The sequence below is a fragment of the Ursus maritimus genome, unplaced genomic scaffold, assembly GCF_017311325.1.
Source record: "Ursus maritimus isolate PB19 unplaced genomic scaffold, ASM1731132v1 scaffold_8, whole genome shotgun sequence".
Taxonomy (NCBI): Eukaryota; Metazoa; Chordata; class Mammalia; order Carnivora; family Ursidae; genus Ursus; species Ursus maritimus.
The window spans coordinates 60,827,064-60,899,152 of record NW_024426996.1 but is presented as its reverse complement, the minus strand read 5'-3'; positions in this window follow the sequence as shown (position 1 = coordinate 60,899,152).

Below are 72,089 nucleotides of genomic sequence, written 5' to 3'. Positions count from 1 at the left end.
CCATTTGCCCAAGAAGAGAATTTTGCTGAAGCCTTAGCCTAAACTCTCCTTTATTTAACTTTGGAAAATGCAGACTTTTGGATAGAGAACTAAGAAAGGATATAGACATCAGAACCAATCAGCTAGGCTTCGTTTACCCCCACGGTGTCATGTAATCGTTTCTTAGATTATTTTACTATGCTTTGCAACCCTAAAAAATGATTTAAGATGCCTTACAATTTTCATGCTTTGCTTTACTTTTTGCGTATATATTATTTAAGTTGTGATAAACTGGGATCCTTTGACGTGCACGTGGCGATCGAGGGGCTGCGGCACCCGGAAGAAAAACTTTCATGGCAAAAATTCCTTAGAAATTGAAATAGCTTCTGAACAGATCTAGACCATAATTAATGATTTGCGATTGTTATTTGCTGCACTGTTCCAAAGCTGGCTGTTCACACGGTATTATAGAGGAGAGTTTCTGCTGAGTATTTGGTACCAAGCACTTACAGTTTTCTTACTGTTTTTCTTTTTTTATTCTCTGATACACTCTTCCCTTTAGTCCGTGTGTGCCCTACATTTATTTACATATTTAGTTCCTTCTTTTTAATAATGTAATCAGCATCTGTGCACCTGCCATGCAGAACAGAAACTAAGACCTTGAGAATAATCTATGTCCAAGTGCATGGTTCACTCCTTTTATTTTATCCTTCTGCCACCCCCTCGTTCTGACTCCCGCGTTCATGCCTTACTTTCATTTTTATTGACTCTGTAACTATTCCTAAAACAGTATGTCTATTTTAGTTATTTTTGGCTTTTAAGATAGGGTATGTAATGCTTCAATGAGACTTAGAATGTCATTTAATATATGACTAAGATTCATTTAGCTTGCTGCATGCCACTGTAGTTCATTCATTTGTACTGCAATATAATATTCTTTTTTTTTTTAAATCTTATTTTATTTATTTGACAGAGAGAGAGACAGCCAGAGAGAGAGGGAACACAAGCAGGAGGAGTGGGAGAGGAAGAAGCAGGCTCCCAGCAGAAGAGCCGGACGTGGGGCTCGATCCCTGAACTCCGGAATCACGCCCTGAGCCGAAGGCAGACGCTTAAGGACTGAGCCACCCAGGCGCCCCTGCAATATAGTGTTCTATCATGTGACTATAACACGTTTTGTTTATACAGTCTCCAGTGGGCAACTGGGTTACTTCTAGGTTTTTGCTATTATAGGCAGTACTGCTATGAATATTCTGGAATATATCTTCTGTTGTACTTCTGCAAGGAAGGCTCTCGTGTATACAATAGGAACCGAATTGCTGAGTGATCAGATTTTTGGGTTCAATATTAGACTATAAAGTCTCACTTTTCCAAAGTGATTATGCTTATTTATGTTCCTACCAGTAAAATATTATAGATCCTGTGGATCCTTCCTAATACTTGCAATGTTCAGACATTTTAATTGTGAATTAAAGCGATGTAAAAAGTGTCTCATTATGGTCTTAATTTTCATAGCTCTGATATAGTGAACAGATCTTCAGTTGCTTGTTGGTCACATGTTTCTTCTCTTGTGAGATATTGTAACATTTATTTTCCCACTTTTCTATAATTTTGTTATTGATACTAATTTATATTGTACTATGCCTTCTTGATATTGACATTTGGTCCATTTTGTATAATACAAAGATACCGTGTGTGTATACGAACTGTGTTTTCACTTTCTTAAAAAGAGTTTTCTGTTTTCAAACAAAATTATTGATTTTAATAGAGCATAATTTATCAATTAAAAAAATTTATGGTAAACATAAGAAATTTTTTCATATCCCAAAGACTAAATGGTTCTAACTTATATTTTCTATTTTATTTTTGATATTTAAGTTCTAATTCAAATAGAATAGAACAGCTTTTTGCTTATTTTGTGAGGTAGGGATCCAATTTCACTCTTTTCCCATATGAATAATAATTTTTTCCTGCTTTACTTATTGACCAATTTTTGCTTTCCTCACTGATATTACATGATGTATCTGTCATTCCAAATATCATGGTTGTTTTATCTATCCATGATATGATGGTTTCATAATTAATCTTGACATATGGTGAGATCTTTCCTCCTTACTATTCTTCAGAAGCATCCTGGCTATGTTTGATTCTTTATTTGTCATACCAATTTATAAAGATCTCTATAAAGTCCCATAAAAACATTTAGGGGAAGTTGTTTGAAATTTTATTGATCTTACAAATCAATTTTTTGGATAATTGGCATTTTTATGATACTGTCTTCCTATCCATAAACATGGTTTATATCTCTTTTCATTTGGGTAATTTTTAATACCTCTTCATAAAGCTTTATATTTTTTCCAGGGCATTATTTTTTGGATTTATTCTTATCTACTTGATATTTATTTGATACAGTTATAAGTGGAGTCCTTTCTTTAATTATGTTTTCTGGGTTTGTTCTGCTGAAGAATAGAAATATACTTTACTTTTCTGTTAAGCTTATATCCATCTACCTTGCTAAATTCTGCTATTATTTCTACATTTTTTTCTGTGCAATTTCCTGGGATTCATAGGTGAATGATAATATCTCTAAATACTGACAGTTTTATGTTACCCTTTCTAACTCTTGTGACTATAATTTCTTTTTCTTGCTTAATTGTAGTAGCTAGAATATTCAATACATTGCTGATTAGACGTTGTGATAAATGCGCTTCCTTGCCTTGTTCTTGATATTAAAGCTAATGCTTTAGAATAATGTATTTTTTTTATAGATACTTTTTTTTCAGGTCAGATGTTCTTTTCTATTTCTAATTTACTAAGAGCTTATTACCATGAATAAGTTTTGCATTCTATCAAGTTTCTTCATCTATTGAGATGATTATATAGCATTCTCTCTTAGTCTGTTACTGTGGAAACTTACACTAATGGATTTTATCATATAAACTATTTCTGCATATCTGGAATAAACCCAGTTTGGTAATAGTGTGTTGTCTTCTTAATGCACTATTGGATTTCTTTTCTTTTCTTTTTTTGTTTTCTTAGGAATTTTAATTCTATATTTATGAGTGAAATAGGTCCATAATGATTTGTCTGATTTTATTATCAGCATTATATTGGGCTAACAGTTCGAATTGGAAGTAATCCTTCAATTCAAACCCAATTCTGTCTACAGAATTTTGTTTAGGAATATAGGTATAGAAATTTGTTGAAAGTTTGGTAGAACTTGTCTTTTAAAACCAACAGGGCTGATGTTAGGTTTCAAGAAAGATTTTTGACCTCTATTTCAGCTTCATTATTCTACAGCTAGTCAAGATTTTAATTTCTTCTTGATGAATTACACTTTTTTCCTAGAAATTGCAGAGTTGGTAATACTATTCTTTCATCTTTTTATTCTTTATATTTTCTGTGATTATATATCCATCTCATTCATAATATTGCTTCTACTTTTTTCTTCTCTCAAGCAATTAACAGGGGTTAATTTCTTTTGCTGTAATTTTTATTAAAAGAACCAACTTTTTCTTTGTTGAAAATATAACTTTTCTTTTTAAAAATATAAATTTCTGGGTTTTTTGGTATTTTATTATCATATTTATTATTTGTATTTATTATTTTCATTTTTATTATCTCTTTCCTTCTATTTCATTTGGGTTGATTCTGTGGTTTGGGGTGGACCACCTAATGTCTCAGTGTGAATACTTAGCTCATCAATTTTGAGGCTTTTAAAATTTCTAACATAAGTATTTAAGACTATAAATTCCTTCAAGCAACTATATTTGATGCATTCCACATATTTTAATATGTAGTGTTTGCTGTTAGCCTTTTAAAATGTCCATTATGATTTCCTTTTTAACATATGAATGATTTAGCAGGCTGTTCTTTTAAATTTCTGCCAGAAACACAAGAAGTAGTTTTGTTTGTTTTCTCTGATGAACCCTGACAGAGACACACTCTACACTTAATTTCTTGATTGGTAGAAGTAGAATCTTAATATTATGTATCTTTTAGATTTGTTTTGAGGATTCAAAGAGTTAAGGCATGTAAATAACACAGTGCCTGGCACATGATCATCTATCAAAATATAAGCTGAGATAATTATTTTGACTATGTATTTATGAATCATGACATTTGTTCAAAATTGGAGAATTTAGTGCTTATGGAGACACTTGCAGCATGCTTAAAGATAACATGCTGGGTGAATTTTATATGAGGAAATATTGTGTATTTCATTCCACATTAATGGAAGATAAGAACTTGGAAAATGCTATTACATGGACATGTTATTATGTTTTCCTATAGCTTAATATGCCTCTCTTTTTAAATTTAAGAAAAAATCTCTTCCCTCTCAGTAACACCAGGGGTAATCCAAGTTTAATAGCTATATCCAAAAGAAAATGAAAGTCATACCATACCGTGCCTTAATGAGCATAAAATATTTCTGAACAATATGCATTTGCACATTTATCTTAATCGAATAACTACAATCCACAGTCAGTGAGCAGAAAATCAGAGAACACAATGCTGGTAGGAATTTAACACAAATTTACTTGTGGAGGTTTAAATTGCAGAGTTTCTATAATAAAATGGAAAGGCTACCCTTTTATTTTTGCAGACAATTAATTAGTATCCTCCCTCTGGTGTGAAAATGCTCTTGCTATAAATAAGACCTTATTGTGAAGAAAATGTAAATATCTTGCCCAAAAACAATGCATTTGCTTTGTGAGCTTTGTTTTCCCTATTTTCGCACAAACTATAATTTTTTAAAAGAATAATTTCTATCGCTACAGCAACTTAGTGTTTTCAAGTTATCTTTCTATCCACAATCTCATTTGAACCTCACAATTTTTGATGAGGTAAACATGGTGATGTTATGATACCCATTTTACTGATGAAGAAACTGAGGCCCAGAGTAGTAGAGTGAGTTACTTAGGATTGGGGAGTCTGTAAGCAGCAGAACCAAGACAAAACCCAGTAGTCAGCGCCCTTTTTAGTACCCCCATTCCCAAATGTACTGTCCATTTCTTCCCTAAGTGCATTTTAGTCTTAATCAAATTATCCAACTTGCTTTATGTATGCCCAGGGATTGTGTTCTTTGAGGGCAGGGGTCTTTTAGAGGACAGACATGTCTATTTATCTTCAACAAGAGTACCACGGTGTCTTTATCATTTGCCAATAAATGTTATAAACCACTGAAAAATTATAGTGCACTGTTTAAAGACATGGTTTTACTTAACTCTTAGGTAATAACACTTTGATGAAGAATCCGAATCAGTGGTGTTAAGTAACTTGTCACACAGTTTATGAATATTAGAGCCCAGAACCAGGAGTCATCCCTGGGCAGTTTGATTCCAAAACCATGCTTTAGTCACTGTATTATATGATAGCAAAGGAATAAAAGATGAAGGAATGAATAAACTGAACTTGGTAATGATGGTATTTTCATGCACCATAGAGGAAAAAGAAATAATCTGACCTAGAGCATTTTTTTTGGTCTAAGAATAAAAATAATTATTCCTCAAGAATTTACTTTTTGTTTAATATTTTACATATATTATTTGTAATTTCCACACCACTAGTATAGAGGAAGTATTATTATTATTTTTAATTATTTATTGTTATTATTATTCCCATTTTACAGATGAAGTAAGTAGTAAGGATGGAAAATATGGTGTAGCATGCTTAAGGGTAACTTGTAGATTTCACTCAGTTCTAATTGCTCTGAAAGCCCACGCTTCTACATTTTTTCATATGACTAAATTTTTTTAAGCTACAAAGTCATAACTTTTAAAAAATTTTTTTATTATGTTCAGTTAGCCAACATATAGTACATCATAAGTCTTGTTGTAGTGTTCAATGATTCATTCATTGCCTATAACACCCAGGGCTCATCTCAACACGTGCCCTCCTTAATACCCATCACCTGGTTACCCCATCTCCCCACCCCCTTCTCTTCTATAACCCTCAGTTTGTTTCCCAGAGTCCAGAGTCTCTCGTGGTTTGTGTCCCTCTCTAATTTCTTCCCATTCAGTTTTCCCTCCCTTCCCCTGTGGTCCTCCGCACTATTCCTTCAGTTCCACTTATGCATGAAACCATATGACAACTTTCTTTCTCTGTTTTACTTATTTCATTTAGCATAATTTATTACAAAAAGGAAAAAATAGTTATAGGATTTTTTAAAACAATGTCCATTGAACCAGATATTAGTTGTATGGTTAGTCAAAGTACTTAGCATAGTTCTGGACATCTTGGAGGAGGAGCAGATTAGGAATCTATTTTCTATTCTCACAACCCAGAATTCTACCATGGATAAATCCCTTCAGTTTGCTTCTTTTATTTTTTCACCTGCAAAACAGGCATTGATCCATGGTTTAACTAACTAATGATCATTATAAATTATCTGGATACATTTTCAAGTTGTTCATAAATAGGTTTTTTTAAAAAATGTATTCCCCATCTTAGAAATTTCTAATTGTATAAATATTAGTAAGAAAAATGACTTGTGGCATAAGGAATTTAAGAAACCGTGTAGCAGTTTTAAAACATGACCCCAATTTTTTGCCATTCCTAGACTGAGTGGGTGGTCTCTATTCTGTTTGCTAGAATTTGAGTGGGTTCATGAATGCTTTGACCAATGAATTACAGTAGGGATAATGCTATGTGACTAATAAGGTGAGATCGTAAAAGACCATGAAACTTCCACCTGGTTCTTATGGAACATTCTTTATCTGGAAGGTCTCTCTTAGATGTTCTCTTTTGGATCCCAGTCACCATGTCATGGGAAGCCCAAGCCACAAGGAGAGGTTGCGTGCGGGTGTTCTAGTTGACATGACAGTCTGAGATCAGCTAAGTCTTCAAATAATCCCAGTTCAGGGGCCAGATATAAATGATTAAGGCATCCTGGATATGAATCCTTTAATCCCAGTTATTAGAACTCCCAGCTGTTTGAATTGTCTGTTGCCATTCAGATCTTCTCCACTGAGGCCCCAAACACCTTGGAGATACAAGTCATCCCCACTGTGCCCTGTTGGGTTACTGACCCACAGAATCTGTGAGCATAATGAAATAATTATTTTATTCCACTACACTTTGAGATGGTTTTTAATGCAGAAATAGCATCTGGGACAAAATTTGGTGTCAGAAGTGTGATGCTGCTGTAACAAAAACGTGACATATGGCGTTGAGATTCATGGTAGTGGAAGTTGGAAGGTCTTGAGGAGTTTGTTAGCAGAAGCCTGACAGGCCTCAAGAAAACTGTTGGTGAGGATGCAGTGAAGACTGAGCAAAATGTTATTGGAACCTGAAGGAAATGAGACCCTTGTTATATAGAAACTTAAAAAATTTAAATATTGTCACCTGTAGGAATGTAAAAAATAGAAAATATTCTTATTGACCTGGTGGGTTTGCTAAGAATATTCCTAGGAAGAATGCTGAAAGTGTTAGCTGGGTTTCCTTTATCTGAGTGTTATAAGATAGGATATTAAGAAATGAACAAAAAAGAAAAAAGAATTAAAGAGAACTATTCAATTTTCAAACAGTATCTAGAAAAACTAAAAAAGATCTAAAAATTCAGTAGTATCTGCCAGATATGCTGTAAGTAACAGGGGCTGCTGTAAACATAATTGATATCTCCCTTAAGTTTTGCACAAACACCATCATCCTTAAAAAAAACACAGTATTTGTAGATATTATGTAGGTTGTATTTGTATTGGAGATACCTATATCTCTATATCTCTATCTCAATCTCTGTTTCCACATAGATTTATATATATTTCCACTGTGTCTATATATCTGTATATAAAAATCTTCTAAGATTGCCATAACAACTACCACAGACTAATGCTTAAACAATAGAAATTTATTTTTTTCACAATTCTGGAGGCTAGAAGTTTGAGATCAAACTGTTGGCTGGGTTGGTTTCTTTTCTTTTTCTCTCCTAGGCTTGCAGATGGCTTTCTTCTCCCTGTGTCGTCATATTGTCTTTCCTCTGTGTTTATGTCCTATACTCCTCTTTGCACAAGGATATCAGCCACATTGAATTAGGGTGCAACCCAATGACCTTATTTAACTTTAATTACCTCTTTAAAAACCTTATGTCGAAACACAGCTACATTCTAAGGCACTTGCTAAGATACGAATTTCAAGGGGAAACAATTCAGCACATAACTGACTGTCTCTCTCTTTCTCTCCATATATATTATATTCTTTATATAATCTTATATATGTAATATATAATCATATATAATCTATATGCATATCATATACATATAATCAATAACACAATAATCATATATAGTATATAATCATATGATACATATATATTCATATATATATAATTGTATATATATATATGATTATATGTAATATTATATAATCTTCAGCCGGGAGAGGATTGAGCAATTGAACAGGCTGACTTTAGCTTCACCGACAAATTTTGCAATATCTCTTCTCGCATTCTCTGAGACACTTGGTTTTCATTCTCAAGGAGTTATTTCCAGTCTTTGCTGAGAGTATCATTCCTAAAAGAACAGTATCTATTTAATGATGCTTCTTCAAAGTTTAACCCTTGAGGAAGGAAATGGGGAGTATATGGGGAATCTAGCATTCTTTCTATCTGTTACAGCTGGATATTGGACACCAAGATGCCATCTTCCCAAATAGGTTTTATAAAAGTTTCATTGAGTTTTGATCCCAGGGGAACAAGATATGGTCAACAGAGATCCTAGTTTATGTACCTCAACATTCTGAAACACGTTAAGTTCAGAGCATCTTTGGTGAAAAGAATCCAGAGCCTTCATAGAAAATATTTGTGCTGTGTTTTCTATTTAATTATGAAAGAAGAAGCAGAGATTATTCATAGAAAAAAACTGAAGAAGATAAAAAACATTCCTTAGAAGTGTTTATTTTCTACTTTAGACCTAATAAAAAAGAAAGGAAAATTTGATGTTTTCTCTACTAAAGGAAGAGGTCTATACACTGGAAGTATGAACTGTTTAGATCATAATGCAGTGTGCCAGATATCAAAGCTCTTTTTATATTAGTTGAGAATGTTTCAGAATCTCTTGAAGAAGTAGAATTATTTTGTGGAATAAACCAAGGCTTTGTCTGTTTGTGGAATATATTGTACTCTTGCATGGAGCACATTGAAAATAATAAACCACATCAGGGGCAAAGTCCAAAATAAACTTCAGCCAGAGAGAGTAGAGTGAAATTGGAATAGTTTACGTCCCATGTCTCTTGGTCAGCCAGATCCAATTCCTCAAGGCCAAACATGCTCTCTGGACCCCTGGGCATTTTCTCTTAGACTATTGTCTGGGTCTCTGTTGCCCACTGGAAATGAATTATAGTAATCTATTAATATTGTAGGCACAAGCAGGCTAAGAGAGCTTTTGTTGATACTGGCATTCCTGGTTCTCTTGTTGAGGGACATGTCATCTTGGTGTTTTACTTGTGGTGTTTAGGAACCTGCTTGTACCTTCTAGTCTTCTCTCTTCCACTTCCAAAAACGGAAAAATAAGCAAATTAAGTAATAGTCCTCACTCGTGACTTTGCGCCTTCACCTGTCTCAGTGAGCAATTTGCATGTGACGTGGCCTGGATGGTTTGTATGGCTAGATTAATTTCTCTCTCAGTGCTTTACACTTCCTGGAAGAGAACTTTCCTGATCATCTGTTATCACCTAAAAGTTCATCTGGCCCCTTTCTTCTCTGTATAAGCATTTTCTCTCCATTCTTCTTGTTATAATTTGCAATTCTTTTTTGTAGTCTTTAATTTGACCTATTTATCTGATTATACTAGAAGCTCCATGAATGTTTAGGACCATGCCTTTCTTGTTCAGCTTTTTAGTCCCAGAGTAACAGTAAGTGTTCAATATATATGTACTAAAGAATAAAGGATTATGAGAAAAGAGTTGCAGTGTAGGTTTCTTTGTGGTTGTTACATTTTTCTGATCAACCATACTTAGTCCTTAGCAAAGATTCTTAGAATTCAGAAGTCATCATATTCACCTCTGAATTTCAGGGGGAAACTTACTATAAGAATCACCTTCTATCTCAGATGACTGGGTAAATCTCAAGTTCTCTAATCAAAAACAGCTTTGCATTTTCTTCCATTAGCATGATTTTACCTTTATAATTTTCCTAGGCACTAACAAGGCAATTTAGGTAGATTTTCAAAAGTTTGCCTTATTATAGTTAAGGGTGAACCTTTGGGTGACTGTTGTTATAAATAGCATAAAATGAATGAGATATATATTTGTTGACTACATTGAAGAAAGTATATGGACTTGGGGCTCACACAGCTCTTTGTCTAAAAACAAATGCTGTAAAACAAAACAAAACAAAATACAAAATCTTAAGCTAATGGAGATAACTGCATTAAAGAACTCCAAACAGGGGGGTGCCTGGGTGGCTTAGTCAGTTAAGCTCTGTCTTCAGCTCAGATCACGATCTCAGGGATAGATCTTGGGATAGAGCCCCACATGGGGCTTTGTGCTCAATGGGGAGTCTGCTTCAGCAATCTCTCTCCCTCTTCCTCTGATCCTCCCACCTCTCCTCCTCCTCCTCCCTGTCCTCTCTCTCTCTCTCTCAAATAAATAAATAAATATTAAAAAAAATAAAAAAAATCTGCAATACGAATCAGAATATCTCACCATAGTCTTTTAAATGTATATAATGAATCATATGTTTATCTATAATAGTATATATAGTATTATATTATTTATACTGTTAGTATATATAGTATTGTAATAGTATATGTATAATATTATATATACACATAAAGCAATATATGTAGCAACAAAACTCTTTTAGATTATAGATAAACCTGTGGCATTATTTGTTTTTGACAAGCTATCTTAAAATGATTTGAGGGTGGTGTACGTTTCCATGCGTATTTCCTCAGGAGTTTGCCCTATATTCTCCTCTTGATTACTGGGGTATATCCATTTAAAGAGCAGAAGAGATTGCAGCTGACAGTTTGATATAGATGAGGAAGATTGATTATCAACTTCTCAAAAGACCATCAGGATAACCTGTTCTTCAAACAAAGCTAAGGTCATTGAACGTACTGCAGTAAGATAGAGAAAGACTTTGGTAGTCTTAGTAGTATCCCAGAAAGGAGAGGTCAGGGGTAGACATTGGCAGGAATTTGGGCTCTGGGATCAAGTGCTTTAAGGCAGGTCTTTCAATGCGTGTATCTGATTGGGGTCGGGTACAATTCTTGGTGTAGTATTTTTGGTTTGGTGGGCACAGTGAAGCAAGTGTCTTGAAGGGAATTTTGATAAATAAACAGATGTTTGATAAGTGAGCTGTTTGGCCATGTGCACACCCATTGTTTCTAGAGCAAACGCTGTTTGTCCAGATGAGCAAACTATTCACTCAAATGCTTTGGCTTTTAGGGAATTCTTGGCAATAGTAAAGTTATTTATTGGTTTACAGTCTTATCTTCCTGGCCAAGAATCTCCTGGAACAAAGAGGAAAGTCATGTGGACACAAGTGGCTTCAGATCTCCATCCCAACAGTTAAAGCTGTGTGAATGCAGGTGGTCTCAGTTCCCAAAATTTAATGTGGGGTTGGATAATGCCATCTTGTTTTAAGGACCCTGAAAATACTAGGATGGTATGTAGGTTTAAGGGGACAATCAGAAAGGAAGTCAATTTTGAAGATGTTTCAGTTACATGCTAAGATTTAAAACTAATTTAGAACTTTTTTGAATATAAGATGTATTTTTAATCCAAGCATATATACCATAACTGACTGTGCTTTATTTCATGAAATCCAAGACATCCATTGTCTCAGGATGTTAGGAATGAAAACCTTTCATATCCCCGTTTAAGTGTATGACCGTGTGGGAAGTCATTGTTTGTCACTTGGTATTCTGGCTTCCGAAGTCAGTCATTTACACGGCTCTGGTTTTTTGTTTGCTTGCCATTTGTTTGTTTGCTTTGCTTCTATCCTCACCGACCACATGTATAATAGCTGAAAAGCATGGCCCATCCCATCTTGAAGTCAGTAGGCTTTATGATCCCGGGATATCACTGGGTGACTGAGCCCTCAACAGTAATTCCTCCTTCCATGATTCACCACAGTTACGTTACCACTGGCCTTTGTTCCTATGTGGGCTAGTTGTTATAAAGGAAAATTCTGGAGATTGGACAGAGGAGAGTAGGTGACCTCTGCTTTCCATAACAACATGGTCACAACATATGCCCCTGAGTATAAAAGAGTTGAGCTAAGTTGGGTCAAGATTAAAGGGTGAGCAGTTTTTGAGTCACCAAAGAGTGACCGTTACACATGGGGACAGGCAAACATCTTCCATTCATGAGTAATTTAAAAGTGACAGTTGTGTAAAACTAGAGAATGTATGAAAGGAAATATTGAACCAATCCTGGCAATCCCTGGATTCTTTGAGTTGTTTTGGGGATCTCTCACTCTAACACATGATACTTATATAATATCACTCAATACTCTTTCTGGCTAGGACCTAACTTTTCTGAGGTTTCCTAGAAACTTACTACAGGAAGTTAGAAATTATTCAAGCAAGTGCTTTGAATGGGTGTGACCAGAGGAATAAATCATGATATTTTCCAGTGAGAGAGTGAGCCCCTTGTCTAGAAGATCTCACAGGAGAAAACATGCAGAAAGAGTTACAACCTGTTTTGCCTGCTCTTTTTAGAGTTATGACAGGAAGTATTGCATGTGTTGGAGAAGAAACTGGAATTACAAGCTGTGCTTTGGAAGACATCTTCTGCAGCTAGGTCCAAGCTTCATTCCACTCCGACCTGTTCCCGCACTCACAGACATTATGAAGAGTTTCAACTTTGATTGTTCCTGCCTGGAATAGCACATTTTACTTTTCTTGTGTCATTTAGAGGAGTATTCCCTGACTTCTCTCATGCTCATGTGTTGCCTTACCCCATCTTATATAGTATTAAGTTTCTTTAAACCCTCCGAGTGGATGCATTCATACGATTTTTAGTACATGCTAACTATATAACAGTTCTGTGATAGTTACTAGTGAAACAAAAAGGAAGACATCATGCCTGTCCTCAAATAGCCTATTTAATAAATCTGTATTTTACTTCTCAAGACTCTCACATCTTCTCCTATGTGCTGTATACATTCCACAAAAATATCTAGTCTTTAGAACTAGATGGGCCTTTATTGTTTAAGAAAGAGGACTTAAAAGTAATGAAATCTGAGTTTGATTTAGGGACAACTCAAAGTTCAGTACCCATTTTAAACATTTTGACAATCTTTATTAAAATGAAGTAAAACATATGAAGTTGTTCACGTAGAGTAGGTGCTCCAACAACGTGAAGTTCGTTAGTCATTATTATCAAGTCCAAGGCTTTGTAAACTTCTGTAAATATTCTTGGCTTTGCACCCATATAGTCTCATGGCAACTATTCAACTTTGATGTTGTGGAACAAAAACAGTCATAAACAATATGCTAACCAATGGACGTGGATGTGTTGCAATAAAACTTTATATACAAATGCACAAATGCAGGTGGCAGGCTGGATTTGGGGCATGAGCCAAAGTTTTCTGATCTAGTCCAACTTTCCTAATTTATAGAAAAGAAAATTAAAGCTCTGGCAGAAAAATGAATTATTCTGCATGTCGTATACATGCCTGCCTCATTAAAAGCATTGCATTTGCACCATTTTCCCTGTCAGTTGGGATGCCGATGGTAAGTTTATATAAATTAGGGTGGAATTTCCTGCCAATTCCCTTAATATGATTCCTAATTCTTCATTTTACTGTAAGAATTGGGTCTAAAGTCTAAGGTAATAGCAATTGCCTCTCAGATGAAATGGAATTTAAAACTATTGTTCCAAGCAGAAAGGAATGAAATTCAGTTTTCATTGACCACTGTCTCCAATGTAGAAGAGCCCATGATCTTCCAATATTTTCAAATTAAATATTGCTTTATTCCATTTTATATTCTATTTTAAATATTACAGGTTTTCTTCTCTTGATGTAAATGTATTTTTGTATCCTTTCTGCTTTGGTTGCAAACAATAGAGTTACAATGAACAAAAGGGTCCTTATGGGAATTATAAGAAATAAACAGGTAGAAAATAACTTCACATTTTGGGGGAGGACCACTCACTACTTCCTGTCATATTCATATCCAGTCTCATAGCCAAGACAGAATGGTCATGCCCATATTGGCAATAACATTTTGTTGTTGCTGTTGAAGACTCTTCTAAGTTATACAAGTCATTTGCAGTCAAAATTTAAAAACTGACATACTTTGATACTTCTGGTATTTTAAGAGCAATCATTCCAGCATGGTGATTTGTTTCTCAGTACTTGGACATAAAAGGAATGGTCTCAATATTGACACCATTTGTCTAGATGGTTTTTTCCTCCCTGAGGATATAAAGCAATCTCAAGTTCTATTAAGTGATAAAAGCAAAATACAGAACAATGTGTATGTAATGCTTGCTTTTTAAAAGAGAGGGAGGTAGTGAGAGAGAGAAAGAGAGAGAGAGACCAGAAAGATTAAGAAACTTGTAAGAATGGTTGCTTCTGAGAAGAAAAGCAAAGGAAAAAGGTTGTGAGAAAAACTTTCATCTGATTATCCTTTTATAATTTTTAAATTTTACGTTGTATGTATAAGTGATATATTCAAAAATTCTATTAAAATCATATACACACCCCAGTGCTTAAGATTCAGCACAATCCTACTGATCAAAGTCTTTGGGGGTTGGGACCAGGCTTTTGAATTTTAAACTCCCCCAATGCTTCTGATGATCAGTCAGGAACCACTCATCTATTCTACTCACTGGGGGCTTATTTTCTTGTATCAAGGTGCACATGTGAGAATATAACTTTTTTCTCCTAACAAAGAAGCACATGGAGAATATCTTATAGTATTTCATTTTCACTGCAGTTTCCAGCCCAGAAGGGTATTTAGTAAATATTTGTTGGTGGCAATAATGCAGAAGAATAATTCCCATCCTCTACTCATTTTAGTCCAGGGTATAATAATTTTTAGAAATACATTAAATATTGTAGTACTACAGGAATTAAAAATTACCAAATAGAAGGACCAAATATAAAAAAAATGCCAACAATAAAGAACTTTTACCAAAAGCTATCAGTATGGCCAGTCTGTTATGGGCAAGTGGTGAAGTTCAAAGCTAAGACCATAGAATTTAGGGATGAGTCAGACTTCATATTCTTTTACATGAATGATCAGAAACAGCATTTAAATAAAAAAAGTGTGTAGATAACTAGATTCCAAAGAAGCTCCATTTTATTCCAGAACATATAAAGCCCTCTTCTCATATGGCAAAGTACTGTCCCCCTCTTTAGGGTGATATATGTGGCATCCCCCTAGTTCCCAAGTTCTCCTCTACTGTGAATCCTACATTAGTTGGTGCTTGTAGAGATAGTTGATGTGATCATTAAGGCCATGTGGTTATCAATGAACATCTGATTTCCATTCAGTTTTCTTCTTTCAGATGCAACATAGCAATTCATTCTCATTCAAACCTCGAAGTCATCTGAGAACCCTAGAAAGTTCTTTGTCATGCTTCCAAGTTCCCCAGGATTTCTCTGCTGCCATAACACCCCAAACATAGCCCTCTTTTCATTCTGATAATCAACTCCTTTGGTGGGGGAGGGAATGTGGGCCTTACAGGGGACAATCCAAGAATGCCCTTTCTTATTTCTTTGAGCATTTGTGAAATGTGAAGGAGATGAAAGTCCAAAATCTGGAACCCAGAGCTTTGACATGTTTAAGGATCAAACCCTTTCTCTGTGCTTTACAACAATTTTGTGCCATATCTTTCTTTATTACCCCCATTTACAGAGGAAGGAATTTGAAGCTCAGAGACTGAAATGATTTTCCAGAAGTCACATACCAGAGAAGGCAGCAGAACCCAGATGACAGTGCAAGTCCTCCTGTACTGGGCGTGACTGAGGTCACTACTCTTGGATCACTGACAGTATCCAGATAGAAATACAGCATCTTTGGCAGGCATTGCCAGGGGGCCTCCCTAACTTCCATGGAAAACGCAATGCTGTAGGAGAGGAAACAGCCACAGGAAGAGGGGTGAAGGAGTGGGGACAGCAGCCAAGCTGATTTTGATGACCAAGATGCATTCCTATACAGTAATGGAGGCTTTTGTTACAATAAATCATATAATAGCCAACATCATTTACACCACATGCTGTTTGGAAGAACAGTCCAGAATGGTCCAGCTATATGCTAACATGAAATACATAAGAAAGTTGAAATCCTTGGCTATTGTGGTTTTGAAACCATCAAATATCATCCATGAATGGCCAGATCTAAATTCTATGAAGGATTACTAGTTGCCAACATTACCCTTTTATTTAATAGTTCTGTGCATCCATCTGGCATCATTTTCCTTGAACCTGGGAGATTCTCTTTCTTGTTCTTGTAGTTCTGCCATTCTGTTTAGCTGAAAATGTTGAGCTCACCTTATTTTTTTGATGGATATTTTTATAGGATATAAGATTCTAATATGACAGTTATTTTTATTTCAAAACCTTGAAAATGTCATTACTATGTCCGTTGGCTTTTGTAGTTTCTGTTAAGAAATATCAATCTTATTCTCGCTTCTTTAAAGGTGATGTGTCTATTACCTTTGCTCAATTAAGATAAAAAATGTATTTGGTTTGTAGCAATTTGAGAGGGATATGTCTACATGCTTGTTCTTTCTTTCTTTCTTTTTTTTTTTAATTTAAACTTATTTTTGTATTTATCCTGCTCAGGGTTTTTCTGATGTTTTGAACCTGTGAGACAGTGTCTTTCATCCATTTTGGGAAGTTCTCAGGCAGTCACCATTGAAAATGCTTCTAGCACATTCCCTCTCATTTTCTTCTGAGAATCCAATTCCACTCATGTTAAAGATATCACCCTTCCTCTTAAATTCTGTCAAATTTTTCTTGTATACAGAAATGAATATTCAAATTCTCCTGGTAGTCAGTTGCAAATACTAATTAATACTTTGCTTCAACCTGGACTACTGGGAAAATGTGTTTCTTCTCTGGTGTTTAGTGCAATGATTTATAAAACAATGTTGGTTTGTTTGTACTACTTATGTTATTACCTATCAGACACACAGCTGCTAGATATGCTCTATTACTTAGGCCCTCAGGATGAAGTGTCATTGGTTGGATGTGTTCCTAAATATGTTACTATCAGATTTCTATTTCTTTGTATTTTTTGACTGTTTTTCTCTTTCTAGTAAAATTTCTGTTAAGGTCCTTAGGGAAAAAATCAGCAACAAATAAATATAACTTTCAATACTATGTCCAAATATATCCTATTTTCCTGAAATTATAAACATTGTCCATCCAGAGTAGTTAAGTAGATGGTCAATTCTATCTTCTGACTGTAAATAAATAATTACTTGGTGCCTATTTATTTTTTAGTGTTAGGCATTATTCATAGTAACAGTGCTTACTGTGGATACACACCCTGAGGGTTGCTCACTGCCTTTTGTCCTTTGACTCATTTGAGGGCTCTTCTGAGCCCATATTCTTGACCTTCAGAGGAGGTGTCTTTGAAATCTCATGTGGCACCATGATCTAAAGTTTATTCTCTAATCCTGTCCAAGCTGCTCTAAAATATTTCATAAATATAACTGTTCTTCATTATTTGAGCATGGACATCAGTTAACCTGGCTTTGTCACATGGAACCGTGGATCTAGAATCAACTACAGAAGACAGGTCACCATTATATGTTGGCTATCAACCTTTCAGGCTGCCTCATTCACACATTCCTGAATTTATAATATAATCAGTGAACTTTATTAAAGTCTTTCCTAATTTCCTGGTATCAAAGTTGATTAGATTTACACACACATGTAGAAGAGTGAGTCTAGGAGAAAGTGAGAATTATGGATTGTTGGGCAATAATAAGATAATTATGGTCATAAAGAACTTTGTGTTGCTCATCACTTCAAGAAGTCAGTTGTTTTAATAGAGAAAAGGAAAGGCAGGGGCTAGAGATTTTTAGATTTATAACAATCACATGAATTTTTCTTTCAAAAATTTCAACCCAAAGATTTTTACAAAAATGTCTTGAATGTAGAGCTTCTAACCTTTAATGTTGAACTTAAACCAAGAGATTTAGAATGCTTTAATCATTAAGTAGTGGTACTTCATCCCTAATACTTACTTTGTATTAGAATATATATAGTGTGGTATTAATGTAGGAGCTTTTTATAAATTGGATGTTTTGGTTCCATTTACCTTTAATAATTTAGTTTTGGTGCTTGCAATTGTTTTTCAGCTTATTCTTTTGTGTTTTCAACATATGCAATGATATCATTGACAAACACTGGTTATTTTAATTTTTCCTTCCCATTGTTTTTTACCATTGAATTTATATCTTTTATCTAATTTTATAACTGGTCTCTCAAAAATAATGGTAGATGTTAAACAAAATTACTAATATTGGACATTTTTTATTCATTCCTGTCTTAAGTGAATGAATTCTAAGTATTTCCTTATGAAGCATGGTGTTTACATTAGGGTTGAGTGAAATGTTTGTCTAATTTTTAATCTTGGGTATTTATTGAAATTTCCCAATTACTTTCCAGTGTCTCTGAAGTTGGTGAGATTTTTTTGGTTTGTTTTTGCTTTAGATTTATTAACATGAATGAACCAGATTTATTAATATTGAAATATACTTTATTACTGGATTACACCCAAACTATACTTAGTGGGATCTATTTTTACTCTTTTACATATTCCTAGATACTGTGGATAAAAATTTAATTTGGGATTTTTAATCTTGATATTTATAAATGACATTTTTCTGTAGTTTTCTTATTTGGTGCGGTCTTTTAGTTTAAAATCAATGTTATTCTGCCTCCTGAAAATAATTTGGGTTTCTGCATTTTTTTTTTTTACTTTTTTTAATATTTGGGAAGAGTTTATTTACTATTGGAACTATCTGTTCTTTAAATGTTTGATAGAATGCTTGCATGAAAGTCTGAATTTATTTTCTCTCTTTTTCTTTCTCCTCCCCTCCCTTTCTTCCTTCTTTCCTTCCTTCCTTCTCTCTCTCTGAGTGGGAATCAGTATTTTTTTTCTTTAACAACTTTTTGTTTCTTTCCTCCCTATATCAAGTGTTCTATTCTGAATTTGTCTCTCTTTTGGTGTAAAATTTAATTATGTATGTAAATTAAGTTTTGTATTTTCCCAGAAAATTATCCATTTCACTCAAAGCTACAAATTTATTTAAACGTATTCTAAAAAAGTGGTTCATGTTTTATTTTTTTTTAATTTTTAGTTTGTCACCCTTTTATTTATATAATCAGGTTTCTTCTTTTTTTCTTAATTAGTTCAGCAAATGATCTTCCCCTAATAAGCCAATTTCTGATTTTATCTGTATTAATCTTTTCTTTATTCCTTAGTTTTATATAGTTTTTATTTATAACTTCTTGGATTGGATAATTAGTGAACAGTTAATGTTATTAACTAATGGAAATATTAGACTTTGAGGCATTTCCTCTGAGCATTGTTTTAGATGCAAAGATAGCTTTTCCAGCGGTACATTGTTATTATTGTTATTTTGTGGAAATTCTGAAATTTTGGTTTAGATTCCCCTTTGACTAAAAAGTGAACAGTGTTTTCTGTTTAATTATTTCAAAATTTTCAGGTTATAAAAAGACTTCTTTAGTTAATTTTTGGTTTCTTGTTAATATCCAGTGTTATTGCAAGGGATCAAACACCAGTTTCTTTCTCACTTATACTTTGCGGAAGGTTGTCCTTAGGGATTTAATTTTTGTCTTATTTGTAATAAAACAGCAAATGACAATAAAACTTACTGATAACAGAGGTATATTTTAAAGTGTAGCCCCCAATGTCCTTTTAGTCTGGGGAGAAGTTTTGACTTTAACATTCCTGTACACTTTAGGCTGATATTTGTGATGGCAACTTAGTAAGCATGGATATATATAACAATTAAAAAATCTGTTGTATCTTTTATAATCTAATACTTGCTAAGTTGCTTAAAAAAAGATACTCAGTAACGAATCTGGAATAGAAAAAAAAGTGTTTTTTTTAACCTTAAGGTGCTTATCAGGAAATTCTTCAAGCTACTTTTATTGTTTGGAATTTATTTACAAATTGGGTATAACCAGCTGTTTCATATCTGTCTATCTGTGAGAGAGGGGGCCATGTTGGTTCTCACAAGCACTCGGTAGCACTTCCGGGCATAACGCAGGAGCTAATCCACATTTGTTAAATGTAGAATGAATCATGTTTTTCTAGAGGTGGAAAAATCTATAACTACTGCTTCTCAAATCAACTTTCTGTTCTTTTTTTTTTTTTTTTTTTTCCCTCCTGGAATCGGTCTTCCCATATTTCTGTCATCTCTACTGTTTCATCTAATGTAACTTTGTCTTCAGGACAATCATGTTACATTAAATGCTGCAGCTCACCCTTTAGCCTCCACTCAATATATTCACTCCTGGTGTGCTCTTTGCCCTCAGACTTGGACTCCAGTCAAAGGGTACAAGTGGAACCTGAGCCAGGATGTCAAATAGGGAGGGAAGTGGGAGAGGTGGAGCCCAGTGTCCTAGCACTGCCTTTCCCCAGACTTTTTAACAGCAGATTCCACCCCACCCAATGATGTGCTCCAGATATCAGGAGCAGGTCAGGTAACTTGTGCAAGCAGGCAGCGAAGAGTCCTTCTTACTTGCACAGTGTCGTATAGTTTCTTAGACCCCAGATGCTTCTCCAGGCATCTGGCTTCCACTGCAAAGATTTCCAATTGTTACTTCATTCAAGACTCAAGTCTGTATTAGTTATCTTTGTATACTCAGAAATAAACATAATAAAGACATGTAAAATGAGTGGGCAAATACACACACACACACACACACACACACAATAAAGCAGCAAGAACAACAGCATAACATAAATAAAGTAGTCCTTGATACCCACAGACCATACTAAAAGAAATGCTAGGGCTGAACTTGAGAGAAAAGAAATATAATCTTATGTAGAAGATCCGAACTGCATGCAACAGTAAAGAAATGATAAAAGTTAAATACATGGACAAATTCTAAATGCATTTATGAATAAATTATAACAACAACAGTAATGGTAATTATTATCACTGGCATTTTCAAAACATGTAGAAATAAAATACATGTTAACAATGGCTTATGGATAGATAGGAGAGTAAAAGAAGTTAAAGTTCTCCACCCCTGCTCATGCTCTCTCTCTCTCTCTCTGTGTCTCTCTCTCTCAAATAAATAAATAAAATCTTGAGGAGAAAAAAAGGGTTGACATCTAGAATCACACCCATACATGTATACTAGTGAGTAACAAAAGGTAATGATACTTGCACATCCATGTTCATAGCAGCATTGTTCACGGTAGTCAAAAAGTAGGAAAAAAAACCCAAATGACATTGGCGGATGAATGGATAAATAAAATGGAGTATAAAAATACCATGGAATGTTACTCAGCCTTAAGGAAGAAAATTTTTGACACAACCTACTGCACAAATGAACCTTGAATACACAATGCTAAGTGAAATAAGCCAGACACAAAAGGACAAATGTTATATGATTCTGTGCAAATGGAATACTTAGAGTAATCGATTTCACATAGACAGAAATTAGAGTGTGGTTGCCCGGGGCTGGTGGGAGGAGAACACGGAAGGTAGTGTTCACTGAGTACAGTTTCAGTTTGGGAAGATGTAGAAGTTCTGGAGCTGGATACTAGTGATGGTTGCACAGCAGAGTAAATGTACTTAATGCCACTGAACTGAACGCTTAAAAATGGTTAAAATGGCAAATTTTACATGATGTGTATTTTACCCCAATAAAAAGATAATTACAGCACTATAAAACAATTTATGCTGTGAGAATTGTGTTTCATGCACAAAAGTCAGTGCCAAGTAGATTAAAAACTTATATATGAAAGACAAAACAATAAAGTATTGAGAATGTAATACAGGACTTTAAGGTAGGGAAATCAAACCAGACAGTAAATTAAATTAGAATTACTTAAAAACCAGAAAAAATGATGGCCAAGTGGGGAAAAAAATATTCATTTTTCTTAACTTGTTGACCTAAATACTTAAGATCTATGTACTGTGATGTATAAAATTATACCTTAATAAAGTTAGAATTAATAACTGCCTAGTAAAAAAAAAACATATGGAAACGTAAAGGTTTTGAGTAGAATTTCTAGAATCAGCTGGAATTTATAGAAGGTACAAATACTGAGGATAACAGTAATGATGGTAATTGAAGGCTGAATTGGGATGGAAGCAAAGATAACCATAAAGCGAAGGAAAAGAGCGATCAGAGTCAGGGATGAATTATCCAAAGCATCTCAAGTATCTTCAGGGATGGTGATCAGATAAGAGGTGGAGACAGATATCATGAGCACCTTAATATCGTAAAAGAAGTGAGAGGGGCACCTGGGTGGCACAGCGGTTAAGCGTCTGCCTTCGGCTCAGGGCGTGATCCCGGTGTTATGGGATCGAGCCCCACATCAGACTCCTCTGCTATGAGCTTGCTTCTTCCTCTCCCACTCCCCCTGCTTGTGTTCCCTCACTCGCTGGCTGTCTCTATCTCCGTCAAATAAATAAATAAAATCTTAAAAAAAAAAAAAAGAAAGAAAAAAAAAAAAGAAATGAGAGGAGGGGTGCCTGAGTGGCTCAGTCCATTGAGCTTCTGACCCTTGGTTTTGGCTCAGGTCTTGATCTCAGGGTCCTGAGATTGAGCCCCACCTAGGGCCCTGGACTGAATGTGGAGTCTGCTTAGGATTCTTTTCCTCTTCCTCTCCCTTCCCTTTGCCCGTCCCCCTGCTGGTACATGTTCTCCCTCTCTAATAAATAGACAAATAAATAAAATCTTAAAAAAAAAAAAAGATACCGGGGCACCAGGTGGCTCAGTCAGTTAAGAGTCTGCCTTCAACTCAGGTCATGATCCCAGGGTCCTGGGATCCTGCCCTGAGTCGGGCTCCCCACTCAGTGGAGAGTCTGTTTCTCTCTCTCCCTCTGCTCCTCCCCCCAGCTTGTGCTCTCTCTCTCTCAAATAAATAAATAAAATCTTAAAAAAAAAGATATAGAGGAATATCAGGAGGTGAGGAAATGACATTAAAAAAAAAGTTCAGTGATACAACCTCAAAATCTAAGAGCTAAGATTTTTTGTGGGAAAAGGATAATAAATGACTTGGAAAATGAAAATGGGGCAAAGGGGTACTCTAGTTCTTAGCTTTGAGGTATTTGGGGGATGGGAGACAAAAAAGTTATTTTCTACTTAAGAAAGGTAAGAAGAGCTCAGGGCAAGTAGTATCTACATGGAATGGCCCACACTGAGTCCAGTAAAAAGAAAAAAGAAAAGTTAATAGAAACTTTCAAGAATTTAAAGACACAGAAGTTTTTTAATTTTAATTTTTTATAAGATAGTCTGCACTTATCAGAGGGCACAGTGGAAGGATGTGGGAGATGGGGGCATTAGGTTAATTAGTGGAATACATGGACAAGTGTGAAGATTAGGGTAAGGGTAAAAATAAGGAACAGAAGGATGGGATGCTGGAGCTTCTGGTAATCACAGAAGTATTCAGAGTTGGTAGCTTTAATGTCAGGGTGCTAACTTCTCTTTTTGGAGCTGAAAGAACTAACAGCTTCTGTCTGGGAGTCCTTATGTGAGTTCTTTGTTCTTTCTGAAATGAGACAAAACCGAAGTGCCTCAGAGATAATGACCAATAAAAGTGCTCAATATTCTATCTCATAAAGATGTTTTAGGATCCTAAGAATATTATCAGAATTTTTGATATGTTATACCAGCTGAAAGACATAAAATATGCTGTTGGTTCTGGGAAATAAATAACATTAACTTATATTTTAAATCATTTTTATTAGGTCATTTGGAGCTCAGATTTCGGGTTGGATATAAGATAGAAAGGAAATCAGCAAGGGACAGTGTTGGTCATACTGTTAAGCAGGAAAGGGTTACATATTTTTATCTGTCTACATATAATGTATCAGAGCATTCATCCTTTCAGAAAAAGGATTATAATTTAGGAGAGGGAGGGGATAAGTAAAATTTGGAAACCTGATTATTTTTGCTATTATTTTAGAACTCTTCTTAATAATATTCCTGAAAGATGACCCTCCCTGTTCAGCAGCATACAGACCACATGAGTAGGCACTGATATTTTGATGAAAGTAAAACAGAAGTATATTTTGTTTTCCTTAATCATAGATGAAAGTCAGTGAAGTAAAAAAGTAACTATGCCCTTTTTATAGCATGAATATAGAAGATTGCCAACAATCTTTCTTCATTTGCTGTTGGCTATTTTGCTTGATATGCCTGCATATCCTTATCGAACGTGGTTGGGGAACTAAGCATTTTGGTCAGTCTATTGTCCTTACATCATACAGTAGCCTCTTGGAAGAAAAGGATGTAGCTAACATTTCTTGACAGGGTTCTATGAGCTATTTTCTGTGAGGTTACTAGTAATTCTCACAATCTTATAAAGAGGTATAAGAGGTATTATCTCCAACTTTATGGTCAAAAAAATGGAGGCTCAGAAAGTGTTAAGTGGATTGTACAACAATGTGCAGCTCATAATTCAGAGTTGGGACTTGAAAAAAAATAGGGAAATATTTCGTCCCTGTATTTTTGAGCTCCCAGATAACATAAGATCTAGGTTCCCAGGGCAGAGACACTAGCAAACAAAATTTATAAGTGGGAGGTGTCCCTATGTTTTACCCAGGCTATGGGGATTCTAAAGTCCTTTACACAGTTGATAGGTCAATACACAAATAATGTGTTTCATGAACTGCCTAAGGGAGACTGCAAATGCTCTAGATGCTTTATAGGATTGCTATGAGGATCCGGGAAGATAACTTATATTAATATGGGATAGGGCCACATAGATATGGGTACCCTTGGTGGTGGTGTTTTATCCTTTCTGGCTTTTTCAGAAAAAAGTGAGCAAGGCATTGCATAATCTTGTAGGAATTTGGTATTTTTATAAAAAGTCAAAGATATTGATTTGAGATTTCGTTGGGTTCCCTATGCATCTATATGTGAGAAAGTTCTGGAGGAGAGATCAGCACCTAGTTATCAGTTGTCCATTTCAGAGCTTGAGGCCAGCAGACGCCACAGCCGAGCTCAGCTGCTACTTCCGAAGGTGTCCCAGCATCAGGAATGAGGCAGATTTATGAAGACAAATTGGTTTTGGATATTTAATTGGATATTTCTCAAGAGAAGCCTGTAAACAGCTATTCTAAATTTCAAATGATAATAAAAATAAAAATAAAAAGTATTTATTAAGTTCTTAATATGTGACAGGATGCTAAGGGATTCTTACGTACTTCTCTATCATCTGAAACAACCCTATGTAGTAGCCGCTATTATCATTACCCTGTTGCAGAAAGAGAGATGAATGCCAAGAACTAAATGTTTACATCCTCCAAAAGTCCTATGTTGAAATCCTAACCCCCAGGGTGATGATATTATTAGGAGGTGGGGCCTTTGGGAGGTGATTTGGTCATGAGGGTGGACTTCTCATGAATGGGATTAGGGCCCCCATACAAGAAGCCCCGGAGAGCTCCCTTCCTCTTCCTGTCATGTGAGGACACAACAGGAAGACGGACATCCATGATCTAATAATCGGGCTCTCCTCAGACACCGAATTTCCCAGCACCTTGATCTTGGACTTCCCAACCTCCAGGACAGGGAGAAATAAATGCTTGCTACTTCAGCAACTCAACCTGTGGTGTTTTTTGTTATATCAGCCTGAGCTGACTGAGACAGGAGACTAAAACTTAAAAGCATTCGACGACTTGCCCAGAGCCTCACTGTTAGTGAGAGGCAGAGCCCAAATTTAGGTTTACCTAACTCTGATACTTGAAGGCTTGGTTATGAAAGGACATTTAATCATAACAATTAATTTAGTTAGACAAACCCATATTGAGGGTTTACTATGTGGCGGGTGTTCTCTTATCAAAGAGAGTTTATCTATTGGGCATCCAAAAAGTAATATGCTAGAGAGAATTATAATTAGAGAGTACTAAGTGTTGTGTTAGAAATAACTTACCCAGTGATGTCTCTATCAGTCAGGGTTCAACCAGAGAAGCATTAATATTCATTGACTCACGGATTGTTGAGTTCATTGATACATCCATTGATTCACTGACATATATATGTATGCACGTTTGTATGTATTTTAATATATATGTGTGTTTGTATGTATTGCAAGGAATTGGCTTGCATGATTGTCAGGACTCACTGGACATCTGCAGCCTATAGCGTGGGCCCTCAGGAGGCGCTGGCTGGAACTCTCAGGCACCGGCTGACACTGCTGTCCACAGGTGGAATTTCTTTCACAGGGAAGTCCCAGCTATGCTGCTAAGGCCTTTTAATTAGTTGAACCAGGCCTATCCAGATGATCTAGAATATCTTTCTCACTTAAGGTCATCTGACTATGGACTTTATTTATTTTTAAAGATTTTATTTATTTATTTGAGAGAGAGACATTGAGAGAACGAGTGGGGGGAGGGGCCAATGGAGAAGCTCCGCAGGGAGTCTAACATGGGACTCGATCCCATGACCCTGGGATCATGATCTGAGCCGAAGGCAGACGCTTAACTGACCAAGCCACCCAGGCACCCTGATTATGGACTTGAATCACATCTGTGAAATACCTTCAGAGTGACACTTGAGAATAGTGTTTGATCAAATAACAGAGGGCTGTGGCCATGTCAAATTGACATGTGAAACTAACCATCACAGTGCCTCACTTGGGACAGAAGAGGAGGAGTAAGGCATCAAGAAAAGTTTGTGGAAGAATTTGTTCCTAAGATGATTCTTAAAGGATACCTAGGAATTAGCAAGTCAGAGCAGAGTACAGGAGCTCCAGCTGGCAAAGGAAAGAAGACACATGCTTTTGAGATTACTACACTGCAAAGTCCAGGAGACAAGCAAAGACCTGTGGCTCTTCGCTTCACTTTCCTTCACTCTGCTTAACCAACATTGGATAGAGAGCAGGAAACAAGTATAATATTATTTTAGGAAAAAAATTACTGGAGTTAAGAAGAGCTGTCATTCATCCAAGAGGCATCAAGGATTGACAGGATAGAGCAGGGCTTCGAGAAAAGAGCAAAGAAGCTTGCATGGCACTTCAGAGACAGCACCCAGTGATGGCTCTGGAGTGTGGCTCCGTGTTCACCGCTGGTGTGTAACTGGCTGCCCCTTTACTCCCAGCCCTCTCCATAGCTTCCTGCTTATGAGACTGTACTTCTGGTTTCCATCACCAAGCAACTGTGACTGCCACCATTAACTGTTTCTGTAAGTGCTCTCTTTAAGATGATGCCTGCCCTGTTCTAGGTACTGTGCTAGAATTCTAGGGCTCACATAGGTCTTCACAAGGAGCATGGCTTTTGTAAAGGTATTATCTTCATTTTACGAGTATGAAATTTGAGGCTCAGAGCAGTTCAGTGATGTAGTCAAGATTATGTGTGTGTGTGTGTATGTATTTTTTACTATGTCATTAAAAATCATAAAAATTTCACATTTCTCTTGCCATTAGAATCTCTACCAGTAAGACATGAATTTATCCAACTTAAGTCATCCAATCAAGTGAATTTTGTTCAACTATTTCTATCTTAAGTATCAGTCAGCACACCGGTTAGAGCTTCCAGGTCTGCCTACCAAAAAAATAGGGTTGTGGTTTTAGGCCTATGACTTAATGTTTCCGGATTTCACTTCCTACTTCTGTTAAAGCTGGGTAGTCATTCCATCTCTGTCCATCAAATCCACTAAATGAGATGGGGTCGCAACAATCGCTATACCACCACCACTATTGTTGCTGCTTTTCCACGACCAACAGCAACAAAACCAAATTCCCTGAGCTTTATATGAGCTCTCTGTAAGATGCTTTGTATCACACACTGCCCTTTGAGGTAAGCTGATGATCCCCATTTTGTAGGGATAGAACCAAAGCAGAGGGAAATGAATTGTTTAAGGGCACACACATTTTAAGTCTTGAGTCAGGATTCTAGCACTCTCAGTTTGACTTCCTGCCTCTTCTCCTCAATCCATGGAAGCCTCCCTCAGAAGGAATAATTTTCCCTGAAGGTGAGTCTCATGTATTAATAAACCAATGATATTTTCTCTACACTTTTGCACCCCGTTTTTAAGGGAAGAAAATCAGCTGCATGTACTCTCAAGAAAAACTAAATTATTCTGCAAAGTTTGGATGCCTGCATTTTAACTTTTGGCCTCAAGTAGACAAAATGGCTGCTTAATTTTACTGGTAACAACTTACACTGGTGATTCAGAGGGAACATCATAATATTTTTCAAGAAGATGAAAATTGGAACTTGCAAAATTTATCAAGAATATTCTTCAAAGACTCTGGGATCCTTTTTTGTTATGTGTTTTTCATAGTGGCTGGCAAAGCAAGAGCAGCTTATCTCTAATGCTCTCATTTCGAGAAGTATACTCTGATTCGCGAGATAGCGGATGTGACTGTTCTGTCTTTTCATCCAAGTATATAACAGTGACACCCACGAATGCCAAAGAAACAGGTGAGAAAATATATATAGGTATTAGAACAAAATCAAAGTTTTCTGAAAATGGAAATGGATTTATTTTAAGATTCTGTAGCAAAGGCAGCCACCTTATCAAGATGCAGAGAAGAGAGCTGGAGTTGAAAAAGTGGAAGGTATAACTTTTTAAAGATTTCACCAAGTTTGACTAATGTCCTTATTCGCCAATGGTAGTCATTATTAACTCAAAATTTATTCAGCTCTAATGAGGCACTTTTTTTCCCCAATCAGTTTCTTCAGTTTAAACTGTAGGAAGAATTACTTGGTAAAATCTCTCTGATTATGAAAAATGCACACGTAAGCTTTGATCTAGTTCCTCCTAGGATTTAACCGTACTGACATACATACATGTGTGTCTGGGAATTTGGGTGTAAAAATATTAAGTGTTGCATGATTGATAATAGTAAATGCTTAGAAATAACCCAAATCTTAACAGTAGAGATCTAACAATATAGCTTCAACACGTGTCAAGCAAAAATTGACAGAGTTTCGATGAGAAACTGACTAATCAACAAATATGGTTTTTAAAATTTTAACATACTTCTCTCAAAAAAATTGAGCGGTGGAAGTATTCAGGCTAAATAGATGATTTAAATAACACAGAAAAACCTGGCTCTAACAAACATACATAGTGTCCGTGCATAGTGCAGAGTTTAATGTCATGCACACGATGTTAATGAATGTAATGAACATTTTCAAGACTGTTGTAAGAATTGTCTGTGTAATGGAGCGCAAAACAGAACCACGAAGAAATTTAAGAACCACAGTTGACCTTCTCTCACCCCAATACAATAAAATTAGCACTCACTTAAAAAAATTGAACCTGAAAATCCAAATAAGGATTAATACCTGAATATATAAAGAACACATACAGCCTGATTCACAAATGGACAAGTAATATAAACATGCAATTCTCAGAGAAGGAACTGGAAATCTCCATAATTAGATGAAAGAAATGCTTGGCCATATTAATAATAAGGGAAATTAAAATTAAAACAGCAATAAGACACCATTTCACAGATTGACAAACTTTAGTACACCCAATAAAACCAAGTGATTGCAAAGATGTGGGAAGAAAAGAGCCATTCATTGTGTGTGGGTGCTAGTGGGTACAATAAGAAAGACACGCTCTTGGGGCGCCTGGGTGGCGCAGCCATTAAGCATCTGCCTTTGGCTCAGGGCGTGATCCCGGCATTCTGGGATCGAGCCCCACATCAGGCTCCTCCGCTGGGAACCTGCTTCTTCCTCTCCTGCTCCCCCTGCTTGTGTTCCCTCTCTCGCTGGCTGTCTCTTGCTCTCAAATAAATAAATAAAATCTTTAAAAAAAAAAAGAAAGAAAGACACGCTCTTTTTAGCTATGAAGTTCTACCCTGGAGAGTGGCTACCTTTTCATAAGTTCCATGGAGAAGGATGGATACTATGGCAATCTCAGTAATGGTAATAATGTGGGAACAATGTAAATGTCCCACAGAAAGGTAATGCTATATTCACACAATGGATGACATTTAAAAATACATTTAAAAATAGTTCAGGTATTTACATGCATTGAAAAAATATAAAAACATAATACTGGGTAAAAAAGGAAGTCACTAAAAGATAGGTGGAGTAGGATACCATTTATAAGGCAAGAAGTTGGTCTTATCAATGAATATAGTTATAAAAATTCAGGGAAATAGTACATTTGAATGAGAGAAAAGTAGTGATGTCTGAAGAGAAAATGAAGAATAATGAGACATGTTTTTTGTAGGTGGAAAGTTCTCTGTTCTTTTATCTTCTTTCTCTCCCTTCTGCTTTCTCTTCCATCCTTTCCATAAGAATTCTTAAGCAAGTGTGACACAATTTTGATATTTAAATTTCTCTTGTTGGTAAGACTCACAGGTGTTGGTTATATTCTTTTTCATATTTTTCTGTATGTTTTCATTATTTCATAATTAAAAGTAAAACATTAAAAAAAAAAACTATCACTCAACTGTAAGGTCCTTTTCTGTTCACATCTTTTGAGCCCTGAACCAGCCTCTTATTACCACATGCCCTATCATTGCTAGAGTACCTTACCAAGCCTCCTGGCCTCCCATGCAATCTAGCTGGCCTATTGCTTCCAGGATCTTCCTAAAAATACAGTGAAGTAGGTAGAGCAAGCATCAGCATGTTATTGATTTTATAGGTGAAGGAGAGCCCTTTTGCCCAGGGCTCTATAGGCAGAGATGGACTTAAACCACTAGTCTCCTTGTGCAGTGCTCATTTCGTTACTCAACTCACCTTATATTATTTTATGCCAATTTTGCCTTGAAAGATAGTTCAATATCCTTGTATATCATATACAAACATGATGAAAAAGAGCAGCAGGGTAAACAGATTTTACCTCTTGTGTCAAACCAGATTAATTTGTAATTATTATCTACATTATGAGTTTCCGGCATTGTTCTAAAGAAAAGATTCACAACTGTCTTGTTTTTGGTTTTGAAGGGGAAAAACACTTCATTGATATTATAAAGGAAAAACCTAGTGGAAATAGAAGAAAAGGGAAATCTGTGCATAGATGAATGCAATATTAAGCAGTAAAGGAGAATAAGACAAAATTACATCATATTGGGTACTTACAACATCCAACCTCTTCAGCCGGGAAAGCCCCATGGAGACAGCTGGGCTGGAGTCCTGATGGAGAGGACTGGACAGAGCGTTCTCCCTGCAGGTGAGACTTCCAGCTGATCATCCCCATCGGAGCTGTATTTATTGGGCAAATGAAAGGGTCCAGAGGTAGGAAGTTAAACACGTGTTCACCTACATGCAGTTTGGAGCGAGCTGCATTCCCATGTTATCATGTCTTTCCATCTTCAAGGAACCTGGGCTAGGTGTGCTTGCCTCCCCTCCTGGATTCCCTCCCGGGGGCAGCCCAGCCTGGAGCCAGAGGGGATTCAAGGCAAATTTTATAATTCTTGGTGTCCAGACCACAAGGGCCAGTTCTGACCTGGAGGCCAGCTAATGTCCACTAACCAGGCTCCTCAGGTCACTCATGCAACCCAAGTCTGTCTCACAAAAAACATGCTTTAGCCTGCGTACGTGCAGGTCTGGGTGGTGGGTTATGCAGGACAAATCACGGAAACTTCCATGCACGCAATATAAGCATTCACCAGGGATCCACAGAAACTGGGTCCTGATCGTATTTCAAGAGCTGGAGGCGTACTGCTCATGCCTTAGATCTGACATCCCAACGGTATTAGCCACACGGAAGGTGCTCATTTAGTGATGATTCTTAACTACTTAAATGTAACATGTGTTTGTGTTTTCTTTTACACACACACACGCACACACACACACACACAGAAACACGATCATGATAAGCATGACTTTCACCTCTTGTCTGACCTGCTTTAAACTTCGGACTGTGACATTTTACCCTGATGTTTACCCCACTGAAGAGCTCAGGGCCTTGCTGTTGGTTGACTCACCCTATGTCATACAGTTCAGTGGAATGTTGTATTGATTCTATTGCAATTTCTTCAAACATAAGGGCACCACTCCCTTCCTGAGAAGTCTTACATGATCCAAATCAGGCTGTAAATCTATAGGCGGCCCACGGTGTTTCTTAGTGGTTTGAAATCTTGCTCCATGAAGCAGAGAACAGCAGTCTGCAAAATGAAGCAAGCAAGCATTCATAACTTGCATTCTGCAACCAGTTGCGATTTCTTTCTGCTCCTAATGTTCCAAGAGCGTTAACCTAACGTAGTCACTGAGAACTTTCAGATTGTGCTTCATGTAAAGGTTGTATATGGAGAGGCTCTTAGAATCTTGCCTCAGCCAGTCTAGGAGTGCTTACCCTTTGTCAGAGAGAATTCCCGACCCCATTGCCCCATTAATCTCTGAGAGACAAAGCCAAGGCAGGAGGTGCCTCTTGAAATCCTCTCCTCTGGGTCTGGAGATCCTTTTCTTGCTAACAGGTTCGCATAAAATCTGGGGTGTGAAGTCTCACCCCGTTGTCATCTCCATAAAATTGCTCACCATCTATTTCCATTTTCACTGCTGTGCACAGCTAGGCTTAATGGTCTCTTGCAGCAAAATGAATAGGAAAGGAGGGCCAGAGAAAGAGAGTCAGAAAGGGTTGGGATGTCTTTCTCCCTACAGCAAACACCTCATGAGGGAGGAAAAGTGGTCATTTCTTTTTCATTCTTACGATGGAAATCAAGCTAATAAACATAGGTCCTAGATTCTATAGAAAAAGAAGAAATTATAGTAATTCATTATGTTTAGAATATTCCCCCTTTCAAAGTAGCTCAAAGCTTTTAATAGGCTTTTTCCCAACCTCCAATCCTCCATGCCTAATGAAGCCTTCTTGAATCATGTAAGGGCTTATATTCTTTTATTGGTTATTTCCTTATTCTCAAAGTCCTGAAATTTATGGCATGCAGACATGAAATCTTTCACGGTGGAAACATTTTTGTTCCTATTTATTCGTGAGTACTGATCTTCTTACTCCCTTGTCCTTTAGGATTCTTCTCCTACGGTTTATTTTTAATGTTCTTCTCTAAGAGCAACTGATGTCCTCTAAGAACATCACACTGGTGCTCGCGTTAGAAGTCGGGCTCAGTGGGGCGCCTGGGTGGCTCAATAGGTTAAGTGTGGGACTCTTGGTTTCAGCTCAGGTCATGATCTCAGGGTCATGAGATCGAGCTCCACAAGGAATCCTGACTAGGACCCCATACTCAGTGGGGAGTCTGCTCGAGATTCCCTCTCTCTCCCTCTGCCCCTTCCCCCCACCTCTCTCTTTCTCTTTCTCACAAATAGATAAATAAATCTTAAAAAAAAAAAAAAGAAGGCTCAGAGAAATGGAGAGGAATGTCTTCGATATTTACAATCAAAAGACCTAGACATGAGTCCCAGTTTTGACATTTGACCATGTTTTTGTTTGACCATGAGTAAATTAATTTATCTTCCTGGGCCCTCGTTCCCTTACCTGTGAAATGAAGCAGTTAGTTCCTTCACTGTTATTGCTGTTGTAACATGTATGCTTGAAAACTCAAAGTCCAGCGAACCCCATCTGTGTCTACACCTTTCTCTCACCAATTCCTATTCCTTTGTTCTCATGGGAGCTACTCTTCCTTGTCCATCAGCGTGAGTTCCACATCTGCCTTCTGTCTGGAGTCAGCTGTCTTAGGAGGTATATATGGTGAGTTATTTTTTTCCTTCTTACTAATTGGATAAAATTGTATTTTTCTCAGTGAATTGAATAAAAATGATTTAATTTGAGGACTTGATTGTGTTGCTGTGGAGTAGCATTTACATTTTTTAACTCCCTTTGGGATGAGGGATAATCTAGCTTTGCCATATGGTTCTCACACCATCTCATCAAAGATGCTGCGGAGCTTGGTATTTCATATCTAACTTATCAGATATGTTTACAAACTGAAGTTAGGATTAAAGACTTCTTTTCTGTCCTTAAGATGTCATTCCATTAAAAACAGCTAAATAAAAGAATAAAGGTTTAAAATATATTTATAATTTTTGTGGATTATATTTCCTTTATAAATCTGTTTCTCATGCTTTAAATCAGCTATGCTTTTTTCTGGCAGGCTGGTGCTTTCCTATTGTTTTACAAAATATGTTCATGTTGGGTTTTGAAGCAGATGCAGAGCTCCTGTCTTTGTATAAGGGAATATGGTTGGCTTTTTACGTTTCCTCTCTTCTCTCTCGCCTCACCCTGAAATGGAGGTTGGAGTTTGGAGGAGAGAAAAGCAAAGGTGTCCAGATATTTTTGCTGACTTGGCAATCTGTTGAAATTTCTCTGTGAAATACCTGTCAGGTATTGGGGAGTGATTCTCTGGGGTGATTTCATTTGTTGTTTAGTGGCTTCCCTCCTGGACCTTTGGATGTGGACAATACGTTTTCCTCTGGATGCTGATTGCCTTTTGAAGTCTAGTCCACACAGATTCCTCCCTATTGGAGGCATCTTGCCTTTCAAGCAGTCCTCTTGAAGGCAAGAGAAGAAGCCTGGACCCTAACTAGCTCTCTTGGCTTCACAGCCCACATCTGGTCCATGGAAAATTCTCACACGTCCTCTACCTTGTGAACTCAGGGAGTGCAGGATTACCAGCTGAGTTGTTTCTCTTTCACTCAGCAGCTGCTGGATCTTCTCTATTGTCTTCTGAATTTCCCACAAGTGAATCGGACTCATCTGCTCTGCTTTCTAAACTTAATATAAATATTACATTTTATGACAGGTGTCATTGAAGCCTTTCAATTTTAGGCTGGAGAGGAAGAAGATTGAGCCGCCAACCCCTCCCTCAGGTGTTGGTGTATGAGAGAGAAAGAGAGAGAGAGAGAGAGAGAGAGAGAGGAGAATGAGAAAGAGAGCACTTCTTAGCAACAGACTCAGTCCTCCATTGGTTCTCTGTTAAGGAACCCTCCTCACAGATTCCTTCTGTGCCCCTTTAAGATGCTCAATATGAGATGATGGATCCTAGAGACCTGCAACTAGTTCTCAAATTCCGTCTTTAAAGATTTCTCTGGGAGGAGAAATCTGTCGTACGCTCTCAGAGATATCTGATATCTGCTGTATTTTGGCCTTGCAGTAGAAACTTTGAGTTTAATGTCATATTACAAATATAGTCATAACGTTGACAAGAAATCATATTTTAAAATTCACATCTTGACTCAGATTCAAACTTTTAAGAAGACTAAACATCCTCCAATCATTTACACTTGTTAAAAACTTGTTCCTAAATAATACCAGATCACTATCAGATAAAATGAGAAATTCTTTCATTTTTAATGTTCTAATTACAATACACCAGAATTCATTCTACAACTATCTTTTGAGCACCTGCTCTATGACTCTTTGCTATGCAATGAGAATGCAAAGCTGAATAAGACAGAGGCTTCCTTCTCAAAGAGTTTATTAAAAAAAATAGGGAAAACAAGTAATTAGGGGCATTGCATAAGTACAGTTAGCAAGTACACACACAACATCACAAGAGCACATAGAAGCACCTAGCCCCATCTATGGGAGACCATGGAAGGTGTTCTGAAAGAAATGGTATAAAAAATGAGCCTGAAGGTTAAGAATAACCAAGAGAACAAAGGAAGGAGAGTTCCTGGGACAGAGCAGAACATGTGGAAAGATCCCAATTTATTAGAGGAATAATTCATGAACTCAAAAGGGCACAATCACTACAACTAAACAATATGATAAGAAAGTAGCAAGAGATATAAACAAGGGCTAGACGGTCATGACTTTTTAAAACATAATATCAAGAAATTTAGACTTTACTTACTGGGAAATGGGGAACATTATACTAGGTTTTGAGGTCCTAAAGATACATTAGGCATCCTCCATAACTATGAAACTCAAGAATACAGTGGTTATCTTTCTCTGCATAAGTACTTTGTAGTTTATTTTTTTTGCATATTTTCTTGCTTAGCTTTTATAATAAAATTATGATAAACATGTAAGTTTCTCACAGAGATGAGTAAAATGGGCTTACAGATGTTAAGAGATTTGCTCAAGGTCACTGAGGTCGCTGTAGTAGTGCTACATTTTGAGACTTTATCTTTTAAACTCAGTTCCTCCTTATTTTCATCGTGCTAATATAGGTTTATGGACACTTGAAAAGCTCTAGATAATTTTATGTATTAACCAGTGATTGTTTACACATAAACCCCATCAGAATTACAATTCTGAGAAAGTTTTTTAAAAGTTGAGAAAATCTATTCTCAACTAAAGCACTTTATTCCCTTTCTTTCTAGTTACTATAGATTCTTACAAGTTTTAGTTATACCTGTGACAAAATATCTCTCCATGAGGAAGTCCGTGAAGTTTCCTTGGTTACTCTTGTTCTATACTCACTGCTTGGCATCTAACTAAATCCATACCTACCCTTTAATCTGGGAAGCAATTTTTTTTAAAGATTTTATTTATTTATTTGAGAGAGAGAGAGCATAAGCGGGGAGGAGGGGCAGAGGGTGAGGGATAAGCAGACTCCTTGCTGAGCAGGGAGCCTGAAGCGGGGCTCGATCTCAGGACCCTGGGAACATGACCTGAGCCGAAGGCAGATAGTCATTTGATTGAGCCATCCAGGTGCCCCTAATCTGGGGAGCAATTAACCCCACTTGATTGATAGGTGTTAGATAATATATAGAGAGATAATGATAGATAGATAGATAGATAGATAGATAGATAGATAGATAGATAAACTTAAGGACCATTTATTAAACTATTATTTCAGGATCAACAAGCCCAGTTTCCCTGTTCCTTTTAAACTTTATATAATTTTTGTTGTATTCTCCAGAAAGGAAAAATAAACAAAATGAAATGAAAGGCTAATACCATCTGAAATGGCACATAAGACCCAGAAGTTGAGAGAGAATGAACTCTAGATAAAGACATCTATTGGAGCGCCTGGGTGGCTCAGTCAATTAAGCATCTGCCTTCAGCTCAGGTCATGATCCCAGAGTCCTGGGATTGAGCCCCACATAAGGCTTCCTGCTCAGTAAGGAGTCTGCTTCTCCCTCTCCCTCTGCCTCTCCTCCCTCTTGTACATGCTTTCTCTCTCTCTCTCTCTCTCAATTCAATAAAAATAAAAAAAGAAAGAGTCTTGAAGGACCAGGGACCTTCCCTCTTCATCACTTAGATATGTTCCCTACAAATTCATGACCGATGAGGAGTTGAGAGATAGTAATCATATATTAATGCATCTAATTTTTTTTACATTAAAAAAAATAAGACTTTATGTTTTTAGAGCAGTTTTAGGTTAACAGCAAAATTGAGGGTAAGATATAGAGATTTACGATAAGGCCCCTGCCCCCCATCCCCTACCGCAGTGGTACATTTATTGCCATTGACGAACCTACGATGAACATCATAATCACTCAAAATTCGTAAATTTATATTACATTTCACTCTTGATGTGTTGTCATTCTATGGGTTTGGACAAATGTATAATGACATATATATTCATCAATATAGTAGTGTACAGAGTATTTTCACTGCCCTAAAAATCCTCTGTCCTCCACCTCTCTGATTACTTTCAACTTTCGAGTGGAGGAATTGACATGATCACGGGGAATCTGGCTTGACAGCCCCAGATTTTCAACTCTACACCTTTGTGTTCTCTCACTTAGTTTGAAAAGTATCAGGAAAAGTCCCCAATGGTCCCTTTTGACTTATTTTCCCATTACTAGACCAATATCTGCTTCCAGAGGTCCAGAGTCAAATAAGAACACGAATGCTTCGATTGGAAAGCTGCTGGGAGTGTGGAGAAAGCATCTTACAGAAGAAATGGGGAGGAACACTGGGCAGGCGGAGCAATGGTGCCCACCAGATTACCTGCATTCTTTCGGAGGAGTAACCTGGCATCTGCTTAAATGCTTCAATAATGGGACAGTAAGTACCTTAACAAGTATAAATGTTCTTCAGTATTATTTCTGAAAATTTCATTAGTTGAAATGCATATCAAACCTAGAATCCTTTGTTTTCTTAGGATCTTTAAAATGGCCAATCACACTCTCAGAGCAACAGGACTGAGGAATTTGGAGAACCCTTATGGTGCACTGGTTGCCGGAGGAACTGAAAATGAAAAGACCAACAGTGTTGTATTTTCAAGCATTTGAACTCCAAAGAGTTTTGTCTGTGAGAATTTTTGTTTTATAATTTATTTTTTTCTAAATAAAAGCTCAAAGTCAAGTATCTGAGCTACTTGGTTTAAACAAATAGAAAAAGAAAATTGGATTGGCTCGAACCCTCATGAAGGTTAGGTAGCATATTGTAAATGCGGTGAAGGGCATTCTGCCAAGCAAATTGGCATTGTTTCCCACTCTGTGTAGGGGGTAGAGTGTTCGGGAAGAATGTGCATGGGTAAGCAGCCACCAGTGGGCAATGAGGAGAGAATCGGATGTGGTAGAGTGACTCTTGGATTTACCCTTCTAAACATGTCTACGGTTTTAATTACCTGCTATTTCCTCTGTGTCTTAAAAGAGGGTTGGGAATAGGAAAAAATGAGGAAGTGAGATTTTTTATTTGTACCCTTGGAAAGCACTAGACCGAGCTTTGATATTTTACATAAGGTGGCTCTGTCTCTCTCTTTATTAAGTGATTACAATATGTTGGACGTTACAATATGCTAGACTACATATAATTATATAATTAGTTGCATATAGTAAGAGATTTAATCCTCAAAACAACCTTTTGAACACAGTTACTATTTTTGTCCAATCTTTAGTTGAGGAAACAGAGAGATTAAGTACTTGCCAAAGTCATCCGTCCAGTAAGTGATAGAACTAGAAGTAGTGACTCTAGACTCCCCACACTCAGTTCTAACCGTCTTTCAAGAGTTCATTTTTATTAAGCATTTACTACATACAATCTATTGTTTTATACACCTTGCACGTTACTTAATTTTTATCATAATGCTAATTAAATCATGGATTAAACTGTGACGGTTTAATCGGGTAAAAAAGAAGTGAGTACAAGACATTATAATTATTAATTATGTTCCAACTTTAGAGAAATCTTATACCATAACATTTTGCTACCTAATTTAGACAATTACTTTTTTAATAGTAATTTTGTAAATATTTTGTAATTTTATAATTTTATCTTCTGTATTATAAAATGCATAGCTATATTAAATATTTTAAAATAATATATAGAAAATACAAGATCATATATTAATAGTATTATCAGAACTACCTTAACAGTTTTCTATCTAGTATTCAGATAGTCCTGAAAACTGCCTGTGGGATGATGCTGTTATTTTTCCTAACTTGTGAATGAAAAAAGAAAGGTTCAGAAATGCGGTGACTGTGATCCCCAAAGTCAAGCATTTCATTGCTGTAGGATTCTGGCTTTCACTGCCCTAATTTTCTACCTTGTCTTCATTTTCTCTCCCCTTATCAAAATTGTATTTTTTACCTGTAAGCAACAGTGAGTTAATTCATGCTAACGTGCATGTGAAATCCCTGCTTTCTCACCGCCTTGTGCTTTCAGAGAGGAAGGGATGGATGAGGAAACCGAGATAAAGCAGGCAAAGTATCCTTGCTCAGACTTAACGATTCTCCATGTGGACATGAAAAAATGTGTGTGACACGTGTAACAAAATTTCCTCTTAATGAGCATTTCTTTTCCTCCTCACCATCTATCTGCCAAGATGCCACCCTGTCACCTGCAGGGAAACCTGAGCTGATACAAATTGCTTCAGCATCAGGAAGAAGATGAGAAGTTCCCTCAAGAAAAAAAGAAAATGATTTAAGTGGATAAAATTCTGAATTTTACGGTAAGTAAAATCCTTTTTCCTTTCCTTTCCTTTCCTTTCCTTTCCTTTCCTTTCCTTTCCTTTCCTTTCCTTTCCTTTCCTTTCCTTTCCTTCCCTTCCCTTCCCTTCCCTTCCCTTCCCTTCCCTTTTCTTCCCTTTTCTTCCCTTTTCTTCCCTTTTCTTCTCTTCTCTTTTCTTTTCTTTTCTTTTCTTTTCCACCAGGGAAGGAGGGTCAGAGAGAGGAACAGAGAGAATCTTAAGCAGGCTCTGTGCTCAGCACGGAGTGCAATGCGGGGCCCGGTCGCACGACCCTGAGATCATGACCTGAGCTGAAATCAAAAGTCAGACACTCAAAGGACTGAGCCACCCAAGTGTCCTGAATTTGTTCTTTATTATTTTAAATCATCTTATTACTGGGAATGTAACATACTAGTCAGCCCCCCAAATGTGCTTTTTTCATAATGAGCACAGAGGTGCAGAAGTGGGAGCAGAACCACAAGGGTAAAGACAGCGACTTCTGTACATTTATGTAAGGCCTGGTGGACCCCATGCTTCCAGAGGCATCTTTGCACTCCTGTCTGCTTCACCTCACAAAACATTACTTGACTTACATGGGACAAGGGTGTGCGTGTGAGGAATGCACTAGAGCATAAAGTTCCAGAGGACTAAAGAATGCTGGGGTGTGGATCTTGCTTCAACCTCACAGCGTATGAACTGGGGCAACAGATAACTTTCTATGTATGAGTTTCCTATCCTTAAAATGGGCATAATAATAATAGTACACAACTCATACAGTTGTTGCGAAGTTCAACTATCAAAAAATAATTAATAAGACCTGGCACATGGCATTCAAGTATGATTATTATTATGATGATCTTCATTTATAATCTCACTGGTACGAAAGACCCAGAATCACGACCTCTTGCTTTTTGGTAAAAAGAACATGTATGTCCTGTACGCAGTGTCAAAACATGAATGAGCACAGGGTGGGATACAATGTATAGAATTTGCTTTGGATAGGTCCACTGTTCTACCATCACTCTCTCTCCCAAGGGAAGTGGGAGATAAGCTCATGTCTTTTCCCAGGCTCAGTTCTCCATAGGCCTTCTCAGATAATGGATTTTGTCACCCAAGCCAATGGTCTTTTGGAATGACAATTACTCAAATATACAGGTTGCTGAACAAATCTGCCAAGACTTCTAATTTGTGTCTCACAGAATTTGAAAGCTACAAGGGACCACATTAGCTCGTTCACATATGAAAAATTGATGCACAGAGAATAATCTTTTGAAAATGTAGATTTGATTATATCATCCTTCTGAAAGAAGCCACACAGTACTCTTACTTAGCATAAAACAATCTTTAGCATGAGTTGCATGACCCTACATGGTTTGGTCTTGGTTCATTCTTACAGACTCTTGTTTTCATGTCCCCTACCTTTTTAGTTTACTTAACTCACATTGCCTCTGATACTGCAAAAATACGTTTTCTATTGCCAAGAATGTACTGCTTTCTTCCCTCCTCTGCACCCTGATTCCTTCACCTAGCTAAGTTCTACTCATTCTTAATATGTCGGTTTAAATACCACATTGTCTGAGAAGTTTTCCTTGGTCTCCTAGGCTAGATCAGGTCCCTGCTGATATATGCTCCATTATCTATCATAAAACTAACATTTTTTCCTCAGTATTATTGTCTTTTTGACCACATATCCTGTGTAAGACCAGAAACTATGAGAAACCTGAAACTATGTCTTATTTGATTAACATTGTATTCACATTGCTTAACGGAGTACCCCGTGTATCATAGGCATTTAATAAAGAATAGCCGGATGAACTAAAAGATAATACCACAATTATGATTTTGCTAATGGCCCAAATCACATTACTGATCAGTGAGGTAACAATAATATTAGAGCTAATTTCTAAACAACCATGACCAAAGAAAGAGCCTAGAGGAATGAAATATATCTCGTAAAAGGAAGATCTCTGAGAAAATGTATTTCAGGAAGGTCTTTGAAGATGTAATTGTCACTTCTTGTTTTGATTCTACTAGTCTCAGGAATTTATAGGGATTTAAATTTTGGTTTTGATCCATACTGATACCAACAAAAGTTAGGGTACAGGCAAGCCTCGACAAAGCTACGTGCAGGTGTTGCATGTGGGGAAATGGCCAGCCATGGAAGCTAGCTAGAGTATTTCTTTACGCATTTAAGCATATAAAATGTCCTAATGATTTATACCAGGCATTAGAAAATAATTTATTAATCAGCCTTCTTTATAATGTTGTGTGACTAAAGAGTGGGTAATTGTACCGACATTAGCAGGATAATGGCTTTTTTTCACAAAAGCAAAAATTCTCTTTGGATTTCCTTCAGTTAGCGAAAACAGGTACTAATGTGGGGCTTTCAAAAATGCCAGGTGGTGTAACTCGGATTTTTGAAAAGCAGGGAATACTCTTCGTTTTATGCCATTTTGGCATAAGAAAGGTTTCATAGAACGCTCTACTTTCAGATAACAGTGGAAGCTTATATTAGAATTCTATTTTTTTATGAAGACATTATGTGTCTAAAAAATGCCAAAGCAATATTGATAATAAAAAGGAGTGAAAAAGATAGTAGCTAGAGAATTGATAATTAGCATAACCATAGAATGTAATTTTTCTCAGTTTTGACACATTTTTATCTCCTTATCTTTCACATATCTCATTAGAATCATCTTGGAACACACAGTAAAAAAGAAAACAAGTTTAGGAAATTGATCTTCTTATCATTAAGAAGTCAAACATAATAAGATTCATAGTGGATGGAGCATTAATATATTAAAAAACATGCATTTTTGGGTTTTAACTGCTTTACCTTTTTTGAAAATTTTACAAGATCTGTTTTATGTGAGTAATTTGGAAACTCGTGGTCTTAAAGTAACTACAATTAAAGTAATATATCAGAAGCTGATAAATGTTTTAACCTATAAACATATTATTAAAAAAAGTTTTTTCCTCTAAAAAAATAACTCTTTTTTCTTCTTTATTCTTTCCTGTAAATGTGCATTTTCATTTTGTGGTTTCACAGCCAGGGTAGAGAAGGGCATGTCTGTAAGTTCTCGTATTTCTATGGTATTTCCTTCATAAATTGGTATTTATTTGTCCCACTGTCTGCATTCAATAGACAAATGAAAAATTTAGTCTGCCTCTTTTGGTTTCTGCTTACCATTTCTTTCTAACATCAGATAATAAAATATATCAACCTAGCCCCCAAACTCTCTATTCTGTCTCTGGTTCCCAGTCATGTTTCCATCTATTGTAGCTAGGCTGCCTGAGGTTCAGAAACTGAGTACTTGTCATGCGTCTCTATCGGATGGAGTAGATTTGACTCCCTCCACCAAAAAATAACTAAAAATTCACCCATCAATCAAGTCCCCTAGCTATAAGGGTAGGCCTTGTCAAGAGCTCATTGTCTCAGTTACAACAGTAGTATTTTCTTCATGACATGGGCTGCCATTTTGGATGAACATTCAAGAAGCAAATCTCAGGATTGTAGACATGAAAGAGCTTGTGCGGCTCCTCCAATGTAACCAACTTCCCACTCGTATGCCGGAACGTTTGTAACATCCCTGGACGTCCTGTTTTGTCTTATTGATCTCTGATAGGACTTCAGAATGAAACAAAGTGGATGGATAACATTAACAAAAACTTATCTTCTTCGTTGAGAAGCAAGATACAGTTATGATCAGAAATATGAGTTGAACTTGCATTTAGGGTGGACTATGAATAGCCCAGGGACAGATGAAACTGCATTATGGTGGCATCTGTCCTGGTGGTGAGAGGCCAGAACCAGGCAGAGCCAAGAATGGAGAGAGCAAAGTTAAGAAAACCCACTATCTACCACCAAGGCTTTAGTCTGTAAGTAACACTTGGCTTAACACATGTCATGTGCTGAGAACTCTGGTCGATTTAAGATTTAAAGAGCAAAGCCAAGCTCCTAATATCAAGGAAATTATAGTCTTTGTAAAAAAACAATCCCTCTGAGATAATAACTGAATAAGTGCTTAATTGTTGGGTATAGACATGTTAATTGGAAGGATTTACATGAGTTAGATATAATTAAGTTTATACACATAAACAATACCTAAAGGCAGTAAATATCTGGTAGAAAAATTAGGCATTCTGTTATCAATTTATTCTCAGATATTTAAATACTTTATTATTGTAGCAAAATCGAAGACTATAAAAGGACCCTGAATTGTATTAATTGTTTTAGTGGTTGCCTTAGGATTTACAATGTACATCTCTAATTAATCAGAGGCTATGTTCCAATGATATTATATACTTCACATGCAGTGTTAACCATTAGAACTGTGTATTCCAAATTCTTTCCTCTCATTCTGTGTGCTATTGTTGTATGTTTTGTTTCTATATGCTATAAAGACACAATGCACGGCTACCATCTTTGTTTTAAATGGTCGCTTATCTTTTAAGACCGTTCAAATAAGCAAAGAAAATTCATTTTACTTCATCTGCTGCATTTCCTATTGTTCTTTATTTGTTTATATACAGATTTCTGTCTGCTGCCATTGGTTCTTAAAAAACTCCCTTTCACAGTTCTTTAAGACAGATCTCCTGGCAATGAATTTTCTTCATTTTGTTTATATGAGAATGTCTTGATTTGTCCTTTATTTTTGAAAGGTATCTTCATTAAGTTTAGAATTATGGCATAAAGGTTTATTTTTTCTAGCACTTTAAAGATGTCTCTTCATTTTCTTCTGTCTTGTATAGTTTTTGACAAGAAGCATTTTATATTTCTCATCTTTATTGTCCTATGGATAACATGTCTTTTTTCTATGGCTGTCTTTAAGATTTTCTTTGTCTTTGGTTTTAAGCAGTCGGAATATATCCATATGAGTTTTATTTATTTATTTATTTATTTATTTATTTATTTATTTATTTTCTTTCCCCCCTCTGGTATCGACCTCGTGTGGTGTTCTCTAAGATTCTTATATCTGGGGTTTGGTGTTTGCCATTAATTTTGGAAAATTTGTGGTTGTTTCTTCAAACCAGGACTGAAACATCAGCTCTTGGGTCTTGAGGTTGTAGGGTTTGGGACTGGAACCCAGCATTAGTTCTCCTGGGTCTCCAGCTTGCTGACTCACCCTGAGGATATTGGGACTTGTCGGCCGCCATAATTGCATTAGCTATTTCCTTATAAGAAACCTGTCTCTCGGAGGCATCTGGGTGGCTCAGTCAGTGAGGTGTCTGCCTTCAGCTCAGGTCATGATCCCAGGGTCCTGGGATCGAGCCCCACATCGAGCTCCCTGCTCAGCGGGGACACTGCTCATCCCTCTCCCTCTGCTGCTCCCCCTGCTCATGCGTGCTCTTCTCTCTCTCTCTCTCTCAAATAAATAAAATCTTAAGGAAAAAAAAAGAAATCTCTCTCTTTGTCTACACACACAGACATGCACACAGACTATTGGTTCTGTTTCTCTGGAGAACCCTTACAAATACATTGAGACGTCTTGTGTAGGATAGTAGACACTGAGGTAAATAGATTTTATGCCTGGAAAGGAGCATGACTCTCCTTCCTCCAGGCCTTTGGTTGTAGCTGTCTGAGTCAACTTCGCCAGGAGTTAATCAGCATTTGGGATATTTGGTTGTTATGGTTAACCTCAGGGTTTTACAGTCACCAGATTTCCTGGTGCTCCCTTGTTTTCCCAGGGGCAGTGGCTGTTCCAGAGGGCTTCCCTCCATGTCGGCTCTACCCCTGGCTTTAAGAGTCTTGCCTTTCTGCTTCCCCTTTTCTCCCTGTCTTGCATCACTCCCAATGGTATCCCTCTGCAACTTGTTATTGGATGCTGGTTAGCCTCACATTAAGGCTGGCGGAACCATTCTTGGCCGCTCTAATGTAGCCTCAGTCCTGGGCAGGCACCATGTCCCTGGATCTTGGGGATATAATCAGGTCAGTGCTCCGATCCCTTCCCTGGGTATAGTTCTGGGCAATTTATCCTCTGCCAGGTCCCAGGAGGTTTTTTTTTTGTTTTGTTTTTTGTTTTTCTGTTCCTACTCCTTTTGAATTGAGTTTTCAATACTGCCCTCTTTGGACAGCGATTTTTGCCCTTTTGCCATCAGTTTAGGCTCTTGTTCCATAGGGGGCAGAGGGGAGAAGCCACCGGGTGGGGTTAGGGTTCTGTTCCTTTCCCACAGTGGCTCTCTCTCTACGACTAGCCTGTACCACAGGAGACACTTTCTCAAGTCTCTAATACGTTTGTGAAGTCCATGCAGAAGGGTCTGCACGTAGCTGGGAATTCCACTTATATCTGCACCCCCAGCAGTTCTATATTCTCTCATTGTCTTTACCAATTTACTAATGATTACAGCTGAATTATTTTTTTGGCGTCTCAGATAAGCAAGTGTCTGTCTCTCCCTGTTGGGATCTGTCTCTTCTGAGATTTCAGGCTGGCTGGTTGCCCAAGGAACTCAACTTTCAAGCGGGTTCAAGAAAATTGTGAATTCAGATATGCAGACTGCTTTCTTTTTGTAAGAGTGTGAGAGATGTACTTTGCACTCATTACAGCTCAAGTGGAAACTGGAACACTCTGCAAAAGTGTTCTAGCCTGGGAACCACTTCTGCTGATCACATGAGGTTCCCTGAGTTTAGTGCAGTGAAACAGTGAGGTATGGTGCTCAGGGCCCTGAAACGACATGTGTCTGGGTTCCAAGTCTGAGAGTAATTTACAGTGTGTTCTCAAACAAGTGGTGTCTTCTCTTTGGGTATCAGCTTACCCAATTTAGGCTACATATATCGAAAGTCCTTTCTAGATTGACAAGAGTAATGAATTTTTTTTTTTTTTTTTTTTTTTACTAAGTTATAAGTCAATGCAGAAATGAATCATTAGCAGCCTGGCAGCTATCTAGTTCCTAATTTAGGATTCTTCTGAAAAATCCCCATTTTTTTCAAAAGTTCTCTCCTAGTCTAGCATAACCTTTGAGATGTCTAGCATTAAATTTTAATTTACTTGTTTTACTAGTTAAAATAGTTTTGATTACAGGTAACAGTAAAATACAAAATTTAACAGTACGATGAGGTTAGTTATAAGGATAATAATAATTAGTGAACAATTCAACATATTTCACATATTTGCTATGTACTAGGTACCCTTTAAAGTATACTCTATGTATTAGTTCAATTAATTCTCAAAATAAATTGTATGTGATAGGCACTGCCATTATGAGTCCCATTGCACAGGAGAAAAAACAGGTTTTTCAAAGTGAAGTGATTAGAGGTTTGTGTTTTCTAACATCAGGATAGGATATAATTAATTATGGCTTTGAAAACCATGCAAGTGGATACAATTTTCTTTTCTTTCTTTCTTTCTTTCTTTCTTTTTTCTTTTTTTTTTTTTTTTAAGATTTTAGGTATTTATTTGAAAGAGAAAGAGTGAGTGAGAGAGAGCTCATGAGCAGGTGGAAGGGGAGAAGCAGACTCCCCTGCTGAGCAGGGAGCCTGATGTGGGGCATGATCCCAGGACCCTGGGACTATGACCTGAGCCAAAGGCAGTCACTTAACCCACTGACAACACCCCCAAAACAAAGCATAGAAAAAGGGAAGTAAATAAATAGATTTAAAATAAAACTTTTTCAAGACGGTAGTGTGATTAGATAAAAAGACTTTGTTTTGGTTATCTACTGGTGTGTAACAAATCATCCCAAAACACAGGGACCTAAAACAGCAATTTTAATTTACTGACAGTTCTGTGGGCTGGCATTTTGAGCTGGGCTCAGATGGGATGGCTCTTCTTTTGCTTCATGTGCTGCTGGTTGAGCTCATTCACTTGTCTGGAGCATCTGGAGCAGATAGACCTCTCACTTCATACAGAGTCTCTCACCCTCAAGGGAGTCAAGCGTGTTCACAAGATGACAACATTGCAAGACAAGCATGTACTATGTGACACTTCTTGAGGTCTATGCTCACACTTGTTCAGTTTTATTTCTGCCATGTTCTCATAGTCAAAGCAAAACACAGGGTCAGCCAGTATTCAAGGGACAGAGGCACAGACTTTTGTCTTGATGGAAGGAGGGGTGGAGTTATACTACAAAAAGGCATGCGTGCAGGAACAATTGGTGGCCATTTATTAGTCTGTCACCATGTGTTCTATGTCCACAGGTTATACGTATTCCTGTCTTGTGCTAAATACGCTCATGCCTTTTCAGGACCCAAAAATTCTCATCGAATTTTCTCCTCAAGCCCAAAGTTCAAAGTCCATGAACACGTGATCAGGCCTGGATGAAAATAAGACCCTCCAGCCATTTCCCTTTGTATATAGATCTGTACCCAAAAATTAAAAGTTATCTGCCCCCCCACCACTCCCTATACAACCCAGTATTCACTGCCATTTATAAAAAATGAAGAATGGGAAAGAGATAGCAGTCACTAGATCATAGTTCTGCAGTGTGGCAGGGCACAAGTTATCAGGTTCTGCAAGCCTGAGGACAGCAGGTAGTCCTTGATGAAGTTTTATTCTGCTCCCATGGAGTGGTCACCTAGTCTAATAATTCTCTGAGGCTCTTGGCTCTGTCCTTTTGATTCTTGGTTCTGCCCTCTGGGTTACCCTTCTTTTTATGTAAGAGGTGGCCTGTGTTTTCAGCTGAATAGCTTTTTCACCTTGCTGCTTAGCCATAGAAAGTTGGAGACTCAGACTTTCACTTTTAACTGTCCCAGTCTTCATTCATATTGGTACAGTTCCTTTAAATACTTTATAGGTTTTCTGTGCATTGTACTATAATCAATATCATTAGATAAAAAATACGATTTTTGCATACACTTATCTCTGTACTTTGACATTCTGAAAACCTTTGTCGAGCAGAGTTCTGCTGTACACCACCTGAAATCCTTCTAAGGTATTGACAAAGGGTCTTAACAGCCACATCCTCAATCTGATCTTCAGCCTGAGGCTATATCTTACTTCTAGAGCCTTTTTGCTGGTTTGAGGCCAGAATTAAGAACGAGCCTTATTTTCCAACTCAGAACATCCTGGGCCTTCTGTATTTTCTCAAAATTCAACTTGTGATTTGGAACAGTTCCTTTATTCATCTCTCCTTCTTGTCACATTTGACGAAGAGTGGCTCACTGATACTTTTAGCATTCTGCTTGCTAATATCCTTAGCCAAATCTGCACTTCGTTAGGTACAAATTCTCTCTTCCAGGATATCGCAGACGACAGTTTGACAATCATTTGTCTACCCCATAAGAAAGATCACCATTTTCTAACCTAATATAGAAATTTTCTCAGTATTTTCATCTTTTCATTATCTTTGTTAATATTTCTCTTTCTGGTTTTACAGCCAACTGGTTCAAAGCCAATGCCACCGGTATTGGAGTTTTGTCCCAGTGGCATCTCACTTGTAAGTATGAATTGCTACATCAGTTAACTTACTGCATAACAAACCACCATGACGCTGTTGCCTTGAAGCAACAATAATCTATTTGCTCATAGTTCTGTGGGTCAGTCATTTGGTCTGGGCTCAGCTGGGATAGTTTATCCCTGATCTGCATTGTGCACTTGGACCTATTCTCATGCCTGGGACACAGCTGGGATGGCTGTGGTGTCTGTAATGTCAGAAATAACTGGGCCTTCCTACCTGGATGCTGGCTGGAGCTCTTTCTCACATTGGCAGTATTCTATTAGGCAAAGCAATTTACATGGACATCCAGATTCAAGGGGCGGAGGGATAGACTCCGTCTCTTGGTGGAGGAATGTCAAACTCTCATAGCAAAGTGGTGTACATACTGTAATGGGAACATTTTGTAGCCAGTTCTACAATTTACCAAAGATAGTTATCTAGAAGGGAGAGGAGTTTTAAGGAGAGATTTTCTTTTATTTTTGTTTTTTAATAATAATTTTTTATTATGTTATGTTAGTCACCACACAGTACATCCTTAGTTTTTGATGTAGTGTTCCATGATTCATTATTTGCATATCAAACCCAGTGCTCCATGCAATACGTGCCCTCCTTAATACCTATCACCAGCCTATCCCAACCCCCCCACTCCCCTCCCCTCTGAAGCCCTCAGTTTTTTATTTTAAGGGAGGACTTTGCTTTTTCATTGAAGTTGAATTAGCATGTGTTGTATTGGTTTCAGGTGTACAGTAAAATGATTCAGCAGTTCTATACATTACTCAGTGCTCATCGAGATAAGTGTACTCTTAATCCCCTTTATTTTCCCCTATCCCCACACCACTCTGGCAACCACCAATCTGTTCTCTGTATTTAAGAATCTTTTTTTGTTTGTCTCTTATTTTTCTTTTGTTTATTTTGTTTCTGAAATTCCACAAATGAGTGGAATCATATGATATTTGCCTTTCTCTGAGTTATTTCACTTAACATTATACCCTCTAGGTCCATCCATGTTGTTGCAAGTGGTAAGATCTCATTCTTTTTTATGGCCGAATAATATTCCGTTGGATATACACACAACATCTTCTTTATCTTTATCTATCGATGGACACTTAGGTTGCTTCTGTATCTTGGCTATTGTAAATAATGTTGCAATGAATAGAAGGGTGCATATATCTTTTCAAATTAGTGTTTTAATTTTCTTGTGTAAATATCTAGTATTGGAATTACAGGATCATATAACAATTTTATTTTTAATGTTTTGAAGACTCTCCATAATTGTTTTCCACAGTGGTTGCACCAATTTGCATTCCTGCCAGCAGTGCACAAGGTTTCCTTTTCCTCCACATCCTCACTCACACTTGTTATTTCTTATGTTTTTTATTTTAGCCATTCTAGGCAGGTATAAAGTAATATCTCATTGTGTTTTTTATTTGCATTTCCCTGATGACTAGTGATGTTGAGCATCCTTTCATGTGTCTATATGCTATTGTATCTCTTTTTTGGAAAAATGTTACTCAGCTCCTCTGCCCATTTTTAAGGCAAGTTATTTGTTCTTTGGGGGTGTTGAGTTGTGTAAGTTCTTTATATATTTTAGATATAATCCCCTTATCAGATATATCATTTGCAGATATCTTCTCCCACTCAGTAAGTTGACTCATTGTTTTGTTGATTGTTTCCTTCACTGTGCAAAAGCTTTTATTCTGGTGTAATCCCAATAGTTTGATTTTGCTTTTATTTCCTGTGCTTGAGGAGACACATCTAGAAAAATGTTGCTATGTCTGATATCAGAGAAATAACTGCCTGTGTTCTCTTCTAGGATTTTTATGGTTTCAGTTCTCACATTTAGATCTTTAATCCATTTTGAATTTGCTTTTGTGCATGGTGTAAGAAAATGGTCCAGTTTCATTCTTTTGCATGTTGCTGTCCAATTTTCCCAACACCATTTCTTGAAGAGATTGTCTTTTCCCCATTGTATACCCTTCTCTCCTTTGTTGTAGATTAATTGACCATATAAACATGGGTTTATTTCTAGTATCTCCATTTTGTTCTTAGAGAGGACTTTTCCTTTCTTTCTTTGTTGTTGTTTTTGTTGTTGTTGTTTTTAAGGATGAGAGAAATAAAAGTATTTTTAAAGATTACCTAGAGGGCCAAGAATTAAGGGAGTTAGAAGGTTTTGGCAATAGAAGATAACTGTTAGAACAAGTTTCCAGAAGTAATGGTGGAAAATGGGATCAAAGGCATAGGACTGATTAACCTGCATTGGGCAGAGAAAAGAGACTACTTGTTTGAGTCAGGAAAGGAACAAAGATGTGTGTATGCAACTAAATTTGACAGTTGAAGTGATTCTCCCCTAAATGTCATTAGCTTTCTTGATGAGGTAAATGGCAATATAATTTGCTGATAGTTATGGGAATAGTGACTTGATGATGATAAATATTTAGAATAAACCTGGGGCAATGAGAGAGTTCATTGACCAGGGAAGAATTAAAAGATTATTGCTCCATGTTGAGGGCCCAGGTGAAAGTGAAGACAAAGAATTTATAGTGGAAAAAATAAGGAGCTGATAAAGGAGAGTCATACAGGCAATAGCATAGTTAAGTTTTCATTGTTGAAGGATGATACCGGCAACCTTGCGGGAAATAAGTCACACAGGGAGATCAGATCAGAGGTAGGACCTCCTGTAACTGAGTTTTGATTATTGTAACAAATTACCATACACTGGTTGCCTTATAAGCAACAGGAATTTACTTCTCACATTTCTAGAGGCTGAAGGTCTAAGATCAGGATGCCATCATGGTCAGGGTCAGGCTACCAACTTCTTGTATCTTCACATGGTGAAAAGTGGGTGAAAGAGCTCTCTGGTCTCTTTTTTTAAAGAGACTTTAGGGTTCATGGGGACTCTGCCTTTATGACCTAATCCCCTCTTGCAGGACCCACCTCCTAATACCATCACATTGGGTGTTAGGCTTTTCACATACGAATTTTGAGGAAATACAAACATTCAGTCCATGCATCCTGTTATGAAGCTGTCACTGTTGCCATTGCTGCATAACCAATTTTCCTCAAACACAGTAGCTTAAAATATTCATGGATTCTGTGGGCAGAAATACAGAAAGTGTACAACAGGGATAGCTTATTCATGATCCATGATGAATGGGCCTCAAGATTTGAAAGCTGCATGTGTCCTGGGTGGATGGATGGCAGGGGGCTGAGATCACATGAAAGCTTGTTCACTCACTTGGCCAGTGTCTGGACTGCCAGGGATGGAAGACGAGGACTGCCGACTGGAGCACCTATTGTGGCTGCTGCGTAGGGTTCCACTTCCTTGCGGCACGGCCGTCTGAGGGTAGTTTGACTTCTAACAACGTGGCTCAGGACTCAGAGTATGGTGTGAGTGTTTCAGCAAACAAGCAGAAGCTGAGTCCGACTTTATGATCCAGCTTGGAAGCCATATAAAGTTCCTTCCACAGTATTCTGCTGCTCTAAGCAAGTCACGAAACCACACAGATTCAAGTGAAGGGGAGATGGTGTGTCCCTGTTGATGAGCAAGCAGCAAGGTTCTAGAAGAGCATATGTGGGACAGGAGATCTTGCAGCCACCTCTGGAGAATGCAGTCTGTCATAGAGGCTTTGCAGTCCTCTGAATAGAAAAAGTTGAAGCTTGGAACTAAGGAAATGATGGCAGAGATGGAGATACAGGCTTGGGTTTGTAAAATACACCATCTTTGTAACTGTCAGAACTGATCTCATCTCCTAAATATTCCACTAAGAATGTTACAGGACACAGATATATGATCAAAAATGCTTACTAAAACTGTATGTCTCAATATTTCCACTTCTCTGTATAGTCAAGACTTAACAGTATTTTTTTTTTTTTTCATTCACTGTGTATAACATTCTAAAGCCTTGTGAAGAAGGAGAAGTTATGGTCCCTATGAAGAGATATGGAGCTCAAGTATCCAGAAGACAAAGTTATAAAATGTTATATATATGCTGCTTTTTAAAAAATTTACTTAGGGATGCCTGGGTGGTTCAGTCAGTTAAGCGTCTGCCTTGGGTTCACGTCATGATCCAGTGATCGAGTCCCGAATCAGGGTCCTTGCTCAGAGAGGAGCTTCCTTCTCCCTCCACTCCCCCTGCTTGCGTTCTTTCTCTCTCTGACAAATAAATAAGTAAAATCTTTAAAAAAAATTAAATTTTAAAAAAGACTTTATTTATTTATTTTTTACTTTTTAGAGAGAGAGAGTGTGCATGATTGGGGGGGAGGGGCAAAGGGAGAGGGAGAGAGAATCTCAAGCAGACTCCCCGCTGGGTGTGGAGCCCCATGCAGGGCTCAATCCTAGGACCCTGCGATCATGACCTGCGCTGAAATCCATAGTTGGGCACTTAACCAACTGAGCCAGCCAGGCGCCCCATACAAACTCCTTTTAATAATGGAATGTAATTACAACTTTTTATAATAGCATACATAAATCATTGCCAAGGGGAAAGAGAATTTGAGTATTTGAAGAGATAACTGACACACTAGGTTGGGGAAATGCAAAATATTTGGGTGAAATATACAACTAATTTGTGGAAAGCAAAACTTGGGGTTTTCCTCAGGCATTTACCTTCTTTTATTTTAAGGTTGATAATTAAAGTGGTTTTTGTTTTTTGTTTTTAATGTTCTTCACACATCCAGATGACCTGGCATGCCTCTGGTTATTTTTTTTAACTCATCTAATGCATTTATTTAAAAATCTACTTTGCGTTTCCATGGATCTCCTTGATGAAAGGTAACATGGTGAGTGAGCCTCACCCCTGGAGGACAGGAGTCCTGAACTTCATCTGGATGCTTTACCACTTGGGTATTTGTTCATTTTGTGCCTCAGTTTTGTCATCTGAGATAAAAGAATGAGCCAACGGCCATCACAACTTAAAAGATTTTCATAAAGATAACTGGGTGCACAATGTTTATGTACTCATTCAAAAGACTTGCTAACTCAGGTGGAGCCAATGGTTTGTCCTCAAGATGAGAATTCAGAACCAGAGTTGAGATTTGGTAAATAAAAGTGCATGTCATAAAAGCCGGGGAGACTTTTCTCATAAATATTTACATGGAGATCTCAGGTGGCTGCAAATATCCAAATGTCAAATGCTAATGGCTGTGTTGGCTTTCATTTTTTATACTCAAAATAATCAACTCTTCATACTAATATCATTTCAAAGGAAATTTTGAAAATGGAATGAATAGAGTAGCAACTTCAAAATTAGGAGCCTGGTTGGTCTTCAGTGTTCTGATATTTATGAAAAGAATTACTCTGTTTGCTTAGCTTGTAAAGCTCATGTTTCTAGAAGTTTTCAATTTTGGCCTTGTTTTGTTTTCTGCAAAGAGATTCTTTTTTCCCAAATAAGAACATTTTAATAAAGGTTACTTTGTGCCTTAGAATTATGCTGATGCAAGTCAGCTGACAACTTTGAGCCTAAAACCTACTTTTCCAGGTAAAATTCTCTACAGGATTTTTTTTTCCTAATTCATCTTGAGACTCAGCGTCCCAATTTTAACACTGAGGAAGTTAAGTTTTTATATTTACTGATGAGAAAAAATTATAGATATTGGTGTTTTATGAATAGCTGAAGAGACACTCAAAGCTAAAGTACAGGCATATTGGAAAGATATTTACTCACTAGTTGAGTGACCTTTGGAAGTTTACCTAATTTTTTGTTTCCTTATTGCAAAATGGGGTCAATAATACTTTTTACTACATAAGTTGCTTGTTAGTTTTAATTAATACAGTTTTATTCAACTGTCATTTATTGAACACTTTTTACTCTGGGTATAGACAGGCAGACAGGGTATAGCCCTTGTTTTCCAGGTGTACTCTATTTTGGGATAAAAGTTTTTTTTTCTTTTTCCTCCACATTGAACAACTGAGAGCTGTAATGTCATACATATAGAATCTTTGTCATCTACTTATTTTTAGCATAAACAAATGCATTCAATTATTCTATGTTTCATCACCATAGATTTCCCTTGTTGCCTTCAAAGAAACAGAAAACACAATCCTTTCTTTAGTACAAAGTTTTAGCTACAAGGTAAACTTGATATCATTTGATAGTTGATAGTGCATATATGTATACATATATAGAGTTCCTAGGGTAAATACTTTGTGTTTGTTGTTATTCATGCTAACATATTGATATTCTCATTTTTCTAACTCCAGCAAAATATACACCTCATTTGTAATCCCTCCTCCTTATGCCCGCTGGAATTTGTCACTTCCTTGTTCCTGCAAATCTGAAATATGACACTAATTGCATGGTATTTTATCTATCTATTCCTCTGTCTGACTTCTCAGATAGTTTGTTTTGTAGCCCAGGATTCAAGAGAAAGAGGAGTTTCAAAAAGAAGGTAGTGAGTTAGAGTCAAACAGTGCTGAGAAATACAGTACAGTAACGTAGGAGAATGCACCCTCCTTATGGTACAACGGGGGAGTCTGGTGATGTTGGCAAGAGGAGCTGCAAGTGACACCGTCTAGTGGAGGGTGAGAAACAGAAGTCTGAATGAAATGGGTTAAAGAGAGAATTGGAGATGAGGAATCAGGAAAGAAGTACAGACAAGTAATCTTGGAGTCATCTGATTAAGGTGTTAAGGAAGATTTCAAAGTAGCTACAAAGAGTCTGGAGCCTGGGGATTTGTGGTTATAGCTAAGTTGGGGATAGTTACAATGCTGTGCTGGTCAGGGTGGTTCAGTAGACATGCAAGCATAAATTTTGGTCTTGAAGAGAAGTTGGGGGATTCCACTCATTGACAAAGGAGGATGAGTTGAGAATATAAATACGGACATAGTTGGTAGGTAGGTCTAGAAAAAGCATGATTAAGCGGTCTTTACTTGTGCTTCTATTTTTTCAGGCAAATAAGATGCAAGGTCAATATCTGTGATGGCTCATGTTGTGGGCCAACTTGACTGGCCACAGGGTGCCCAGATTAAACATTATTTCTGGGGTGCATCTGGTATTTCTGGATGAGATTATCCCTTGAATTGGTGGACTCAGTAGCTTGCCCTCCCAAGGTGGGTGGGCATCATTCTATCCACGGAGGGCCTGGATAGAATAAAAGGCAGAGGAAGGAGGGATTTGCCCTTTTTTCTTCCTGCCTGCATCTCATCTTTTCTTCTCTGGGTTTCTGATGGGGATTTAAACCATAGTCTCTCCTGGTTCTCAGACCTTCTGATTTGGATTGAATTATACCAACCTAGGTCTCCACCTTGCAGATGGCAAATCATGGGACTTAGCCTCCATATCATGTGAGCCAATTTGTCACAGTAAATAAATATGTATTTACAAATCTATCTATTTTATATATCTTATCTATCTTATTCTATCTATCTATCATCTATCCATCTATTTATCTATTTTCTATTAGTTCTCTTTTTCTGGAAAACTTTGACTAACATAATATCTGAGAGTCAGCAAGGAGAAGACATATTGAAGATGTAAGAATATAAGAAATACAACTGTCATTTGTATTTCAATACAATACTCAATGAATTGAGAATGGGATGTATTAGGACTTCCAGGAAAGAAAAAAACTTCCTTATCTTTTGTGATCCTTGATTAAAAGTGTGTGCTTTTTCTTCCATTATGTCAGCTGTACAGATTTAGGCTCATAGCAGAATGATTGAATTGAACCAGGAATTGGGATTTTTCTTTTAAGTAAATGGAGGAAGAAACCAAGGAATTGAAAGTACACAAAAGGAAATGGGATATTTTTTCCTCTACACTTGATGATCTTAACCAGTTTCAAGGCCTAAAATGCCATTCATACCCTAATCTTTCAATACTATCATCATCCTAAATTTGTCTCTAAATCCCATATGCACATTCACAACTTTGTACTTGAATATCTAATGTGTATCTCAAAGTTACAAAGTCCTAAACCAAAGTCTGTAGCTTCTCTCCAAAACTTGCTTTCTCATCTCAGTAAATAACAACTCCACTCTTACAAAATATAAACTCTTGGAGTCATGATTGTTATCTTGCTCACACAACACATCCTCTCCGTGTAGAAATATTTCCACCTCTCCCCTTAGAATGTATCAGAGCCTGGCCACGTCTCATTTTGTCCTCACTGCTGCCACCTGCCCCAAGTCACCGTCATGGCTTGTCTGCATTTCTTCTCTGTTTCTCACCTTATATATTGTACTCTCACTCCAAGACATTTAAAGAGTGATCCTTTAATAACACAAATCAATTCTTATTGTTACTTGGCTCAAAGCAAGACAATGGTTCTCATCTCACTTAGAAAAATTGCTAAGTCTTTAATGTAGACCAGTAGGTCTTATATTTCTGGCCCTTTTCTCTTTTACCTCATCTCCTACCACTCTACTTGCTCACTCTACTCCAGTCCTACCGGCCTGGTTGCTGTCCCTAGAATATATCTTGTAGTTTCCTTCTTCAGTGTCATTCCTCCATTGGATTTCCCTTTTCCTAGATACCTGCGTGGTATGGTGAGGCCTGCCCTGACCACACTACTTAAGATGACACCCTCTGTTCCTACCCTCAATCACTTTCTAGGCTCCTTCTCTGATTTACTTCATTTTTGTTTAACTTTGTGTGTTGCTTGGCACTCACATTTGACTAAATAGACTTGAGTTCAGGGCAATAGTTGAGCCAAAGTTGAGTGTCACTGTTACAGAGTAATAAATCTGATTTGTATCTAAATATTATTTATTTTTACATGATTTTAACTTTATTAGTAAAAATATGGGTCATCAGTTCTACAAAGCTTGACCTTACAGAACCAAAGCAATACCTTCTTCACCGCCAGGTGCTAGACTGTTCAGGTGGGCAGTACTATACCGCGTCTTGGTGATACCGAATAGATGCTTGCTTTCAAAGACTAGGATTTTTTTTTTTTCTAGCTCTGCTCACATAAGGTACTTGTGATGGGGTTACTCCCAACAGATTTTTAAGTTTTCATTTCTCAACATGAGTAAGTAACTAGGTAAAGGCATTTTATTTTCATCTCTTAGATCAGAAGATTTTATCAATGGTGATAATGTAGTTTCATTGAAACAATCCCACGAATTCCACTTTTTACACTGCTAGATAAAAGATTCTCGCTGAGTATTTTCAGAAGCAAATTTGAGGTTGTTGTTCCATTTATTGTTTATTATTTCTGATATTTTTGCTCTACACAATACCTTAAGAAAATGTTATTTTATTTATATGATCAGAAGAAGACATGGATCTGGCAATACGGAAATGGAGGGAAAATTGGCTTAAAGATAACTCTGTTCTCTCTCAGCTTCTATTGGTATCTCAGCTTTCATTGGCGTTGACGCTAATTTTAACACCCACTGTGGTGTAGAATGCTATAGAACTTATCAGGTGAGAAACACATACACTGTCAAGGTTTATCAAGTTTATTTGTAGTTCCCAGCAAGTAAACTGTGTTCTCTGCCAACAAAAGTCCATCCACTTCAGCATTATTGTAAGCTAAGTACAGCACAAGACATTCTTTTGCTCCGAATCTGTTTTAAAGCATGGGATTGCTGCTGTTTTATCCTGCCAGGACTTACTACATAAGAGCATAGCAAGGCGATAACAAAATCTGTTGTGTGTTAGGAGTTTGCCTTTGGCTGAAAAAGAATGTAGTCGACTGTCTCTCTGATAACGGCCAGTAGTTCATTTATATCACACAGGACTAAATCAGTCTCTGAACACTCAGCTGCATGGTGTTAACGACTATTCTGTAAATATTTCTTCTATCAGAATCATCATGTTGTTATCAATGTGAAAGCCAGCCATTTCTTGGCCAGCTGGTTAAAAAAGAAAAAAAAAAGCATTGTCAAATTCGTAATGAATTCATACGCTGTTAAACATTTTTAAAAAATCATCTGTTGTTTCTCTATATCCAACTGACTGATTGACCAGAACAGAAGAGATGCACTTAATATTATCACAGACTTTTATGTGTATGGAAAAGTATAATAGAGGAAAAAAAGGTTATTTTGGTAGCTAGTTTTTTAAAAGTAACTTTGAACCTGGGATTGATAAGTTTTGTCCATCTCCAGAGTTCTTTTTTCAGGTACTAAAATAATTGCCAGTTTGTGCAAGAATTTTGGTTAAGATTTTAGCATCTGTAGTGTCAAACATTAAGGAATCTTTTTCCTAAAGCACTTTTGGAATGTCTTATTTTTTTTGTTTAGTGAGAACAAATTGTTTCTTATACCTTATTTTTCTCTTATTCTTACATCGTATACAGTGTGTAGCTCAAAAAGGATCCGTCGTGCAGAGGTCCTACTATGTGTGATCGAGATGACTACTCTTCTCAGGGACTTTTGAATTAGCAAATTGATCTTTATTAGTAAATAATAGTAAATAGTAATAATAAAAATAAATATTAAAATAAAAAATTAAATTAAAATTAAAAAATAAAAATAAAAAATAGTAAAAAAGGAGAGAGAGCATCTTAATCAGGCTCCCTGCCAAGTGAGAGCCTGATGTGGGGCTCAAAATCTCATGACCCTGAGATGACCTGAGCTGTAATCAAGAGTCGGATGCTTAACCAACTGAGCCACCCGGGCACCCCATAGATGTTCTTTTATTTTTTATTTATTTATTTTTGTTTATTTATTTATTTTTTTTTTAGATGTTCTTTAAAAATAATGAAGTACATCCAAACAAGACATGTTCTTGAAAGGCTATGGCAAAAAAAAAAAAAGTATTTAGTAATTAAAAACTAAATACTGTCCTCAGAGATTAACATTTAATATGATGAACACTCCATATTAGAATTCTTATTCTTCCTTTTATTATTTAATCTTAAAAGACTATTGACTCTAACTGGGTATATATTACTTTTAAAGTTTTATAACTAATGTATAACTAATGTAAGTAATTTTATAACTTCCAATTTTGTAATAACTGCAGATATATATACCTGTCTAACTTAACTCATTAAAACTTCTTAAAATTTGATTTTGCTTATAAAAGTAATAGCTATAACAATCTTATTTAAATGTCACGATATTTCCTACCTCAATAATAGACTAATATATATCAAATGTCTGAGAATAGCAACAAGCATATGAAGTGAATTTCATTCCAACTTAAATATGAAACGTATACTTATATTTGAAATTGAACATTAAGATGTTAACAATGAATTTGAATTAAAGCCTTTGTTCACTACAAAGTGATCAGTGCAAGTTTAGTATCATTCATTGCTTTGTAGAGTGTATAGATGTTGAATTATAAAGCCTCACACCTGAAACTTATGTAATAAAAAAAGTCTGTGTTCATATTATGGACACTGTTGTGCATAGTAGATGTGATGGTAACGTATGTAATTATGTAGTAATTATCCATGCAAATTTCAGTGACACCAGAACTAATACTAAAGGAGTTATTCAGTCACTCAATTTTTAAAGACTCAGAGCTCAAAACTAAATGCCAGATTTGGTTCATGTACTAGAGCTGAGGATGAAATTTAGTGAATCCTACTTAAAACCATCAAGGTACGATATATAATAGATAAAGATATATCTTTACATATGATGAAAATATAAAAAATATAATGTAATTTTATTGTTTACTCCTGTTTTGCTGCCCACTGGAAGTAAGCAGGCTCCATAGGAACAGGTGGTTTTGTTTTTGTTTTTGTTTTTCCCATTTTATTGACTTCTCCATCTCTAAAGATAACATGTTTATCTTGCTCAATAAATATTTGTTGAACAAAAGAACGATGAGTGAATAGTTAATGCTAATCAGCCACCATTAAGCCTAAGGAGGAATATGCAGATGGGAAGGCTAAAGAGAAGATGAAAAACAAAAATGGTGATGGGACGCCTGGGTGGCTCAGCCGGTTAAATGTCTGCCTTCAGCTCAGGTCATGATCCCAGGGTCCTGGGATCGAGTCCCGCATCAGGCTTCTCGCTCAGCAGGGAGCCTGCTTCTCCCTCTGCCTGCTGCTCCCCCTGCTTGTGTGCTCTCTGTCTCTGACAAATAAATAAATAAAATCTTTAAAAAAAAAAAAAGGAAAAAACGGTGAGTTAAAATATGAGAAGTCTGTTTGAAGCTCCCATATTTTTGGAAATTGATAACTAGAGGCAGAACTGGGAAGTTAGGAGGTGATGGTTTTGAAAGTAGAGCAGTTAATGTAATGACAAAGTCTAGAGTGTGATATGAGAGTGGATGTCCGAGGGAGAGGAAGGGGCAAAGAGAATACAAAGAAGATGTTCAGAAACCGAGAAGCCAGGTTCCTGGGCGGATGCAGTGTGCTCTGGGGATGTACTAGGTTCTCAATTGTTTTCGAGATTTACTGGGCAAGCACATGTGTCTGATGTCCTTCACTGTGTGATGCTCTTCCCACTCCAGAGTATTGCAGACTTCTGCTTCCTCTGTACCGATAACGACCTTTCTCACATCCTGAGTTTAGTTAAAAACAAATTTATGATGAAGTGACAGAAATGAGTATTAAAGTGAGTATTAAAATTAAAATGAGGGAATTAAAAAGAGTAACAGATTGCTCTGCTCTAAAAAATACTCAAAGTACTTAGACAAAATAGAAGTTTATTTCTTTCTCATGGGGCAGTGATCCAGGACTGGTGGAGTGCCCCGATTCCTTGAGGTTCTCCAGGAAACCGAACTATCCTGGTCTCATTGCTCCAGCATCGCCTCATTCACCATGATAGGCCACTATGTTTGATATGTCCAGCTGATGTCCAGAAGGAAGGGGAAAGGCAAGTGCATGACTACATACTTTCTAGTGTCACCTAGAAGTATAATTCAGTACACTTATTTATGTGTCATTGGCCACAAATGCTATAACTACCTGCAAAACAGACTGGGCATGTGGTCTGTAGCTTGATAGGTAAGTTCTCCACTATAATTTAGGGATTCAAATTTTAAAATAAGGGGAGAATGGATCTTAGACAGTCTTAATAGTGAATTTGTTCATGGCCATGGGGATGATGAGGCCCCTAAAGTAATAAAACCCAGGTGGTGGTATTTAACTCTCAGGGAGCCAGAGAGCCACAATTACTATAGTGGCAAGGTGAGGCGGCAGCTAAGTGGGCTTGATCTTTAAAGATGGTTAATAGACCCTGGTCTTCCTAGGGGACAAAAAGATAGACAGCCAAGGAGAGTGCTATGGATTATCTGTAATCAGAGGAAGGCCATAGTGGAGGATTGTGGGGCTGAGGGCAGTCATCCCAATAAAAAGTCATGATCCTTTGTTCAACTCCTGGATCTGAGCCAATTTTCGGATTTGGATTCAATGAGCAAAGACAGTGACCCTGCAGCATAACAAGTATATACTATAATGATTCCCAGAAACTTCTCCAAAGAGACTTCTGGCTATTTACTCAGGTAACTGTGTACTGAGAAAGAAGGCCATCCAGATCTATTGAGGACTATTAGACACAGGGTTTGAGTTGACATTGAAATCTGGACATCAAAACCTCTTAATGAGTCCCCTGTTAGAGTAGGGACTTACTGGGTCTAAGTAGTAAATGGAATCCTGACTAATGCCCATCTTACTGTGATTCTTTTGAGTTCCTAGACCCATGTGTTTTTTTCTGGTCCCCCAAAGTGTAATTGGGATGGATATATTTGACAATTAGAATGAAACCCAGATTAGATCCTTGGCCCAAGGGGTGAGAGCTATCGAATTGGGGAAAGTCAAGTAGAAGTTTCTGCAAATGCCCTTTGACCTCAGCCACGATAGTAAAAAGTAAGACAGAATGAAACAACAAAACAAAACAAACCCAACCCAACCCCCAAAACAAAAACAAACAAACAAATATAATGAAAATTACTCAATATTGCATGCTAGGAGGAAGAGTGGATCTTAGTGCCAACTTTTCCTAAAAGATATTTCCATTTAATTAACCATTCTGGCCTCTGTTGAAACCAGATGGAGCCTTGAGGATGACTATAAACTACCACAAACTTAACCAAGTAGTGGACCCAATTGAAGCTGTTTTATAGGACATAGTGTTGCTATTAGAGATGATTACTAAGCCTTCAGGTACTTGGTATGCAGACATTGATTTGGGGAATGAATCATTTTCCATTCTAATCAGAAAAGAGATTCAAAAACAGATTACATTCATATGGCTCTGCTGAGCCCAGTCAGTAACACCTTCTAGAGACCTACGATTTCTTAAGGCTATTAAAGAATGCCTGATCCACAGGTATGAATTCTCACACAGCATAGTATATGACCAAGGGACTCATTAGTAGGTGCAGGAATGGACTATGGAAAGAACATCAATAATTATTGTAGGTTTACCCCAGGATTATGTTAATTATCCCACACTCTGTCATAATATAGTCTAATTATCCCACACTCTGTCATAATATAGTCTAAATAGAGACCATGGCCTTCTGGATATCTTAAAGAATATCACTTTGATGCATAATATTAATGATATCATGCTGATTGGACAGGCCAAGCAAGAGGTGGCTAATACCATGATGGCCAAGATGCCAGCTTGATGGTAAGATTCATGCTATTGAGATAAATTTATGAAGATTCAGGTGGCTCAGGGATCAGAAACATTTTAGGATACCCTTTCAAAAGTAAAGAAAAACTATGGCATCTTGAATACCCTATCACATAAAAAGAAGCTCAGTGCCTAGTCACCCTCTTTGGGTCTGAAGGCAACTCATTCCATACCTAAAGATTCTTCTCTGGCCCATATACTGAAGAATATAGAGGACTGCAAAGTCTGAATGTAGCTTGAAGCAGGAAAGGGACCTGTGGCAGATCCAGGCTGTGATAGAAGGTATTTTCCTTTTGGGACCAAATGATCCAGAAGATCTCGTGCTATTGGACCACCAGTGGTATAGAATTTATAGAAAGTCTAAGTGATGTTCTAAAGAAAATTCAGGCCATCTGGAGCAAAGAGCTATACATGTTTCAAGAAAGAGCTCCTGACGTGATACTGACCATAGGGCACTGAATGATAATGCATCTGAAAATTCTCATTGTAAGGAGGCTGCTTTTGAATTTGTCAATTCATACAGGTGGACACCCTCAGCAGCAGTTTATTATGATATGGATATGGTATATTGTGGATCAAGCCTGTGTGAGAGGGCAGAAGTTGATAGCTCAGAACTTCCCATGTCACTTACCAGTTTCAACTGTGTTTCTCTGCCAGCCCGTACCTATGGCTCTATGGAAAGTCCTATAAGACCAGTCCTACAAGAGGAGGAAAAAGCCCACACTTTCATTGCAGGATGGGTTAGGCTGGTAACTTGATGTAAGCCAAAAATGGATAGTGGTTGCATTACAGGCACATTTGGAAATGGTCTTCAGAGATGGTGGAGAGAAAAAGATCTTTCCAATGGACAAAGCTGTATTTGATGCACCTGGGCATCTACTATTGTGAAACGAAAGGTGGCCTGAGATGAGAATGTATACAATTATCTGGGCAATGAAAAATAACCTAGCCAGTTGCCTGGAATCCTGGAAGGAAAAGGATTGGGAATTCAGAGATAAGTTAAATTCATGTGAATGAACATATGGTAGTGTGTCCAAAGTGTGAAGATTTTCATAACATATATAAATGGCCTCCAGAAGGATCCAACAGAGAAAAGGCACTCAACCAGTAAGTATTGATCCTACATCAACAGCCTAAGAACTAGCACAATGATCACAAAGAATGGAGTGGCCAGATGCAGATATGGTGGCATGATTTCTCACTTACTGAAGCTGATCTAGATGATGTCCAGTCTACCAGCCACGGAGACTAACGCTAATAAAGAACTATTCCTGGAGAAGGCTGATAGGCTTCTTGGTGGCAGGTAGACTATATGGGCCTCTTCTGTCCCGGAAGAGCCAGTAGCCAAAGATAGACACCTGTTTTGTTTTGTTTTTTTCCTGCCTGCTGAGCCCTGGTCATTACCACTTTCCAGAAGCTTATAGTTCCTTATGGCAATTAAAGAATGCCTGATCCATAGGCATGGATTCTCACACAACATATCATCTGACCAGGGTACATCATACCAGTAGGTACAAGAATGAACCCATGACTTTGGAATATGCTGGTTGTATCATATACAAAACTAGCCAGAAGATGCTAGATCTATAAAGCAATTGGATGGTCTGCTGAAAGTACAGCTAAAATGTGAGCTCAGAGCCAGTACTCTTCAAGAATGTGGTCCCATTTTTCAGGACACAATACCTGAATCGGCTCCCGCTATATGGTACTACTTGCAAAATAAGAAGAATTAATGAAACAGAAACCAAGAGGTAGAAGCAAGTCTGGCCCCACTTGCTATTCTCCCCAAGAATCCTCTGTGGGATTGTGTTTGTGTCCCTACAATCCTAGAACCTGTAGGGTTAAAGGTCTTGGTCCTGGAAAGGAGAGAATGGTTGCTATAACACATCAGTGGTTTCCTTGAACTATACATAAACTTCAGCTGCCATCTAGGCACATTGGAGTCTTAATATCCAGTGACCAGAATGTGAGAAGATAAGGCACCATCTTGCCAGAGGTAATTGACCCTGATCAATAGAGTGAGAAAGGGCTACTTATACATAGTGGGGAGAGGAAGGAACACAGTGGAATACAGGTGATCCATTTGGGTACTACCTGATACTCTTTTTTTCCACTTATGAATAAGAATGGACATGTACAGTGACCTTGGCTTGAGAAGTTTATTGTTACCAAGGGCTCAGAGCACTCAGCAATGAAGGTTTGGGTTACACCACCATGTAAAACACTAATGGATCTCCAGAGATGATCTCTGAGGGAGAGAAGAATTTAAAGGATAGTTGAAGGAGACAATGAATACCAGTAAAGGTCCTGAAACCAACTAAAACTCACTAATATAAGCCATTGCCCAGGTTAAGAAATAGATTATCACCATGGGGCGCCTGGGTGGCACAGCGGTTAGGCATCTGCCTTCGGCTCAGGGCGTGATCCCGGCGTTATGGGATCGAGCCCCACATCAGGCTCCTCCTCTATGAGCCTGCTTCTTCCTCTCCCACTCCCCCTGCTTGTGTTCCTTCTCTCGCTGGCTGTCTCTATCTCTGTCGAATAAATAAATAAAATCTTAAAAAAAAAAAAAAGAAATAGATTATCACCAGCACCCAAAAGCCTCTGTCATGGTCCTTCTCCATCACACTACTCTCCTCTACCCTTTCCTTTTGGAAATTTAACCTACATTCTGAGTTCTAGCAACACAGCCTCTTTCCCCTATTTTTAGAACTTTATGTAAATGGAATCATGCTGCCTGTGCTCTTTGTGGCTGGCTTCTTTTACTCAACATTTTGTTTGGGTGTTTTCTGTATATGGGAATGTTTGTCACTTGTTTGTCACTTTATTTCCTATACATTGCCCCATTTTATCCACTACCAAAATGTATGTATTCATGTTACAGTTGATGGACATTTAGATTTTTTCCAGGTTGAAGCTGTTACAAATATTGGTGTCAAGAACACTCTAATTCATGTCTTTTGGTTGAAATGTGTAGATCGGGCATTCATTTCTGTTGAGTATGTACTTGGAAATGAAATTGCTAGGTCAGGGGTGCCTGGGTGACTCAGTTGGTTAAACATCTGCCTTTGGCTCAGGTCATGATCTTAGGGCCTGGGATCGAACCCTGCAAAGGGCTCCCTGCTCAGCGAGGAGTCTGCTTCCCCCACTCCCTCTGCTCCTCCCCCCTCCCCACTCATGCTCTCTCTCTCTCTGTCTTTTAAATAAATAAATAAATAAATAAATAAATAAATAAATAAATAAACAATTAAAAAAAATTGCTAGGTCTTGGAATCTGCTTGTGGTCAGCTTCAGTAGATAATGCCAAGCAGTCTTCCAAAGCCATTTTACCAACTGACACCTTACCAGCAATGAATCAAGGTTCTAGCTGATCTGCTTTCTTGCCAATACTTACTTGAATACCAGTAGTAGAATAACTAATGAGAATTGTGTAATTAAAATAATAACGCAATTAATAACAACTACAGTTTTAAAAAGAAATTGAACAGCCATATATAACTTTTGACTGCTTTTATCCTAAGATTTATGTTGGCTCCAACAAAGTATCTGTATTTTTTAACATTACCAATTATGTCTTTGGGCAAATAATTTTTAAATAAATCTATGTCTCAAAAGAACATAATCTTTTAACACGCATTTTAAAGTAAATTTATAAAACACAACATGTAAAAAAGTTAACTTCTCGAAGAAATCTTTTTATAAAACGGTAAATTTTTATAAAGGTATTAACTGGACATTGTCTCCTAAATCTCCAATATAGGGACTCCTGACAATTTCTGAAGTTCATTTTCATTTTGTAAGCCAAGCTTAGACAAAATGGTTGAGAGTATGTTTTCATTTCCGTGTAGAAATTGTATCAAAATAGTTGAAGAGTATATTGGGATAACAGAAACATCTGAAGTTATTTTAGAGGCTGTAAGGGAATTACACATCTTTTCCAGTGACATGCTGCTATATAATGACTTTTGAAAAAGAAATTTTTCTTTTTAAACTGATGTTATTATTCAGTGGATAGAAATAGGACATTGGTGTTTATTATTGACTGATGTGGAAGTATCATCTGGCAGAGAAAATATGGAGCAAGTAGGACTCCAGACACATTAAGATGCTAGTTATTGATCATGATTCGAGAATGAATCAGGAGTCCCTGACCACAAATTTAACTCATGTTTGATGGGACTATTAGTTGATATGTGCTGAGTGGTAGCCAATGGGAGATGATGTTAAGGAAAGCAGTGGTTAGAGAACCTCAAACTAGTGCTGAATCAATAAAAACAGAGCACGCTGCTACTTTGTGAAGATTAAAGAGGAGATTTGAAAACATACTTCTGTTTAACAGAATATTATGTAGTAAAAAAAATACATTTAAAGCAACAATCATAAATCAAGTCTTTTGTAGAAATCTAGAAATTCTTCAAAAACTTTTTAAATTTTTTATGCCTGAAACTGCTTTGTAGGAAATCGTATTAGCAGAAGGAGCGTGAAAGTGAGCCGTGGAAAGGGGAAGTTGGAGGCAGTGACAGTTGGATAGGGAATGGCGTTTAGCTTTGTCTGGGACAGCTGTGGAATGATCATGAGTGGCATGATTTTAACTTGGAAAAATAATCCAATCACAATTTTCAGAATTTTTAGGTTTAGATAGAGAACAAAAGTTCAAATTTGTTATCAGGATACTAAAATGAAAGGTGATCCATAACATAATTTGGGATTGTCATATTATTGGTTAATGAAACAGAAGGCTTAGTGTACTACTGTAATCAAAGATTAACATTAATCTTAAAAACAAATTTTTATGTAAATATCATTGATATAATGGATTAAGAGCATGCACTGGCATAATTTACGCATTCAAATATAAGTGGGGATTATCTCAATCTGGTCTTGGCTAATTTTCTGTGTATTTTGCTTTGTTAACATCATGACTTCAGACTTTCCTCTTTCTATCATGATCATAGCAGGGGACCAATTTAACCTTTACAAATAGTCAAAGATTTTGTGAGAGCTTTCAAAAAAAATGGGCAAAGTTAAAATGAAGATGAAAATAGCTTCCAGACCATTTAGATAAGGCAGATGTCATTATAATTGAAGTCAGGGATGAAATATATACTTTACTTGATTAAATTTAGCTCTGAATTTACTGGTCATAAAGACAGAAATGGAAACGATCTTACATAGTTCTCATCGATTATTAATTGGAAATATACGAGGTTTCTATAGATTTTTTTCTTGCTCTCTCACAGTCCTTCTTTGAGTTATTCCACAAACTATAAAGAATAGCCCATTCTAGCTGACAGGTTGTGTTAAATGTCACAAAAATTACAAATTTGTACCAAAATCCATTTTATTTTCACAGTCTTCCCCATGTTGGTGTAAAATAATATCACAGACTGAGTTCTATGTGGAAAAATGGAAGAGTCCTTCCAAAGGTGATATTTCAAATAGGCCACACCCATAAGCATCAGAGATTCCTTATTTTTATGTTGTTTAAAAAGGCAGGACCGAATATTCTAGATTTGAATACTGATGCTGAAGGTTTTATCTTTGTGTATTTGGGCAAATTATTTGACTTCCTTGAGAATCAATTTCCACATTTCAAAGACGATGCTAGTCATATGTACCTTGAAGTTTTGTTCCAGGGATTATAACCTAATTAGCTATTTGAAAAACACCCGATGAATCAATGAATCCTTGAAAAATACATGTAAAATCTTTGGCACACAGTAGATTTTGGAAAAGGCTATTTCGATGACTCTTCTTTCCTTCTAAGACAAAGTAATAAATGTTTAGAAAAAAATGTTGAACTGTTGCATGAATATAAGTTGTATTTTGCAAAAAAACAAGCCTTATGATAATTTCATTTAGTTTTCTGTGCTTACAGATATTTAGTCTTTGGAACCGTATACTTCTAAAGAAGCAAGCCTCTGATACTAAGCCACAAACACTGTAACTCTGAGGAATCAAACAGCTTTGCCATTTTCTCTGACTGCCTAAGTGATTATCAAAAGACCTTCTTCCTGCAGCCCATTTTGTAAAAACAGCATGGAATATCAGAGAAAGACTGGATAAGAATATACGGAAGCCACCCATAAATGCAGTCCTTCAATGACTCTACAGATCAGCCTGTTTTCTACGCTGTTTTGCATGCTCCCAATACTGTAGTGCCTTTTGCAACTTGGTTGAGTGCCACACAGTTCTGTGTATAATAGAATTCTGACTTTAATTTCTTGTTCTCAATTATCCTTACGTCTGTAGGTAGCTATGCCTCCAAGACTCCATTTAGCTTGTCCAACAGAAAGACTCCTTGAGGAATCAAATATTTCATGCCAATTCCTACGCAAGCTACAGTTTAAATGAAATACCAAACATAATCTATAGCTTCATTCAGGGATTCACTTGTTTCCAGAACCTTTAATTTGGCCATTATCAAGGTCACTAGGTCTGGATGAACTCATTCTGCATCTGAGCTTCCCATGCTTCAAAGTGACCTTGAAATATCATGAAGAAAATTTGAGTGTCTCTAAACTTAGATTGGATCAGATTTAGTCCTAAACACAAGGACACAATTATTTTACTTCTATTTAAATCGAAAAACCTTTGTGAAAAAACTGGAAAAAAAAACTATAAATCTTCATTTGTTATCATGCTATCTCTTAAATTTCTAACATTGTTCCCTGAGCCATTTCATTAATTGCTTTAAAACTCAAATTTAAAGTAGTGAAATTGTGTGTATAGCTTTATTAATCCTAGTTTCGCTTTTGTCTGGTATCCTCCCATGGGATAGCCTCAAACCTTGATTAGTTATTTAAAAATCAATATCTTATAAAGAGAAACTTGTTTTTATATCTTACTTTATAGTGTTCTGCTACACACAGTATTATTGGTTTAAATGGTGAAACGTTAACTGTTTAAATCAAAAGTAAACCTTATATACAGCAAACTCAGCAGGCATGAGTTACTGCATGGCAAAAGAAAACATACGAATAAAGTAGTTTATCATCTACTTATACCCCCAAATTCATTTAAAATTAGATTTAATTCTGCTGATTGACAGCTTATTATGCTATCCACTTGTTCTGTGTTTTTTCTTTGCTAATTTTTTAATGACACGTGATTTTAAGAGCTTGGTATTCAGAAATTTAAATTTTCAATCAGAAGTTACTTATTCCATGACTAAAACAGTGGCCTGCCATCTATTTGTACTGTTGATGTGCATTTACTTTATTTGAATCTTCAGTCTCATAGTAGAAGCTGAAGTCAGAGAGTTAAAATCCTCTTCTTGCTTTCTAGCACTTACAGCATGACCAATGTGCATTTCGTTTGTTTGCTTGTTTTCTTGTTTTCTACGCAAACACTTACCTCTGTGCCCAGCCTTCAAATAAAATGTAGTAGTGATGTTTAGGGCCACTCTATGGGATTTTGTTAGAGGTGAAAATGCCCTTCTAGTGTTAACACTCTTTTGGAGGAAAGTTGAGACATCTCATGGTTAGGATTCTTTTATATGTAAAATGTTCACTGACTCACAAGAGGCAGGGCTCTTATTTTTAAGAGTACCACAGATTGCGCACCGGAATGGGGTTGAAAAATATAATTCCAAGACTTCTGGAAAAGCAGGCAGGATACAACACAATGAGGTTAATAAATGAAAGCAACACAGAATGTCAAGGTTAGCCGAGGAATGAAGGTAACTTCTGTAAAGTGAAAAGCAACCAAGAAACTGTCTTGGTTTCTGCAAACTGAACGTATTTTAAAGCTTGAAGGTACATGTAACGCTTCCAGAATGAAGGCACAGAGGAACTGCTGGTTGTTCTTTCTGCAAAACAACTCATAATTATTCTGTTAAATGGTGTAATTACATACTTCCATGGGAGAAGTGCTGGATTTGTTGTTGTTGTTGTTTTGTTTTGTTTTTCCTTAATGGAGTGGAGTGTATTCTCAAGCACTATTGAAAAGAGCTTTGGGTTTAGAGTCAGCCATAGGTTGAAAACTCAGCTTTAATGCTTACCAACCGCATGAATTCGAGTGTCATGGGAATGAACTTTCTTCACGGTGTTCCTGAAAAGACTTAGAGAGGCAAATTCATCTTGGAAACATGTCACAGAGTTGGAATCGACGGATATTAATTGTCCCTTTATTTCTCCTCTTCTCCATTAGAAAAAAGAAAACGCATTTGATTTACTCCCTCAGGGTGGGAGCCAACGGAAAACAGGCTGAGGTAAAAACTGGGAGAGTTAGAGGGTTGATAGCTCGGACTGCTCCAGCCAGAAGCAGGTGACCCACTGAAAGGGGCTGAAGCAAAGCAGAAACTGGCTGCTCTGAAAAGCCAAAGAGTCATGGTCATTCAGAAAATACATATTCAATGGTGACTAACATAACATAATAAAAAATGATTATAAAGAAAAAAAAGGAAAATACATATT